The sequence below is a fragment of the Melozone crissalis genome, unplaced genomic scaffold (genome assembly GCF_028551555.1).
Source record: "Melozone crissalis strain CALT ecotype California unplaced genomic scaffold, PUWL_Pcris_2 ptg000016l_1, whole genome shotgun sequence".
Taxonomy (NCBI): Eukaryota; Metazoa; Chordata; class Aves; order Passeriformes; family Passerellidae; genus Melozone; species Melozone crissalis.
In genome coordinates this window covers 48833670-48889163 of record NW_026535794.1, presented here as the reverse complement: position 1 = coordinate 48889163, position 55494 = coordinate 48833670, and the positions used below count along the sequence as shown (strand labels likewise).

Below are 55494 nucleotides of genomic sequence, written 5' to 3'. Positions count from 1 at the left end.
AAAATGAATGCTTCTCTGCATGTGAGGAGCAGGGTGGAAGATTCCTTTGCTCTTTTTTGTTTATCTAACATGAAGAAATGAAGTAAGGATAGAAATTGCTCTGTGTCACCTCTAGGAAACAGTTCCAGCTTCTCAGGCTTGACCATGCTCAGATAAAAGTGGAACCAAAAAACTCCCTACTCCAAGATATTTGTCATATTTCCCCAGTTTTGCTCTTCCTCCTGTAGAGCTTTCTGAAGCCTTCATCAGAGGAAGGTTATATTGAATCAAGGTAGAAGATAATCATTGCCCATGTCCCTGCAGTATCTTTGTCATCCTTTGGCACATGCAAAGTTCTACATTTATGTTTTTATGTATTAATTAAGGTAGTTTTCCACAAGTACTTCCATATAAAACCCCACTCATGGAGATGAGATAAATTAACAAACCCACTAACTGGAAAAAAAAAAAAATCAAAGCTCAAACAAACAAACAAACAAAAACAAAACAAGAAGTCCCTTTTTAAATTTTTAAACCGCCAACTGAAATACCAAGTGATCCCTAGGAGAAAGTGTGTTTTGGATGTTTTGCACCCTTATTTTTTCCCAGAGACCATGCTGGCTGGATGAAGCTACAGCTCCCAAGGTTCCCTGCAGTGTCTCTTGCTGCTCTAAAGGGACTTGAAGTGATAGCAATTAGAGAGCAGCTTTGAGAGCCAGAGAATAACTGTGGCACTGGAGACGGGTTTGGAGCTATGATGGCTGTAATGTAGGGAAGAGTGGCATTCCAGAAATGCTGTGAGTTTAGGTTAAAGCATTTCAGTTTGGAAACAAGAAATGCTTGATTTTAACTTTCAATTGCTCCCATTTTCTGAGTAAATAAAAGGTGCTGAAAGGCATACATGGAAGGTTTCCATCCAGCAGGGACAAATATGTGGAACAAATCACTATTTTTTAATAATGTACTTTCCAGAAAAAAGAAAGAAAAAGAAAAAGGGGATGGCAGGATAGGAGTCCTTTACAGAACCCTTTAACAAAATGGCTTGTGCCCTTCCTACTCCCCACGGCATCCTGTTGCACCAGGAAACTTCAATGCTGTCAGTCAGAGCGACACAACTATCAGGCTTCAGAAGGCAGAAGGTATTTTCCTGAGCCTGATCCCTTCAGAGCTGCTGCCTGAGCAAGCACCCAGTGCTCCCACGGCTAATCCCTGGGAACACTAATCCTGCCTGTGAAGTTTCACCCAGAGTTTGTTGATGGGTGATGGTGCAGCTGGACAGGCAGCGCCATCACCCTGCCCTCCACACACTGTTAAACTCACCTTGTGATCTTCTAGAGGGACGTTGTAGCAGTAACACATCCTTCTGTTATTACTGCACACTTATGAGGCAAGCTCACAAGCAATCCATCAAATTACTAGCTCTCATGCCAAACTCTTATTAAACTGTTAGTTACTGACACTTTAGTAACAGCATTTTCTATGAAATTATAAAAACACCTGATGGACACAAGAATTCATTCTTGTGAGAATTCATTCTTGTGAAGATTCTTGAAATTCTGAGAAATGATGGTAAAATTCTTGGGAAAATGATGCTGTCATTCTCAGGCTTCAGTATTTAAAAATAATTCATTCAAAGAATATTAAATTTAAATTGGGCTTATTTTAGCCAATTCAATGGCCCTTCTACCCTTCCAATATGTTAATGAGAGCTGATGCTAACTGAGAAACTTATTGGAAAGGAAGAGGAAATGCTTCAAATGAGCAAAAATTTACAGCAGTTTAGAAAGCATGATCCTCAGATAAGGTTTTGAAAAGTAATGCCACCATCTCACATTTTTCCAACTGGCTTGAGGGTTTCAAAACATTTCTAACCATTAAGATCTACAGCAAAATTAAAACTGAACTGTCAGGAAATATCTAGGACACTGTAGGGAAAACTGTGTTTAAAGCAACTTGCTGTGCTCTCCCTGAGATTGCTGTGAGGGCAGAAAAGCCAATACACAAAACAAAGAAAAATAATAAAGTATCCCAGCCCAGATTTAACAGAGCAGAAATTATATTCTTATATATTATTCTTGTACATTATTATTGTATTATTCTTCACAATATCTGCTGATTGCAGATAATACCAGCAGAGCAAATCATCCTCCTTTAGAGGGCCATGGCTTTTTGGCCATGGGTGGCATCACTGTACCAATCTTGCACCTCAAGAACTTTGCCTCCACCATGCTTCACCCAGGGTGGTTGAATGAGGCTGCAGCACACTCTCAATTACCAAAGCTACTTTAGTCTTCCTTCTTGACCCATTTTTCCTCCCTTCTCTCCTTTTTTGTGCCTTGTCAGTCCCTTTTCACTCCCTACTACAGACTGCAGGGCTGTGCCAGCCCCTTCCCACTCACAGGTTTTTTTGGGGGGATAACATATCATCACTGCCTTCCACAGGGCAAACTTCTAGTCCTGGAATTGAAGAGCAAGGGAGGAGGAAACTACAGAAATTAAACACAGCCTCTGGTTGTCACACACTGGAACAGGCCTTAGAGCTTCCCTGGTTGTTGAACTGCAGAGTTGTGCCTGGCAGATCCAGGAGCAGCCAAGGAAAACAATGGAGGTTTTTCCTAAACATAATAAAAATGCATCAGCGTCTTAAACAAACATTTAGGGAGATTTTATTGCTCTGCAGCCCTTGTGGCAAATACAATATTGCTGTTTAATGCATACATAGCTTGCTGAGAACCTCACCTCTTTTGATGGTCATGAATTAGGTCCTTCCAGAATTTTTCTTTGAAATATTTTGTGTTCGTTCAAATAATTAAAAAGGTTACAGCCATTGTAATAATTATCTCAAACAGAGGCATTAATGAATCATTCATCAAAAGGAAGGGAACAAGTGTTATATAGAATGCTTTAGAAAACTTGCCTTTGTTCCTGTAATTTAGCAGCTGGCAGCTGCCTCATCTTCATGCACACACATACAGGGATTAAAACAGCAAGAGAAAAAATGGGCTTAGAGGTATCATGGACAAAAGCTAAGTGGTAAAATTTTCAAAAGACTCTGTGTGGCTTACACAGTCACGTCCTACCCAAGAGCACAACTTTGAATTTCCATGACACTTTTCTTGCAAAATTATGGTGCAGAAATCTAGTTCCCCTGTTGGCACTGCAGCCCCAAGGCACAAAGGATACAGGGACATCCCCACCCACAACCATACTGCACTGGCCCAGGAGTATGGGATCTTCTCAGAGACTGCTCCCTACAGAGAAAGACCACTGTGACTGTTGTATTGCACTAAATAGTTATTTAGCACAAAATCACCCCATGCCCACAGCTGCTTCTCCAAGCTGAATGTGAGAGAATTTCAATCCAATACTGCAACTGAAATGCTCCCTCTGCCAAAGGGTCAGAGCTGCCCACTTATCCAGTCATATTTGCTTGCCTCATACCTGTGCTCTATCATCATTAGCTGCTTAAACAGAAGGCAGATGCCTGCCATTGTGCTGGGCTGGGGATTTTTCCATTTCTCCCCTTAGTGTGATGGGTAGCGTGTTATTGAATAAACAGACAAGACAGATCCTGGGAAAGGTCAGAATTCATTATGAGTAAGAGGAAACAACTTATCCCCCACATGCATCTAATTGGGGCTGACTTCCATTAACACCAGGCAAACAGGCAGCTTCCGACCGGGTGCCTCGAGGCAGTGCTCTAAAAATAGCTGCAGGCTCCATCAAGTTTATTCAGACAGGAGTGAAGGCTAACACAATAGCTAACAGGGAACCACAAAGGAGATCAGGAAGATGTGCAAAGCAGACTGCAGGTGCTTGCCTGCATCCCAGACAAATATTTTCTCCATTCATTTTCAAGCCCCCCATTCATTGCTAAGCCCCCCAACTCAGTCCGGAAGGAACAAAATGTGGAATCTTCCAGCTATTTTCACCACCTCTTTTGTGAAGATCTGATACTGAAGCAGTATCTTTTGTGAAGACCTTTTGTGATGCTGAAGCAATATTACTTCTTCTTGCTAATACCCACACGTTTTTTCCCCTGCACATTATTCTTTTCCTGCTGTTAGTTTTCAGACAGAGTCGAATTCAGTAATCAGCATCTCAGGAGGATCAGCTGGTCAGATGCCTGTTGGCTTTTGGAGAACAGGAGCACCAGCACGATTGATGGTACAGCCAACCTTCCACTCTGGTGAGGCAAAGGCAATTGTAACTTTAAAAAGTTAATTGAAGCCTTAGGATGCCCCTGGAGAAGATAGGTGATGGCAACGTTTCACCAGCATGTTTCTGCTTTGAACTGAGACAAAAGAGAGTGAAACTCAGGCATGACCCACCACAGAGTTTGCAAGGTACCCAAGTCCAGCTCAGGTCAGGCACTAAATGCACTATTGTAACTCCCAGGATAAACACCTGCACCTGCTTAAGCTGTTTTAATTTAAGTTTGCTCAGCAGATGTTTCAAAACAGCGCAAGCACTCGGTATAGTCAAACCAGCCTGGCTCTGTACCAACACATCAGAACCGTTCTCATTGAGAGAGTCATTCGTGGGAGGACAGGGCAACTCAGTGTCAAAGGTCTGGGCTTTTCCTGGCATTCTCAAAATCTCTTCTGCCTCTCCACTGATTTAATTTGGACAAGGACAAATGCAGCAGACTGGATTTCACTCTGCATGGGTCAGAGGCACTGCAGCTATTGTGATGTGATATTGTGGGAATTGTGAGCTCACCCACTTCCCTGGGCATAGAAGTGGCACCAATGGAAAGTGGAAGCACTAATCAATTGGCAAGACTGGTAATTACAATTGATAAAATGAGTGATAAAATGATGGGAGTAAAGTACAAGCCCTGACTCCTATCTTAGCTACTACAGGGAATATTCTCAACATTGCGAAAGTCAGATGAGAGCTTCCTGCAGGTTTCTCACTGACAACAGAACTGGTAGATTGGAGGAAAAAAAAAGTGTGTGTATCTATGTATATATATATATCTGTCTTATAAAAATGTCATAAGAAATCCAACACAATAGTCTGCCAATGGTAATTGATTTGAGATATTACTCTGCCCTCCAAAGCACTTTGTTAGCTTTCCCAAGAGAGATGAGATTTTTTTTTAATCTTTAATGACTCTCAAGTCACACAACAGGCAGTTCATGTAATTCATTAAGTTACATTGCTGCTTGTCTTGCCAGAAGCAGGCACACAGAAAAACACAGACTTGCCCTTGCTCCATTTCTGTGCCTATTGATTATATCATTAGGTAAGCAAATTGGTTACCTCACTTCAGACTTGATGCTAAATTACAGTCACTAAGGTTTGCTATCACCTTAATAGGGTATTGACTGCCATGAAAGTAATATGTTGAAAACCCCTGTATCCCAAGAGAAGTGATTGTGAAGGAGTGCTCCAAGCTCAGATACACTCTCCAGCATGAGACACATTGTAATAAGTTGTCATTTATATCAAGGTCAAAATTCAAGTCATTGTATGTACTGCAGATCAAGTAAGCTACCCATCAAATACAGATTTCCCTAATTTCCCTCAGTTAAATCGCTCTATCAATGGACAGGACACTGGCCTCTCTGCAGAGAGAAGCCCTCACAATGTGCAAGTGATGGCTGAACATCCTAAGAAACAGACATACAGCAGATATATGGGAGCCTCCATCTGCAGGGATGCTTCTCTGATCCTGCAAGTCTGACTCTTGGGTTTTATCTCCAGCTCTGCCACTCTGTTTGCTGAGGGTTTTTGGCTCTGTTCACCTCTGGTGACACAAGGGGACTGTACTGCTTTCACCCACCTCTGAAACAGTCCCAGTGAGGGGAAAAATTGGTCAAAGTGACTAAACCTTACCAGGTACAGGAGTGGTCTAACCCCAGGTCTGGCTCTCCCTCCTTCCTTATCTCCTTTGAGCTGGATATATAGCCAGCAAATAATCTACTCCAACCAGTCCTCAGGCCCAATTTTCACCTTATAACATAGATATATACAATGGGACCGTTTGGTTTTGGGTTTTTTCCTAGTCTGATCTGCTTAAAATCTTTTAGCAGCCCCAGAAGGATAGAGCAAGTCTGGACTGAAAGCACATTGTCACTGCTCTGCAAAATGCCCCAGCCTGCATTAAAGGGACAAAGTCACAAGGCCACTTTGGTTAGGTCCTGAAAGCAGAAAGATGGGCAGAGATGGCTTTTGCTTGGGCTAGGATGATGCCAGCATCCCAGAGGTAATGTCTCCATCCAGTGCGAACACACACCCTTCTTCTGCTGGGTTCCTATTGAGAAAAAGGTAGATAGAGTCTTCTGAGAGGACCTCTCTGTTAGTCACAGAAAGTGTTCATTGATTTCTATCAGCTTCTAGATTAGGCCCTTAATTATTATTAATTTTGGCTGGGGATTGCAAAGCAGCTTAGCAGTAAAAAGGCTGCCAAATACTCAAACTGCACTGTCCCTTCCTGATTAGGCTCAGTTCAAGTTTGGGGCAAACATTCAGGTTATCACCTGCTTAACCTAAAGGAAACAGGTTGTCTGCTTTCTGGCTCTGCTGTGCATCTCACAAATCAGCATTCCTTCTCCATGTACATATCCATGTACAGTTTTTCTGGAGTTCTAGCTGTACAAGAGTTAGCCAGTGAGTTTTTTGCATTTCCCAAGAAGCAGCATCAACAGTGTGTGACACCCCTGCCTGCAGCCTATGGTTACAGTGCCCCCCAGAAGGCTGCACAAGCAGGTTATACACCACAAACCCCACAGAGAAAGCAAGATGTAGGGGAAAGAGATGGACATGGAGAACTTTGCACAGCTGTGCTGCTAAGCCTGGAGGAAAACAGCCCCTTTGCCATTCTCCAGGATCTCAACCTCCTCTTTTCCAAAAGAGAAGCAAAGCTATGATTTTCCCCGTGCAATTAGAAAAATTGGTGGAAGACAACAGACGAGTAGCTCCCACCATGGGAGAGGCCACATGTCCAAGGCAGGATGTTGAAATGAATACACCAGGGAGGTGCCTCATCCCCTGCAGCTTCTCCCCATGCTCAAAACAGACATTAGGAAAACCCATCAGAGCCTTATCACAACTACATAACCCCTGGGTAGTTTATTGCAGGATAAATATAGCCTTGGCTCTCTGAACCACACTCACTGGATGATTATAAGTATAGTTTATTTGTGAAGGTATTAAAAACTCTTGCCATCATCTCAGGCACAGAATTCAATGAAAGGTTCACTCAAGCACAAACAAAATTCTAAGTAGCTTCAAGGAAAATAGATAACTTAGAAGACCTGACCTGGACCACAAGAATTTAAAAGTGTTTGAGGCATATTTATTAGTGGAACATGTACTCCCAAAAGAGTGGCCTAATATTTATTGAACTAGTGTCTAAATAGCTTTATCAATATTGGGTGGACTTAATGGATATCGTTTATGATTCAATTTCCAGGCAAGGATCTGTGGATCCTGTCAGAAAACAATTCTGAATGTCAAGTTGATACATATCAGATGTGCTTATTTCCCTGACATTTGAATTTCAAAGGAAAGGCATTTTTTATGCTCCTCATTTTGCTTGTTTCCATATTTCCAAGAAGTTGCAAAGCTCAGTGCTTTTTCTGGCAGGGCAACCTCAGCCCAGAGCAGGGAGAGTGTCCTTTGTGCAGTCTAGAAAGGAAAATGCAGACTAGAGCACCTGCACAGACAATCTGCAAACACTAACTTCTCTCTTAAAAATACAGCAGGAGACAGCAGTTGTAAGAACTGTGCTACTGCCTGGGGACCTGATTGTTCCTCAGGCTTCAGCAACACTCTGTGCCTGAGCCTGAGTGGTTCTGTAAGGAAGCCATCTCACTCACAGCTCGTTGCTGCCCTGAGGAAGATTGCAAGGACACTTAACCCACTAACTGGGCACTGGCATGAGGAATTCATCTGTCACAGACATCTTTTGTGAAAAATCCTTTCTTGGGATTTTTCTCCCTTCTGAGAAGCTGTGGCCTCAGCAACAACATGTAAACAATGGTTATCTGCTGCTGTGGAATGCAACAGGTGGATCCGTGATTGGTCTCCTGTGGATGTCTGGATTTACTGACCACTCACGGCAGAGCTGCTCTCGCTCTCTGCCGAGACACAAATCTTTGTTATTCATTCCTTTTCTATTCTTAGCTTAGCTAGCCTTCTGAGAACTTTTCCATTTCTTTTTAGTATAGTTATAATGTAGTATATATATCATAAAATAATAAATCAAGCCTTCTGAACATGAGGTCAACATTCTCGTCTCCTCTCTTCAACTGCAACCCTTATGACCACAGTCACATTCATCCCTGCTGGAACGTGGGCCAAGGCTCCCTGTGTGCGTGTGTGGCCATTCTGCCACCTGACACAGTGGTTTCCATGAGCCACCAGTGGTTTCCATGAATCCCTGTTTGCAGTGAGGAAGATCCTTCCCCAGCTCCAGCCAAAGGACACAGCAGGACACAGCTGAGCTGCCTGGCTTCTGAGGGAAACCTCTTTACATTCCTGTAATGTCAAAGGCTCCAGGATCCAACCTGTTCACTGGGCTGGTGGGCCACAGCTGAGCTCTCAAGACCTGAAGCTGCACATTCTTCATGTATGTTGAAGAGCTCACAGCATTTTCCACTCCAGGTGCTCTTTGCTGAAAGAGTCCTTACAAAAAACCCACAGTCAGCCGCTTTCTCAACAGCATCTTGGGATGTTGAGTCCCACTTTCTCAAAGTGACATGATTTGGTGTGTCTAGGCCACTTAGGTGCTTTAGAATTCTCCATCAAGAGATCTTTTTTACTTCCAATCTTAGGAAGAAGCAGAAATTACAGCAGCAGGGGGGTACCTGCCCCTGGATGACAAAGGATGATGTGAAAGGGATGCAGGAGTAAACAGTGCTTGCAAGTAAAGTCCTGAGAACCCTGTGCAGAGACATGCTTGCCTCAAAACTCACATTGCCAGGAGAAAATTAACAAGAATCCACAGAGTTTGCCCAACACAACAATCAGGTGGATCAAACAGAAATGGATGAGGAATTCTATAGACTTGAGGAAAGGTATCAGCTTGGGATCAGCTGTGAAAGATGCATGAAAATTCACAGGACTGGGACGAGAATGGTCACAGCAGCAGGTAAACCTCAGTTCAGTAATGCCAGAGAGTTACAAGGGTTAGTTATAAGAGGAAGTTTAGGCACTTTTAGACTCTAATTGGCATCTTGAAAGTATCTAGTCCCATGGTTTACCTGTTGTGCTGCTGATACTAATGCTCACCAATTGTTGATTTACTAGATAACCATCAGTACTTCGATCCTGATTTGATTTAAACCATGTGAGCCAAGAAGTTGTTCCCTACAACACACCAGAAACTTTCCTGACTGCAGGGGACAGCATAAGAGGAGGAACAGGCTTCTGGGTCCAAATCCCAAATCCTTAATCATTTCTGAAAACATGACTCACCCAGCAGTAACTGTCCCCATCATCTGCAAGTTTAGAGCACCATTTCAGTGCTTCATGGAGTGCTTTGAGATAAAAGATGCCATATAAAAATATTTTATGTTTAACACTTTGGCAGGTGTGACATTCCTTCTCATAAAGGATAATCAGAGTGGTAGGCAGGATAACATATTACAATTTTACCTTATGAGTCACCCAATCAGAATTTAAGTGCTTATCTAGCAAATAGGATAGAGCAAATCCAGAAAAAACCCAGAAGGGTTTTTTTAATGTTATATTTCTCTTTCAAATCCTTTTTTTTTTTTTTTTAATTTTTTAAAAGCTGAAAGAATTTGATATGTAGAATAGATACATAAACTCAGATGTCTTTTCAAATGGGAGCAGATAAATTCAGAGTTCTAATTTTAAAACCTACATCAACATTAGGGGTTTCTGGAGCTTCAAGTAGAACCATGTCACCATTTATGCTCCATTCATGGCAAGACAGATGCAGTCCCAAACCCAAAAAGGCCTGGATAATACAGATTGCTCCCATTCAGACATTTTCTGGACTTGTGCAATCAGCTGTTTCTCTAACAGAAACTACTTGGCAGCCTTTTTTAACACACATAAATGACCCAATCCTAAAATGTTATTCTTGTGAATTTGTGAGTGTGGCTGATCTCAAGCCTCATAACTGTGTATTGAGATTCTTTTCCTTCAGTTAGTTCCTTACTCTCAATCTTTTGGGTGGGTTTTCTTTTTTTGTTTTTGTTAGAGTGTTTTGTTTTGGTTTTCTTTCCAGGGCATTTATAAAACTAACATTAAAAAAAGAAAAAAAAGAAGGAAGAGAGAAAATTGTACGCATAAGGCAGTGTATCCACTAACTATCCACCCAGATTTGAAATGTGATGGGAACCAGTGATATCTGCAGGTTTTTCTATGCTGGAAACAAACTGCAGGAGAAATCTGGCTCAAGGCTATGTCTGCATCACAGGGGCAGGGATAAACATTGGGAAAGCACAGGAGTCTCTGGTTTGTCTTCTGAAGCTTCTCTGTGTCCTTCAAGATTGTAACCAGACCCCAGGTAATGGACTGCAAGAAAATTTGTTTGTTCCCACAATTCTTTCTTAAGGTAAGGCCTAAAGCTCTACAGTCTTGGATGCACTTCCATAAAAAAAGAGAGTGTCTTTCCAAAAGGCTTCCTTCCAAAATGTCTTCCTTGGCGTCTTACACAACTGAATGCTATGCATGGTCTATAAAGCTGGATACCAAACCCACGTTTCAGTGGTGAACAAAAGGAGCAGACCTCCTATTTGCTCACAGATCATGTATGTGCACAAATGCTCAATGCATTGCCAAGCCCACTACAGACACAGGGTCATGCCTGACACCTGTCAGCTACCAACAAACTTTCAAATCACCTCTTTTTGGACAAAATCTGCACAGCAGATCTAGAAAATTCATCCTTATTCTCTTGGTCAGAGCATTCAGACCAGGTAGCTACCACTTATAGAACAAACACTTTTTATTTTTCATGGTTTCGTGGAGTTCTGGCCATTTCTTTTCCTTGACAGGTGCAAAGCATATTACATTTAATGTGTAGCTGTTTTCCTTCAAGCTATGCATGTGAACAGCTTCTGCAACTCTTTCAGGAGCATCTTCAGAGCATAAGTTCTTGATAAAATATTTTTTAGACAGGAAATCTACTTTAAAGATAACTACTTACCAACAATTCAAGGCAGCCCATTTAGTGTCCAGGACACCAGATTAGAGAAATTATCATCCTTTTCAGTACACAAGTGTCCTTTTACTTATGCCACTACTCCTCTGGTGTAATCCCTCACCTGCGCACACACAGTCTCCCACATCCATAGATATTAATGCCCACCACAGGATTTCTTGCTATTCATGCCCACCACAGGATTTCTCAGGCAATGCCCCATTTAGAGAGCCCAAGACCTTGCGCCTTTTTCTAAGAAACAGCCAGCAGTGCCAAGGAAGCAGAGCAAATGCTGCAGAACTCACACCAGGGAAGAGAAAGCAGTGCCAGCCCAGAGCAAACCTCCTTGGCAGCTCAGGGACCAGCTCTGTCAGGGGAAGCAGGTCAGCCCCAGGGCCTGGGGCGTGAGCACTTCCCAGTGTCACACAGGGCCCCCAGGACTCTGTCCTTCAGGCACTGCCAGCACAACAAGGGCTCCAACTTCCACCCACAGGAAAGAAGAGGAAACAAAGAAAATAATTTCCATTTTACTTGGTGCCTTCATAGAACTTCATTTCCCCTTGCTTACCCGTTATTTTTGAGACAAGCACGTTCACAAGAACAAGAACTACCCATTAGGAGGAGTGTTACAGCCCATGGTCCACCTCAGGTCACAAATCCCTGCCTCTGATATCTTCACTCCTACATCAGACCCCATTCTGGGGCAGGGTTTCCTCCAGAAATGCTGATAGTTCAGGGTCTTGGGTTCTGCTTTTTGGCACATGCCGCAGCTAGCAGCAAAGCACAAGGCAGAGAGGTGCTGAAAAAGCAAGCAGCGTATTTGAAACTGCTTACAACCCAAACAAGTTCCAGCTGCTGCATAGCCAGCAACACTGTCATTTTGGTAGTTCAAGTTTCTGGGAATAAGACAACTTTTTTTAATTGTTGTTTCTGTTGTTGCAACAGAATAGTACACGTAACCCCAAGAACTGGAAGGTTTTGGTCTCCTATAAGAAGGGGGCGGGGGGGGGTCTAGAAGATCCTATAATTTTTTTTCCTTTCCAAGCATGATCACTTCAATTCCATTTGATTTTTAAATCCTACAATTCTAACGATATATGTTACTAAAAGAGATGGTTTGTGAAAAGAAAAAAAATCAGAGTAACTTACACATTTTCCCTGTTCCAGTCTGGCACCATTTTATGTATCCAAAACATTGTTTAAAAGTAATAATAATAATAATCTGCAGAGGAGCTCCCTCATAGCTTAACTTTTTATTAGCAAATTCATCTCTCCCAAGCTTTGGAAGACAGCAGAGAGACCTCTTGTGAAAGAAGGATGCACTGCAAGCACACACACCACAACATCTTCTAGGCAACTTCCTTGTCTTCCTTGTCTTTTCCCTCTTTCCTAATGGGCTCTTTAAGTGAACAACCCCAGAAGTGAACAACCCCACCAGTCTTGTCCTCAAATAACAGAAGGAAACAACCTCCTGCCTCTCCCTGCCTCTTTGTTAGGACATCCCTAGAGGAAAGTCAGTTTACCTCAAGAAGGAGAATGAATTTTCATCCATCATAAAAATTGAGATTTATTTCTACAGACTTGAAATCAGACCCATGTACATTTGCAAAGTGCACCCTGCCAAGCCCAGTGAGGCCATTTCTGACACAGGCTCAAACCCTGATTTAAGAGCACAAGTCCTGCACTCAGTGACGGACAGGGGCCTGCAGTCTGTCCCTCAGTGCTGCCCTGCAGCAGCACTAGAACAGCTGGAATCCATTACTTGGGTGATCAGGTCCCAAAATTTGGGCTAAAATAGCACAGCAGAATTTCTGACATGGCCCAAAGAATCAGGAACCAGAGATGGCTGCAACCATTTTACTGGGCATTGCAAGGGAAATATACATACCTGAGCCTCCCCAAATATGCGCTGGAAGTAAAGAAATAAATTTGTTATCAGACTCTGGCTGTTCATCAGTTAAGAGCAGTGATGAGCCATTAAAGGATGGATTAACACAGCCTAATGTTTCATGCTGGTGTCTTGTTTGGTTTTGTTAGTGTCATCTGTTACAACAGTAACACCAGTGATTGATTGGTTTGGTTGGTTTTTTTTCTGTTTGGTTTTTGGTTTTGGTTTTTTTAATATAGGGGCAGCTGGTTCCTGAAGTAATTTGGAGAGGCCAGTGCTGTTGCAGCACCTGTGCCATGCCCAAAATGAAAGGTGGTGACCCCGTACTGGGCTGCCAGCAGGAAGAGAATTGCTCACCAGCACCTCAAAAGGCTTTGCTCTGCCAGGTGCCTCACCTTCTCAGGAGGGTGCTGGGGACCATGAGAAGAAGCTGAGTAACTTGAGAGGAACTTGAAGAAGCAAAGTGCTATAAAAATTCAGTATGTCACCTGAAGAGAAGTAAAACATCAGGGGGGAAAAAAACCAAAGGCTGAGGAAAGGGAGGTTGCTGAGGTCCCAAGTCCTGCTCTGGCACTCTGCCTAGCAACAAGCCCCCATTTCAGCTGACTCCTGCCTATCCCAGCAGTTTCAGCTGCTAGGGAACGGCTGGTCCAGGACCAGTGTCCAAGCTCCAGGAGCAGAGGTCAGCTTTAGTAATAGAGGAACAAAGCTCCTGTGCTCTGACTCAGAGGAAAGCAAACAGCCCACACTGCTCAGTAAGACAGAGAACAAAATAACACATTTTATCTCCAGCATCTCCATCCACCCTCAATCTGTTTGTCACTTGGGGACATGACTTACAAGACTGTCCCCTGTTCATCTCCTCTTGGATCCTTCTTTGTATTCTGAGGTGTCAGATGGCACATCAGTGACAACAGCTCTACTCATCTCAGCCATAGGCACGAATCTTGGATTTCATCTCCAAAACAGACAAGCTGAATGGGAGGTGAGAGCAAAACAGTGGCCAAAACAGCCAACTCTTCAAATTGTGAAAAACACAGGGCACCATTTGCTGCCAAAGGGTGACTACTATATGTCGCAGACGTCTTTTCACTAAAAGTCCTTTCTTAGATTTTTTTTTCCCTCCTGAGGGGCTGAGGCCTCAGAAACAAAATGTAAACTGTGGTTATCTGCTGCTGTGGAATGCAGCAGTGGGTCCATGATTAGTCTCCTGTGGATATTTGGATTTAGTGACCAGTCACGGCAGAGCTGGCTCTCGCTCTCTGTCCGAGCCAGCTGCCTTTGTTATCATTCATTCCTTTCTATTCTTAGCTAGCCATCTGAGAGGAAACCTTTCCTTATATTCTTTTTTGTTAGTTACAATGTAACATATATATCATAAAATAATAAATCAAGCCTTCTGAATATGGAGTCAGATCTACATCTCTCCCCTCATCCTGAAAACCCCTGTGACCACTCTCACAGCTACAGGCACGGTTTGCAATGGAAAACCATTCCAGGAAAAAAAGGGCTGTAGAGTTTTCCAGCAGGGAAGACTTAAAGGATTCTCAGTAGGAAAAGGAGAGAAGACTACCTTCATTCAGGGTGTCAGCCCAGCTCCCACAAAGGCAGCCAAGGGCTGTAACTGAGCACTGGCTGCAGGGACAGCTGGGCCATCCCTGCTGGGAGCTGCCCCGGGGCAAACCCTTGGGCCAGAACACCAGAGAGCTTTCCCAGGGAAGCAGGCAGAAGGAAGACATCTCTGCATTTTTCCCCTGGGGAGATTTCGAACAAAACCTCCTAATTTCCACACCCACCACCCATGGCAGGTATGGTACACAAAACAAAGTTATGCCAGCACAAGTGATCTCCCTGACCTTTCTTGTGCATGAGTCGAGGCATCATCAGAGCCATCCTCTGGGCCACACTCTTTGCTGAGGTGGTGTCAAGAAGATTCCCATTTCAAAACTGGTCTTTTTTTCCCCTTTGGGAGACATTGTAAGAAGATATCTATATTTAAAATGTTTTTCCTGGACTAATTTCAAAATCGGGAAACTTCTGTGCATCCTGGAGAGGAACAGCTGTTGGTGTCGAAGTTCATTTGTAAATTTTTGCTGCAGCCAAGTCCAAACCTTTACACGGAGCTCAATCCAGAGTGGAGAGCAGCATCCGAGGCTTTCCATTTCTATGCCAAGAGCACCACCCGGTGGCATCCCCGGCCATCTCTCCCTCAGAAACGGTAAGAAAACTGAAACATTTGAAGGGGAAGGGAAAATCAGAAGCCTGTAGCTGTGCACAGAGCTGTATGGATAAGGTGAGTATAAACCCTGGTGTGCTTATTGAATGAAACCCAGCCAGAATAAGAGCAAATTAAAAAATCCTGTGTTACAGGTGTCTTGAAGAAGAGGAAAGAGTCACAGGGTGGGTTTTGCTGGGACCAGGTGAATGTGCAGGGCTGCAGAGGCTTTGGGAGAGCAAACCATGGTCCTGCTATGGTTGGCACTTTCCTTCTCCTCCTCCTCCAGCACCTTGCCTCTCCAGACAGCAGCCCTGCTGCTCGTGGGGGGCAAGTACCAGCCCCCCAGAGGTGCTGCACTGCACAGCAGCTGTCCCTGCTCCCTGCACCCTCAGCCAGCCACGACAGCTCTGGTATTGCTGACCTGGGCAGTGACGGGCCACCACCTCCCCTTTCCTACTCTCCCTTCACTATCAGTTTACTCCTACCCAGTGTGTTTAACAGGGTCACATCAAGTTTTTGTGAAGCCTTGATGATCCTGAGGCCTAAAAGAGAGGATTTATCACGTGTTTATGAGTAATTTTCCATATACTGCTCACAGGCTTTGGCTGCAGTCGTGCACTCATTGGGTTCCCTGGGGCACGCTCACCAGAGAAGGCCTCCCTGAGCACTGTGGGATCTCTGTGTGCATCCTCTGCTGCCTGGAGCAGGAATACATTAAATAATTCAGTGCTGGCAAGGAAGACAGCCCTGTGGGAAACAATTTATACAAGGGTTATTGGCTGTAATGGGAATCTTTGGGAAAGAAAGGAAAATGTACACTTCTATTTAGATGAAAAAGGGCCATGTCCATATAACAAATAATTCCCGGTAGCTATGCCTTGAGGCCCATGTGCAAAGGATAAGAAAGGTCCATTGCTTTTAGTACTATGTTCTGAAGGTTTTGTATAAGAGCTGAATGGATCAGAGATAAAATTAGTGTGTTGAAAAAAGTCATGTTCTGCCTGGCAGTAGAACATGAACTGGACCTTATCAAGCAGGCAAGTGAACTCACCAGCTACCTGAAGTATTAACAAATAAAAAGACCTCACAACAACATGAGCAGGAAGGAGGCAAGGGTCAGACATGGCTAATTTGGGAGTGAGCAGCCTACACCAAAAGCCCATGGGCCCAGTGTGGCAGCACAGCCTTGGATTGGGTCACCCAAGGCACCTTTATCTCAAAGATCAAAAGGCACCTGTCAGTTGAAACAATCCTTCACCTCTCTTCCTGCTCTCATTTCTTCTTGCCTTCCTGTCCTTTCCACTTTCATTTTCCTCATGAGTTTAGGAAAAGCACTTTGTCTCCTCTGCAGACAGAGCAGCTGGCAGGTCACACAGCCATGGCTATGACAAATACTCCAAATGTGGGATGAATACATCCAGCATATACTTGTCCTGCTTATCTTCTGGATGTCACTTTGTCTAAATGCAGCTGCACTATGAGAGGTGTTTTCTTGCTAAAATATCAAAGCTGCTTTAGTAAAGACAGAATTACCGAAAAGGCTCTTCACTTCCAGAGACACTTCAAGACACCACAGCACTGTAAACCTTTATCATTTTAATAGAAAAATCCTCTCAATTGTTGTGTACTGTGAGTGGTATAGTTTCTGGGACAAGTCAGCATCACTGGAAAAAAAGAGATAAGTACATGTGCATGAAGGTGTTGTGTAACGAAATGTAGTGTGACTTTCATTTCCTAAAATTGCAAGGGTCCAATTTTATTGAGAGGCACTGGAAATTCAAGCCCACACTAATTAGAAATTTAGAGTGATATTGCCTGTGTACATACTTTTTTCCAAGTTTACCAGATGTTTGATGAACATTACCTAAATTATCTGTCTTATGCTTAAAGCTCTTTGGAAATATATTCAATTATTTTTGTTTAACAACCCTTCCTTTGTTCATAAGAAATGGGTGAACACAAAAGGAACATCTGTATTTAAAACATAGTAACATTATTGGATTTTACTTTGACATAAAGATTCCTGATATTACAATATGCAAAGCAGCATTTTTCACCTGTTAATACAGCTTTGTGGGTCATGTCCTATTGTAGACATCCTTTTTCAATTTTTTTTCCATCTGAAATGAATTTCATATTGCAGTCCTTGTCAGCTTGAAACTACAGCCATATCTCTTTTTCAAAGCTGTTACAGATTGTAGAAAGGGATGCAGGCAAGAAGATGGTTTCTCTGCAGTGCTTACAAAAAATTACCTGCTGTTTACTTTCACTGTGGATTTCTACAAGGATTGCTTTCAGTAGTGAAATTTTGAAGTATGGCATTGAATTTTTTTTAATTGTTTCGAAGATTCTACTTATACATCCCCTACCACAATAAAGAAGGTCTCTGGATGCTGCTTCACAGAAGGTATTTTAAACAGTCTTTGTTAGACCTTGTTCTTCTTAAACCTTATAGCACTCATCTAAGAAAAGTAGCTAAAATATTCATATAAAGTACCACTAAAACTCAGTTCTCAGAAGTATTTCTCCAGCAGCAATATCCCAAGCTATAAGGGTTTGCTTGTGTTTCCTACACAGAAAGGAATGAGACTAGTGCAAAATAGGAGGAAAAAGACCCAATCTGGAAAGTGTTTGTAGATTACACACAGGTCTTTAATGAGGCACAGACGGTGAAGGAGGGTGAAACATGAATTCCAGCTTAGACAGCAGTCCCACTGCAGCCTTGATCAACACTGTCAATGACTGAGACAAGGACAGGATCCTTTTCAAGATCAGGCTTGCCAGTGGCCATAAGGAATGCCACAGGAATCCTACCTTGGCAGAAGATAGAGGTGCGACTCCCTAAAAAAATTTCTAGTCCCCTGAAGTGTCACAGAAAATGTCTGGAGGAGACATGGCACAAAAGACCACAGCACGACATCTCTTTGAGACTGGGAGTTTCCCTTTGCAACACCTGTCAGCTCAGGTCTCCCATTTGCAACTTTTTCCCCTTCTCCACACCCCCATGGGAACCTGGGCCTGCAGCACATTTAGACACTATCATTCAACACCACAGAAAAAAAGTGTTGTTAGAATCATAGAATGGTTTGGGTCAGAAGGGATCCCTAAAAATCATGTAGTTTCAAAATGCCAGCCTCCTGCAAGGTGCAGAGGGCAGCTGTCATTCTCTAAACAAAGTGCAGATGAGAGAGTGGGAACACATGCATAGAGTAGCATCCCTCAGTGCCTCACTGCTCTCCTTGATTCTGCTACTCATTGCTACTACTAGGGATTTTCTCTTTGAATTTCTCCTTTTGAAACCAACTAATTTACACAGACTGACTGTTTAATTCTAGGTTATTCAAGCTTCTTTGAAGATACTTTGCAGCAATGGAAAAATAGCTTCTGTCTCCCCAGCTGCTTTTAAAACCACCAACTGACAATTGTCCTTGCCTTTCCTTGGCTGAAGATTCCCTCTTGCAATGTTTTTCTCCCTGCATAATTCTCTTCTAACCTTTCTTAAACAGAACTTACTTGAGGGAATCTACCCAATTAGACATTTAGATCAATTAGTGTGATTGACAGGAGGATTAAGTCTAGCATATTCTTGATTGCAGACACAAACACTCAGCTGGAAGAAATACCTGCCTCATAAGGACTTGCTGAGGCTTAATTAGTTAATGTTTGTGAAGAGCTTGGAACACATGAAGTGCTGTACCTGCTCTGTTATTCTCTCTGTTCCTAGTAATGGAGGCTTCAAATTTGGGCACGGCAAAAACAAGTATGGAAGACAGGGACCTTGACCCAATGTCACTGGGGACCACAGCTGTGGGAGAGGACAGTGATGTCTGGCAGGGCTTTGCTCCAGCTAAACATCTCTGCTGCCCTGTGCTCATGAAGCCTCTCTCATTTCTCTGCAGGATGGCAGCAGCTCCTGACCTCCAGACCTCACACCAGGACTTTCCCCACTCTGGAACCGCACCAGCATCAGATGAGCAGGCAGGGCATGAGTGAATTCTTGATCCCAGTTGTCCTGCATCCTGTTCTCCAGCACTCTTCCCAGAAGGGAATTCAGGTTGTCTGTGCTTTAAAGTGCCATTCACTAAGGCATCAAGGAACTCACTCCTAATAAATAAACAAGAGCTCAAGTTCGTGGAGGCCTTTGAGGCTGCCCAAAAGCAGCACTGGTATTATTACCAGCTAACACACACCTAGGAAAGCTTCACATTTACAGAAAATCTCTGCACACCTCAGCAATACAAAAGATCTCTTTTCAAAGAAGCATACATAAAGTGTCACCCTGAAAACCTAAATTTCTCTGGTTATATGGGCTTAAACACAGATTTAGTTTTGCAAATTGTATGCTTCACCAAAAAAGACTACACCTGAAAATCAGTAAAATAACTAAGTGTATTAATTAATATACCAATGAAAATAAGTAGGTTTTTTCAGCCCACACAGAACTGTCTTACTCAAATTGCAAATGTGTACACACATGTGAACTGAAAAACTTTAAGTTTGGGACTCACAAAATATAGTTTGGACTGGCATTAAAATAAATCCTCAGAATCCAACCATTAGTAGCATGCCAGTAAGGAGGTTTCCATCTCAAACACAAAGCTGTCCCATCCTTATCCTTACCCTTTCTCTGTCAGCCCATTTGACATTGAAAACAAATTGAACGACAGTCCTGGTGATTTACCTTGCCAGAATGAAGCAGCTGAATTCTTTGTCTGTTCTCCTCCCAGAATCCCCTGTACAGGTGTAGCATTCACATTCTCTGAAAAATCCCTTTGCCCAGGATTTTCCTCCTGGGAAGCTGAGAAGCCTCAGAAAAAGGAAAACAATTCTTATCTCATTTGCTTCTCCTCTGTTTTGCTCATGGGGAATGTGTTTGGAGATTGTTTACCCACAGATGATTGTTTCATTGGATTCTGGTGTGAGTTGTTTTGGCTCATTGGGCCAAGCTGTGGTAGGGCTCTGGAAAGAGTCACGGGTTTTTATTATTAGCTTTTTAGCATTCAGTAAGTGTCCTTTCTGTATTCTTTAGTATAGTTAGTATAGTATTCTAAAGTAATTAATTAGCCTTCTGAGAACATGGAGTCAGATGCATCATTCCTGCCTTCATCGGACATTACCAGCAAATACAACATACAGGATCTGTCCAAAAGTTCATCCCAAGTCCCCCTGATGAAGGCTGTTTAGGTTGTGGTAGAATTCACAAAAGTCCCATCACTGATTCATTAAAACAATGACCTGAAGACACTGTCTTTGCCAGCACATTTTGAGTAATTGCTGAGGATTTTTTCTGCTGTGAGGAGAAGTAGTAATGCTGGCAGATAGCCCCAGGAACCAACACAACAGAGGGCACGCACAGAATTCACATTGATACCATTAAAACATGTGAGCACACTCACAAGCTGTAAACCTGAAAAGCCTCAAGCAATTATTATTTCCAGCTAAGGGGAAAAAGTCTCCATCACCAGCTCTAATCAATTTAAACAGAGGAATGCCCTCAGAAACACCAGCAAATGCTTCAATTTCAAAACATACATTTTTGAAGGTGCTCATGAAGGAATCTTTGCTACTGGCAAGTACATAGGAACTAAGTTTAGTGTCACAGAAATACAACACTAAATGTTTGTTTTCCTTAAAACCTGGATTAGCAAGCAGCAGAAAATATTCTAAACAAGGGTAGGATTCTCAAGGCAAAAGCCTTGTACCATTGTACCATATGTATGGTACAAAAACCTTGTACCATAAATTGTACCATTGTTTCTCAGGAAGTGATAATCTAAAACCTACGTTTGTGTTTTTTAAGATTCCCAACATCAAAGCTTTAAAAAATATGAAAATAAATATTCTATCATAAAATAAATACACGTTCACTTTCAGCAACCATCACATTCAGTGGTTTCTTTCGGAGTTTAGAGAACCAATTCTTTTTCCTGGTCATTAAGGGATTTATCTGAATACCCTTGTTCCAGTTTTCCTGATATATCCTGCTGCCTTTCCCCAGGTAAGTCTGCACCTAAACACAGGTTTTGGAATATTCTGATTTTGTAAACTTACCAGTTATCAGCCAATAATTCATGTAAGGCTTCAGCTGTTAGGAGGAGTTTATTACTGTCACTAACATTCTTCTCTAACTTCCGTCCCTTCAACATTAACTGTGTGAGTTATGAAAGCATGTAAAAATAAACTTCCATAAAATTCTCCTGTGGATGAATAATTGCTCAAAGTGACTTACATGGTGGAGCAGTTTTGCTCTTATTTCTTTTAAGGGATTCTTCTCCTATCCTGTCATTAGAAAATTATGATCCAGGTGAGGTAATCCAGTGGTTGCCATAGTATCTGCATGGAATCAGCTATTCCCAGACACACAGAAGTAACTGGGGAACAACCACAGGAATGTCACACACCAGCAAAGGCAGACATTTTTTATTTCACTCATGAAGCTCTGGTAGATTTGTCTAGAGCATTGATTTACTTCAGAAAATAAAACATTTTACAAAAAGGTTATGTTTTCCTTCAGCTTTTCCTCCTGTTTTATTTTCCACTTCTTTCTTTCAGAATTTTGTTTGTTTCAAATCACAAGGGGCTATTTAATATGGTGTCTCTCCCTCTTTCTTTATTTGAAGAAATAATACCTTAACAGGACACATGCTGGCTTTAAGCCAAACAGCCAACATGCTCCCATTTTCATGAACAATTTTATGCTTCCAGTGGAAACACTGGTCAATAATACATTTTTCATCCATCACTCACCATGTGAGCAATATTTTGGCCAATATGTTTCCAGGCAAGCTGAAATTATTAAGATGTATTTGACCCATTTAGTTTCAGCCTTACACTAGGCTGAACAAAAGTTTCTTCTGAGCTGTTAAATAATACATTTTTATGCTGTAGCGGTGCCATGTCATTGAAACTCCACATTGCAAGCTGGGTAGTTGCAAATGCTTAGGTTCACAAAACTGAACTCTTCTTGAAAATCCAGCAATAAGGTTTTCTTGACAATTTACCATAGCAGTTAACAATCATACACTTCCATTTTCTAGGCAAATTATCTTCGTTGCTGAAATCCTTTATGTTAAACACTATATAAAATGTTTTATGCTGCAATTCTTCATGGGAAATGCCTTCTTACAGTAGAATGGTTGTCACTGAAATTTTGAAAGCTTTATAAAGACAGCAATGACAATTCAGGATTAATCTTTCATATGATTCAATACATTTTTCCAGTAGTTATAAGGAGCACCCCTTTTTCAGACTCCTTATCCAATCTAGCAATCTCACACAGCTCCAGTTGCAGCACTTGCTCAGCCCTACCAAGGTACTTCATGTTCTCACTGCACCAAATATTCTTATTGCTTTATTTTTTTTATTTCTTATTGCTTTAATTGCTGAAACACTCTGGGAATAATTCCTGTATTTCTCTGGTTTTTAAAATGCTTCCAGCTCTTCATATCAGTTTCTGAATTTGGAAAACAAAATATATTTCCAATGACAGTTTAAGGTTATTAGCTTTACTTTTTCTGATTTTCCAATTGCTACTTTGTCAAAACAGTTCTAATTTAAAAAGAAAAAAATCTACAAGAATACAACATCTGATTTTTATGATAATTCCACAAATTTGTTGCACTGCTGGACTCTGCCTTCAACTGCTTCTGACACAGAAAACACATCTGAATCCCACTGCTAACAGCAAAGCATTAAATCAGATTTAATTAGCTGCCTATACAAATTGTTAAAATGAAGTGCAATAAATTTGTGTGATTATCATAAAAGTCAGTCATTCCAAAGAGTTTACTGTTATTCTTAGAGTAACGAGGAGGCTGTGATGTCTTTAAGGACCAATATGCAATAAAATTTTCTCCCTGGCATCCACTTTGTCACACATGCTCACATGCAGAGAAGGTAGCTTCTTCAAAAACACCATCAATATCCTAGACACAGTTTTATTTCCACTGCTTCAGGACATACTGCAGGCGTGCAGGAAAATGCCATTTTTAATAACAGAACTGAAATGTACACAAGCCGCTAAGAAACAGTCTCCTTTGAAAAAGCTGCTTTTTGCAAGCAACTCCATTTCAAATAGAATGTCTGTTTCCACAAAGAAAGCAAACCTTTTTCTAAACAAACTTGAATTTTACAGAAAATGATTTAATGATGGGAGAAATCAGTCCTGTACGCATTAAGCATAAGTGAAGCTGAGTCTGCTTGTTGTGATGGCTCTAACAACCCAGCTTGTAAGAATAAGACAATATGGGACAAAAAATGTCCCAATGTCTCAGCTCCAGTTCTGCAAAAATTTGTGCTGGTTTTAGTGGGATTACATGCAGCAGCAAAGAAAAACACAGCTGTAAGTATTCAAAGGGCTGCAGCATTAGAAGAGGTTGTGGTACTCATAAATGAAGGTATACACAATACTTACCAAAATTGCAAACCTTTTAAAACAAGCATTTCCAACTAGATACATTGCCAGAAGGTTAAAAAAAAAAAAACACCCAAAACAAAACAACTCAAAATACTTGGCCACACATTTGTTTCCCAATTTATTGGAAAGAACTGAAACATAACATTTACTGTATAATTTACCTTTATTGGAGGTCAGGGGGAGTAATAACAACTTTTCTGCTGAAGTTTACAATGTATTTTAATTTAGAAAATTACACCTTCAGCCAAGTTACAAATAAACCATACTGTAGAACAAACAGTGCCATTATACACTGTCAGCCCAGTTAAAGTGCCCATAATTCCTTTCAGGAACAAGAATGTCAACAGTGAAGTATTAGTCGTGGACTTAAAAAAGACAGAAAAATGCATGCCCAGAAACATAAAAAGCATTTTCCTTAAGTTGCTTAAATTAAAAGAAATCCAGGCGACAGAAGAAATTATAGGAAAAATATTTAAGAGTGTTACTTAGGTGTCTTTGGGAAAATCACTTTATAATCACAGCAAATTTACAATCATTTCAAGCAGACTGAATACCTCCCCAAATCTGGGTACTTGCCAAAAAGCAAGAAGTTGACTCCTGAAAGTTCACTTTAACGAGAGGACCAAACCCCAAGAGGCCTAAGCTCAGGAGATAACATCCCACTATCCCTCCATCACCTTACAGCCAAAAATTGCAGTAACAGAGATGTAGGAAATCCACCTCTAATTCCAGCCAGAAGCAAGGTGGCTGATTTGATGGTGTTTGAGTTCAGCTATTGCACACAGCTGCTAAACAATCTTAGATTAAGAAGGTCCCTGAATAAAAGTCTGTGTCTCAGAGGAAACAGTCTCTCCTGTACTGCCAAGCTTCAAACACAGGTCTCCTGGGCACACATTTTTAAATATTAGGAGACTAAATATATGAGCAATGACCAAATTCCCATTGCACATTTTCAGGCAGTTATGCACCATGCAGTGTGAAGTACCAGTCTTTTGCAGTTTCACATGCCTAAACATTTCCAAAATTTTTTGCTCATTCCCATTTCTAAGGCCAGAATTTCCTGAAGAAAAGCATATTAACATGTGAAGATTTCACCAGGTTTCAATAATGGGAGTGATCCAAGGGGATAAGAGGCCAATGACAGGAGGCAGATGACAGGTGATAGAAAGTATGTGGGTGAGGTCTAGGGCCAATGAAATGTGATACCACGTGGGAAAGTGAAGAAGCTGACCTTGGTGGCAAACGGAGGGGATATCCAGGGACCACTTTATCTTCAGGCAGTTGAAAAGCTAAAAAAGCAACTCTGTCTATTAGGCATGTGTTTTACTACAAAATGAAACATTGATGACTCAATTCTATATGACTGGATCTTTGTGCTTGCTTCAAGTCTGAGGACATGAAAATATGCAATCATGCTTAAAAGCTGCAACCAACTAAAGAAGGGCCAAGTCAATGATAAAGGGTGATGGAGAGCCTCTGGTTTCTAAAAGGAGAATGTTTTTTGTATAGTCAATACCAGATAAAGAAATAACCCTGGGATAACTAGAACTTGATCAGGATCTCCATTATGAGTTAGGAACCAAACAATATCTTTTAAGAGGGGTGAAAGGATTCTTACTCAGCTGATTTGCTAAAGCTTGCAGCAAACAAACAGGTTCTTGCCTTCTATTGCCTTAGACCCAGCAAATCCTCTGGAAGTAGAACTTTCCTATTGAGGTCTGCAATATTAATTAATATTTTGTACTTAGCTCTTGGGGGTCGGGTTGGTTTTCCTGGTGATATATTCAGACTCTCTTCGTTGTTAGTATTTAAAGAGATGAGGACACCATAACTTGTTTTATTTTCAGTGGAATATAGAGCCATATGAGAATCTAATCCAAAAGGACTTACGGAAGGGCAAGAAGGGATATTTCTTCTTCCTAACAAATCAGCGAGAATTTGCTCTGAGTCTATAATCTCCCCCAGCTTTGAGCTTCCTCAGACATACTGTAGAGAAAGGAACCAATCAAGAAATGAAAGTATTAAGGGGAAGATGACTCCAGAACCTAAGGAGACAATATACATTAGAAAAACCTCAGAAAGGGAAGAACAGTGATAATCCTCAATCACAGAGTGTGAACATGGTTCATGTATTAGAAATCCTCTTACAGAGCATAAAGATCAGGTCTGCATTGGAATGTCACACAGAGGGAAAAGAAAAGCCTGAGAAAAGGCAGTAGGAGATGAGAGGGGATTTTCACCATTTTTTTGTCTTAGTCCTGCCTAATATTACTTTCAACACCAGCAAGCAAAGCTTGAGGCTGAGCTCTCCAAAATCATATGGGTATTCATTGCTACAAGTAAATTAAACTTTAAAACACAAGGTTTGGGGACCTGGACTCCCTTGGACAGCACAGAGGCAGAGCAAGAACAGTGGAAGCAACAAGAGAAAAGAAGGAATAATGAAGTAGGAGAGAAAGAAAGAAGTAAAAACCCTGAGAAGCACCTGGAAGCTTTTTCAGCCTCCAGCCTGAAGGAGGAGGGCCTAGTGCCACACATCTATTAGCAACAGTGACAAACCTGTGCCTCAGCACTGCCACAGCAGCATCTGTACCTACAGGTGCCCTGCAGTGACCACCGGGCACAGACCATGTTTAGCCTGTCTGGAACACAGAGAACGTGAAAGAAAAAATCATTGAAAAATAATTACTTTTATAATCATTACAAGCAAATTCTCCATCTTCTGCACTATGAATAAGGCTGCAGACAGGTTCTTAAAGGTGAAAAAGGCAACTTGTAACACAATCTCCAAACTTTCTGATTCATTGTTGATTAAATACTTTTTGTCACTTCAGACTTTATTCCTAAACAACTATATTAAAAATAAGATAATTACAAAATATAATATTGCACATCAGAAACGATTTTTCCACAGTTTCCTATCCAAAATAGACTTAAATTGACAGAGGATACATTATTACTAGTACTCAATTACAATGTAATGCTTTTATAATATTAGGTTACATTAGGTTCCCTTCACTCAGGGAAGCACTTAAATCCATTCTTGTTTTCAGGAAAAGGAGAAGTCTTCCTGACTCAGAGACTCCAAAGCAGAAGTATGACATATCACAGAGCTACTACTTGGGCATACAGAAAATATTTGATTGGTTTGTTTCACCAATTCTTGAACTCCACAGCAAGTCTTATTCCAGTAAGTATTAGAAATAAGCTAATTCAATTTAAAGTGCAATTCTCCTTTAAGAGTCAAGTAATCTCTACTTTTATACATAATTCTTGCAGAAAAACAGTCACAAGATGAAACAGAAACGTGATGACAGCACCCTACACTTTTTGGTTATTCAGCAAGTTCACACAAAATATTAGCACTCACCAAAAAATAATATTCTGGTTTTATATAGTTGTGAAAATGTTCCACTGATTCTGAAATGCTTCTGACATTTCTCACTATGAAATACATAGGCAGAGCAGCAGCTCTCCAAGTGTAAAATACCTTCCTTCATTTCTACAGGCTGTGTATTCAGTGCCAACACCACTGACATTCTAACATCAATATTATTTGCTAACACATAGAACTTGAGGACAAAGAATTATAAAATGGAAAACTCAAGTGCTTTTTTAATTTAATTAATTAATCAAAAGTTCTGAGATTCAAAAGCTGGTTTAGGTCATGGCCCCTCTCTGGGCTGTAATTTTCCCCTACAGAATTTCTTTAAAACCGCATCCAATAAAAATATTAAAAACCACATGCAATAGAGCATCTGACGCTTCCCCTGGGAGACCTCTCCACAGCCAAGAAGTTGTTTTTCCTCAAGCTGGATTTTCATTTAATTTCATCCCATTGCCTATTCTCATGGAAGCAAGGAGAAAAGGTCACAGGAAGGGCAAGAGATGGGAAAACCCAACCAAACAAACAAAACAATTGCTAAACTACACTGAAAAAGTGTGATGATGAAAGGGAAACTATGAAGGCAAGGGTTAACTTGAGTCCCAACTTCCAAGTTTTTTCTTCTCCACCAGCATGGAAAAGTCACAGATGCACATGGATGCCTCCAAGAGGGAAAAAACTCAATATGGAAAATTGACTGAGTTACCATTCCATAACTGTGATTTTGAAAAAAGAAGCAAAGTGCCCTTAAAACTGCTTAACTTTCTACTGCCCAGAGAAGGAAGAAAACCTCTTTGAAACTTGTTATTATTTGAATCTTGAAAAGGTATCAGCCATATCTTCCATTTTCTAAAAACAAATGAAACCTACATAGTAGACAGCACCACCTTCTTGTAAAAGGAACATTGTACCATCTATTACCCTGAACAACCAGTGTGAAAGATGTCACCAAAGGAGATATCACAAAACGTAAGATTTAGTCAATGAGGGTTTGTATTCCCTCACAACCTAATAAATACAGTATCTGGCTGTTCATTTAACATTTCCTACAGCTCAACAATTTATTTACTTTTTATTCTTCCTTCTCTGTGGCTAGAAGGAATTAGTGAAAAGACTCTTTAAAGAATTAGTGCAAGACATGTATGCAGACAGCTATTTTGAAAACATTACAAACACAAAACTCCTGGAGGATATCATACAAAAAGGATGAGAGAAGATTCACCACTAGTGTGAGTCACAGAAGCAAACGTTTGTAAAAGATGTAAAAGCCCTAATCAGTACTTAAAGAAAAGAACAGACACCCTCCAGAATTCATCTAGTCCCCGCTGCTTTCAACAGAGAGAAAGCAAGTAACATCAGAGGAGGTGGATGTGAATGTGATCTCTGTCCTCCAGAATCTCAGAATCAAAAAAAAAAAGGCATGGCAATAGCCACCAACAGCTACACATTAAATTCCCAATTCATTTAGAAAAGAAAACATAAATGACTGGTTAATCAATAAAAAGAAGACAAAATGAGCTTGAAAGATTTCATGTGCCCTCATCAACAACTTCCTTTCGGCGCTGGGCCCGGAAATGGCGCTCGATGTTGATTGTCACTTCCCTCTGCAGATTCCTGCTGTTGGTTTTCCCGGCTGTCCTGATCCAGGGGTGCTGAAGTACCTGACGTGCTGTGTAGCGCTTCTGGGGATCCACTATCAACAGCCTGGTGATGAGGTCTTTTGCTGCTATTATGGAAGAAAGCAAAGGAGAGAGGGGTGAAGCATGGTGGTGTGCAACATGCTCCAGGATGTGCAAACATGTGCAATCTGCTTGAGCAGGGTGTTTGAAACACATCACCCACTGTGGTCACTTCCAAACTTACCATTCTGTGATGGTGACAGTTATACCCACACAAAATGTCCTTCTTGCTTTTTTCATTAGTTTTACCATGGTTTTTGTAACTATCCCCAGGAGCTATTCTAACAGCTGCAGTTAGAGTTAGTGACAGAAAATATTAAATCTCCATGACTGATGTCGTTCTTCTCTTCAGAAACAGAGGAGAAAGTGAAGGGACTTTAATCTCAAAAGTGTGCTGGAGGCATCTGGCTGAGTGTTTACATTCACAGGAATGAGCACTAGCTATCTCATCTATTATGAGGCATAAATGTTGTAAAATGCTGTGGAACAAGTCCTTTAAAGGACGGTACAGGGATTAAAGGAGTTCTAGTGTTTCTGATTTTGAAGAGTGCACAAAAGACACTGTACTAGCCTGTGAGAAAGAAAAAACTACTATGTGCAGACCCCACTGTCAATAGGAAATTGACACTGTGTTCTCCAGGACAAGGATTTAATTCTCAAAATTTGAGATTTTTTTATAACATCTTTAAAATCTAACATAGCCCTTGAGAGTATTTTGACACGTTTTTCTGCAGAGACACATAAACAAGATGAGAAAATCCTTGCTTTTGCTTACAGAGGGAAGAACTGAGGACTCCATTACAGCATGCTGAAATAATATGCAGAAACACAGCCATTGATAGTACCAGAGCACTAAATTCACATTTAAAGCACAGATTCACACAAGAGAGATCCATAAAACACCCCAAGTTGATCAAGCTCACTGCCCCGAAAAAAGGGAAGAAGAATACCACTTCTCAGACCTACTGTGAGTGCAGAATCTTACCTGCAGAAATATTGTCCCAGTAAGGGGACAGGAACTCGTAGTGACCCAGCTGTATGATCTGAAACAGCTCCTCTTGATCACGGTCCTGACTGCGGAAGGGGGGGAAACCGCAGAGCAGGATGTAAAGGATCACACCAGCTGCCCACATGTCTACTTCGAGGCCATAGCCTAAGGAAGAAGGGAGAAACCATGTCTTGTTTTAGAAAGAAATCTCACAACTGCAAGGGAACTGTTTCTTGGAAACAGAATGAAAAGGAAACAGAATCTCTGCTCTTCTGTTCCTCAAAAGAGGAGGTGATCAAATGAAAGAGTGGCTGGTACACCATGCTTACAAGCTGCCCATTATTAGCTACAGCTCTCACAGAGTCTCTCTTTTCCACAACATGTTTCACAAACACTGTCTCACAAGGCCAGTGTCAACTGGGGACTAATTGAGAAAACAGGGCACGTATTTCTAAAATAGTCATCCTCAGATTCCCTTCAAAAAAGAACTAAGAGTGCCAAGTTTCTATTGAAATTGGATATAACTGGAGATGTGCGACCCAGCTCCACAGAACAAAAGCCAGAAATAGATTTGTTTGAGTCACCAATAAAACTGACTTCTTTTCAGGTTTGATTCTTTTTGGAGATGAAATCTTTAAAATTCCTTGTGATGCAAAACATGTTTTGAAATGTTAAATAATTTTAACATACATGTTCACAATGACTTTGCATCATCAGAGGATTTGGAAAGTTGTTTGGATTACAGTAATGAAATGGGACTGGCTACTCTTAGGTTATAACATGAACTTTTGGTCATTTGCCCCCCTTCAGCTATTATTATCTATGATATTTCATGGCTTATCTGCTTGGAAGTCAGTGATATATTAGCACAGACACTAATAATGCAAATGTAACTGATGTCATGCTCATGTTTGTTAAAAACTAAGAAGTTTCCTTTCCCAAATTACACTGCTAGCCAACCTCCTACCCTGAAAAGATATTTCAGTAGGTTGAAACATTCTGGACTACTTCCATTATTAGAAAGTTCAGCATAATTGAAAGATTTATGACAAATTAAAAATATATACACTCACCCTTCTCAGCAAGTATTTCAGGAGCAACATACGTTGGTGTTCCACAGACAGTAAATATGGGTTTTGTAACCTGCTTAGCAAGGCCGAAATCTGCCAGTTTCAGTGTAGTAGATTTATCTGCATTGTGCTGAACCTATATCCAAACAAAATAGATATACACATTTAGTCCAGATGCATTTTAAAACAGTAAAATATAAAGGAAGCAGAAAATAAACAGGAGGGAGTTCTAATAATAGTACTAATAATGCAAACAGTCTTCAGAACATGGCTCTTTTCCCCCATATACTAAGAGGGGGAATTTATTTAAGAGGATAAGGATTTATTTAAGAGGATAAGCAATTATGGCAAAAAGATAACTTTGCTCTACGAAGTCTGGCACACTGCAATTTCCAAGAAATTAATAGAAGGAACACAAAAAATAACCGAGTCAATTAAATACAATAATTTCCTCTTGAGAAAATAAACTATTCTTTTTTCCTGGGAAAGCAAAGAAGAATGCTGTGGACTTAAATGCAATGAGCCCATGTAAACTACTGATTTCATTTTTTTAGCCCCAGATAGCAACTAAGTACCCCACAACTGCTCAGTCACTCAGCTGCCCACAGTCGGATGGGAAGCAGAATGCAAAAAACAGTGGGTTGAGATAAGAACACTTCAATAACTGAAATTATTAAAGTCTAATAATAATAACAGTAGGAATGGTAACAACTATAATGAGAAGGGGGACAGGGAGAGAGAGTAAGAGCAAGAGAAAGAGAAAGGAGTAAAACCCAACAAAAACAAGTGCTGCACAATACAATTGCTCACAGCCCACTGACCCCCAGCTCAGCCTGTCCCCCAGCACAGCCAAGCAACTCCTGGCCAACTTTCCTCAGTTTATTTACTGAGCACAATGTCCTATGGCATGCAATATGCTTTTGGGTCAGCTGCCCTGGCCATGCTCCCTCCCAACTTTTGGTACACCTGCTACCTGGCAGAGCATGGGACACTGAGAATTCCTTGACCTAGGATAAGCAGTGCTCAGCAACAACCAAAACATCAGTGTGGTATCAATGCTATCCTCATACTAAATCCACTGTACTAGCTAAAACCAAGACACATAGAAAGTGTATCTCCATTATGCTGGTCTAACAACAAAATACAAGCCAACAAAAGCTTCATGTTCTTTACAAATTACTCTGCTACTCTACCTGCTGCCCTGAAACTAGGTTATTAATGGTCACCACACAGCAACTCTTACAGAAATAGGTTCATGCAGAATGACCTTCTAATTGAGCCTTTTCAGCAGTTCTCATCTCCTACATCCACCTGGCAAGTAGTCAAAACACCTTCTCCAGTTCTAATTTTGTATGCACTGGTCTTTAGCATTACTTTATAATGCAGTTAATGAAGGGTTATTTTAAGAAATGAAATGTTAATGACAAAGACAGTGGGATTGAGCCCACCCTCAGCAAGCTGGCAAGCAACACCAGGCTGAGTGATGAGTTTGACAGGTCTGGAGGATGGGATGTCATCCAGAGGCACCTAAACAAGCTCAAGAAGGTTGAGCCTTGTGAGGTTCAACAAGGACAAGTGCAAGATCCTACAACTGAGCTGGGGCAATCCCTGGTATCAATACAGACTGTGTTATAGATTGACAGCAGCCCTGAGAAGAGCAATTTGTAGTAGCTGGTGGATGAAAAACTGGAATGAGCTGGCAATGTGCAGTTGCAGTCCCGAACACCAACCATATCCTGGGCTACATCCAGAGCAGCGTGGCCAGCAGGGCAAGGGATGGGATTCTGCCCCTCTGCTCTGCTGAGATCCCACTGGGAGAGCCACATCCAGCTCTGGGGTCCCAGCACAGGAAGGACATGGACCTGTTGGAGAAAGTCCAGAGGAGGGCCGGGAAGGAGGGATGGAGCACCCCTCCTGTGAGGAAAGGCTGCAAGAGTTGTGGTTGTTCAGCCTGAAGAAAAGAAGGCTCCAGACAGAACTTATTGTGGCCTTTCAATAATTAAAGTAAGATGGGGACAGGCTTTTTAGCAGGGCCTGCAGCAATAAGACAAGGGGCAGTAACTTTAAATTGAAGGAAAGTAGATTCAGACTAGATACCAAAAAGAAGTGTTTTATGATGAGGGTAGCAAAACACCAGAACAGATTTCCCACGGAGGTGGTAGATACTCTATCCCTGGGAGCATCTCAAGTCAGGCTGGACAGGGCTCAGAGCAACCTGGTCTAGTTGAGATGTCCCTGCTCATTACAAGGGCATGGGCCAGATGACTTTAAAGGTCTCCTCCAACTCAAACTAAGATTCCATATTCAAAGGCAAAGTCATAAACAATGCAGCAGTATAACTATATAAATCAGTATGCTTCATATTAGTGACTGACACTCAAATATTCTTTGAGAGGTACAAAAAGTCATTATTTTCCTTTCAATGAAAAATTGTTTGTCCCTGGAACTATGGGGAATGATCAACAGCTAAAATGTCTACAAAAAAGCCAAGTAAACCAGGACTTGGTTTTGAATGGACAAAATGGACTGTAATGTGACAGGTATACTCTGTGCTTTAACACCTCATACTTTGCCATCATGGCTTAAGAAAGCCATGATGGGCTTTCTCAATTCAGGATGGTCTCTATTACCACATAACTAAAGGCACAGATGTTACAGCATTTGCTCTTATACATTACAGTTGACTAATCCCCATTAATCATCTTTATGGAAACTGTAAGCACGCATCCAATTTTGATTGAGCAAGATGGGTTCAGACTTCTTGGTGGGTTTTTTTCTTTTCTTCTTTTTAAGATATAAAAAAGTTTTGCATTACAAAACAATACAGTGAAGCCTACTAATCCATTGTAACCTTTTTTTTAAAAAATGCACAAAACTGGGAGGAGTGAGTGATGCCCCAGAATGCCATGTGGCCATTTAGAAGGATCTCAAAATACCTGAGACACAGGCAGGGCAAAACCTTTTGAAATTTAACAAAGACAAATGCAGGCTCAAAAACCTGGGCAGGAGCAACCCATGCATCAGAACAGGCTGGGAGCTGACCAGCTGGAAAGCAGCTCTGCAGAGAAGGAGATGGGCGTCCTGGGGGACAAGAAATTTTCCATGAACTAGCAGTGCCCTTGTGTACTCTCCTGGTTTTGATTAAGCAAAATATTTTGGCAGGGGTTTTTTGCTGCTCTTCCATGAAAAAATATTTTTCAGTACGAAACTGAAAATAAAGCTTACTACAACCATGCAGTCAAAGCTTCTGCAAGAAGAAGCTAAAATGCCACAGCCATTTTCTCTATTATATTACCAAACTATGTGACAATCTTCTGCTATCATGCACTGTGGACACAAACTGACAAAAATTACCAAAAAATTATAAAAGTAACACTTGCTTTGTAGAACAACATCTATCTATAGAATTTATATTCTATCAATAGGGTAATAGTAGTAAGATGTTACAAAAATTCCCAATTGAAATGCTAAATTTTATACACAGTACAAAAATATGAGCATGAATGTATTTTCCTATTCTATATATGTATATTTTATTATATAAGAAAAGCATGTCACATGGAATTTCAACTCCCTGCATGCTACTGTACTATGACAAACAATACTGAAACATTTATATACAATGTTAGAAAACACCAAGGTCGTGGGAAGGGTGGAGAACACAATGGTCTTAATCCCAAAATCTTCAGGAGATTTCTTGCTCTGTAAAATGCACCGTTGCACTTTTTCTTTTCTCAGAATGCCAGACTCCTAATCTCCCATCACAGCACAAGGTGGCAACACAGCACCATCTGTTCTTTCAGGACAAAACCTCTGTGCTCCCAATTTACTTCACAAGGGAGCAGGTAGAACAGCAGGCACAGTGGGGGTATTTCCACAGCTTTGTGACAATCACTTCAGAGACAGCATGTAGCCTGTCAGCAGGCCTGAAAACCTCACCCCAGAACATCTCAGCAGCTTCACTAACACTGTGCTCAGAACAACTCAGTCAGCTCAGAGAATTGCCTTCATCCCAAGCTTCCTACTGTCCGGTCTACCTTTCCATCAGCTGGCATCACCTTGAGCATGCAAATATGCTTCACTGTAGAAACAAAAGCTTCTCAGCTTCTTTTTAATCATTCCCAAGGCCAGACTACTTCCTCATAGCAGTATTACAGAAATGCACAACATGCTCAAAAGAAATCAAGCCTCTGACATCCATGGTATGTATTCCATGCAATGGTGAGAACAAAGCAAAAATAGCGCTGCCTGCCTATAGACTTAATTGAGGTAAGAAGGACCAGTACACTTCACACACTTTCTATAGACAGCCAACTTAGGCCATACAAATACAGCATCTGGTGGCCTTGGACAAAAGGCAGTCAAGTCAATTGAACACTACTTACTCAAATACAGATGACACGTCAGAATATTAGAATATTGCCTAAGGATTTCTAGTTATGCCAGCCATAAAACAAGATGATTGTAATATAAGGGCAAATTCATCTTCAAAGAGAAAAAAAAATCTTTCTCCTTCTTGTTTGATTTCATATTTACCTTGTGAAATTCATCAGTGTGTTTTAGATAATGATTCAAGACATTAATAGTTCTCTGTATACACATGTATATGGTAGCACTGATTCTTCCTATGGACATCATGAAAGCCAGTTAGTCCATGTGACATTTTGTACATGGGAAACAGATAGAGCTTAAGAAAATTACTGCTTACACATTTGAGTTTCAGACATCCCTTGCTGCTCGCTAGAAGAAACTCTATGAAGAATCTTACAGAAAATTCTGGAAGTTATGACAGGTAAGTTGTTAAACAGGAGTTTGACTCACATGCCCTCAGGAAACTGGCAGTGCTCTGAATGTATGTAAATAGTGTTACAAAATAGACAGTCCTTTGTATATATGTAAATAGTGTTAGAAAATAGACAGTCCTTTGTATATATGTAAATAGTCTTGGAAAATGGACAGTGCTTTGTATGTAAATAGTGTCACAAAGTTCAAGGGCAGAAAGTCTATACTTGAAGTTCTCACAAATACATGAAAACTTGCAGGTGCAGGGGGGCAATCTCAAATGCATAAAAAGCTATAACAGTTATAAAGTTGAGTGTTGAAGAATTAGTACATTAGCATGTGAGGGAAACGTACAATGAGATGAGTACAAAATGACAAATACAGCCCTGTCCCTTCCCCCTAAAAAGGGGTGACTTTATGTCTTTTACAGCTACAACATGGAAAAACAACACCACATTTTGGGCATTAATTTCTCACTCACAAGTGAAAAAATGCCAGCAGCTGTAGAATTAAACAGTCCCTTACCAAAAAACCTTGCCAGAAAATCTTGCTCCATGAGGTAGCATGAAAGAAGTGACTGGCTTCGACCAAACACACCACATTGCCCATCCTTGGCAGCAAAGGTTTCCTTGCTGAACACCTAGTCCTAGATGAGGTGATTCGGCTAGCAGATGGGAGGGAGCCGTAGCAGCTGTCTTCACACCAGCTGTCAAACAGATTTTGTTTTTGTAGCGCAAGTCACCACCCTTCTGCCTCACAGCTACGCTGCGAGGAGCCTGATCAATGTGGGCAGACACGGCAGTGAAAGAGGGAGGGGGAAAAGCAGAAACGATGATGGTGGCCTGGCACAGAAGTTTATAACTAAAGGAAAGTTCCATAAGAGAAGCTGAAGTGCAATGAAGTAATAGCTACACCAGGTTTCCAACTTTCTCTTGTGCCAATAATTTTACAGTTTACTAGACTCAAAGTATATTTCTATCTTTTCTTCTGTAAGGACAGAAATGGTTTTCCTTCTTTCCCTAGTTGCTTATTTTCATGAAACTTAAGGAAATATTTTTTCACAGATTGCTGCTTTTTTCTCATCTCTTATGACAATTAACCAGTATGTTTAAAAGTCATTAGGAAGAGGGTTAGATTCTCACACAAAGCAGGTTCAGAATAGATATACACATTTCCTTAGTAAAATAGACCAAGGATCCTTACTCTTCCACTTCCCATTTTCTTGAAGGGGAAAAACACTAGATGAAGACTACAAGATCACCTGACCAAAAGAAGAGCCAAAGCAGGACAAACAAGTCAACAGCCTAAAAGTACACACTTACATTTTGACCTTTGTGCACAAAGTCTAGGGAGACTAATTCAAATTTAAACATCCTCAGTGTAAAAAGAGGTATCCCACAAACAGGGACATCTCTGCAGGATGCTGGAACTTCAAGCACTTTGCTTCATCTCCTGATGCTCCTGATCCACCAACAGCCAATGAACCCATTACATTTGCTTCAATGCTGTTTGTTACTGTTCAGCACTGGCTGATGGTAAGACTAGTGGCAGCTCTCCTTCCTACTTTGCTGCCCCAGCCACTCTGAGGAGAGAGAGGCAGCACAGTAAAAAGACAGAAACCCCAGAATCCTGCTCAAATGGACTGTCTTTACAGGAATTCTTATTAAATAGCAGGTGACCTATCCAATACTATCAAGACCTTATAAACTTATTTATATGGTTGAATAGATTTGCTTTTCAAAAGTATACTTTGTGTACATGGTATCTAATACTGGTGTGCACAGAAAATTAATAGCAATGTGAAACTAGAACAGGTAAAATTTTATTTCCTGCAGTGTTTAGGTGACACTGTTCTTGTATGACAAAATACCTACAGTCTGGGAGCTGCTCTGTCCTTGAAAATTGTATTCTGACTTTCAGAAGGGGCAACACGATTATTTCAGAGCTACACAATGCTGCCACTGCCCAGCATTCTCTGTTTTGCAGTTTTGTGAACTAAATGTGAAAACAACCAGAGCAGACCTTTATCTTGCCCTTCTTTGCTTATCTACATCACTGTGATGATTATGTATTATAGAGGGAAATGAGGCATCAGATCTCAGGTGTTTCACTGAGCATTAGCTTATTTTCAGCAAATAGGAAAGAGCAGGACCCGGTTCATAATGGAAAATCAGCTTCTGGAAAAAGCCATGCAGTTCTATGTGAAGTTTTGTTCAAACTTTGTGCAAACAAAACACAAAGGCATGGCCTACAAGCCTACTTCTTTCTGCAAAGCAGCCAGTTGCATTCACTGCATTCAGAGTTGCATTCCTTCTTTTATTTACACAGAGATCACACACCAAAGACTTTCATTAAACTAAGCAGGATTCATAGCAGGACCTAATAAAGATACTATTGCTTCGTTTAAAGGTTTGGGAGCAAACTGTTCCAGCCTAGCCTTGTGCAGCCTCTGCATTATCCTTGAGCCTGCTGCTTTTCTCCAGAAATTCGCACTGATCTCTGTGCAAAATTAATTCCCTTAAAAGCACTGAATGGCCCATAGGACTAAATAATCTATTACTTTTTTTGTTTGGCTAACCTTGAACTTCCAAAAAGTTGATAAAATCCAATTTTTTAGAGGCTGGCAAATACTTGCTATTTATCTGTTTATCAGGAAATCTGGAACCCTAATACAAAAGTGCAACACACACTTAGCAAGGGAGAGTTGTTTGCTGTTACAGTCCACAATGCAAAGTTCTACAATTGTGAAGTGTCAATACTACAAACATTTCTATGCATATTCACACATGTCAATAACTCTATTGACTTTAGTGCAGGGTGCAAAGAATGCAGCCTCAGAAATGTGATGGAAACAAGAATTTTTCTCTTTGGCATGAAGTTACTGTTTGAGCTTACTTTAATGATGTATTCACCAAAACATTTTAGTGTCAGATCATTTCAATCAACTGCATAACATTTCTGCTTCTAAGCAAAGAAATTGTCACAAGATAGAAATCATCATATTAGAGGACTAGCACACTAGTCTGCAAGATATACAAATGCAGTGGACAAAAAGTCAAACCAATAAATAAGATAATTTAGCAATTTTAATAACCTTTAGTCTACAAGGAAGATGCTTTATGACTCATCCTTGGACACCTAAAAGTCAGGTTTGATTTCCAAAAAATACAAATGCTCACTACCCCTGAACACCTGTTGATTTTTACTTTAATTCCTTTCTACCACCACTTCTATTTGCAATGCACAGCAGATCTATGTAAAGCAAACTGCAATTGTAATTTCACTCCAAAATTGTATCCATTTTTTTAAAAAGCCCTGCCACAACACATTATTTCTGTATGGGAGTTGCTTAAAACAATTCAAAGAACCATAATTGGAAGGAAAATAAACTCAAGTCCTGCACAAATGCAAATGTTTGACAATACTTACCAAGAGATTCTCTGGTTTGAGGTCCCTGTGGACAATGTTCTTGCTGTGAATATAAACCAGGGCTTCACACAGGTCAGTGATCATGACAGCAGCATCATGCTCTGTGAACTTCACACTTTCTATGATTGCATCAAATAAGTCCCCTCCTGGGACATACTCTAAGATTAAGTAGATCTCAGCTTCTGTCTCATACACCTCAATTAAGCTTACTATATTGGGATGAGAGAGACTCCGAATAATGAGGATTTCACTTTCCATCATGTCCTCCTTCCCCATCAGCTTGGATTTATCAACAATTTTCATTGCATAGATCTGATTGGAATCACAGTGGCGGCATTCCTTCACCACTGCAAAGTTCCCATCCCCAATAGTTCTGCCAATCTCATAGTGCTTTTCCACATCTGTTCTGCTTTTAATGGCGTGCCTCCGGCTTGTGCTTTCCAATCCCTGAGTTTTGTTGTCTTCCTTACTCACTCTGCGCTCCCCTGTCTTTTCTCGTCGAGTCACATCACTCTCTCTACATGAGCCATTCCCCTCTCTTCTGGCAGCTTCCTCTTTAGCCCTTTGTCCCTCTCTGCCCTCTCTATGTGTTTTAGACATTTTCTCAGCATCCCTCAGAGTGTCTTTCTTTAGCCAACCATTATCTTCCTTCACCTCATGAGATAGCTGGAGCCCTTCTACAGCATTCTTCCTGATTTTTACTACTTCCTTCCCATGGTTGTCATGCTTCTCAACATCCCTTTCTTTCTCAATGTTCCTTTTTTGTTTCTCCAGCCCTTCATTGACAATCCTTTGTAGAGGCTTCCACATCCTCCTACTGCCATTATCTTTCCAGCCAACTTCCTCACCCTCCAGACAGGTTTCGGGAGACTTTCGGCTGTTCCTGACTTTTGTATTTCTTTCCACGTGGTATCTCTGACACACGCCTGTGTTCAAGTCTCTATTCTCAAACGAGGCCTCAGCCTGCCTTTCCCTCCGTAACTTTTCTCTGGCCTGCCTTTCCTGTTCACACTTCTCACACCTCAGCACCTCCTCAGAACTGTCTTCCAAGCCTTCCTCAGAACTCCTCTCATGCTTAAGGTACCTTTCACTTTCCCGTGTTTTCCTAGAAGGCTTCGCTCCATGCTCACCACCCCAGCTCTCTCTAGTCCACTTTTTTTTGGTTCTCATTTTTTCCTCTTGCTTTGTCTTGGTTTGACTTTTTCCTTCATGTCCAGCTACCAGCTGGGAAGACAAGCCATCGCTGCAGTTCTTGGTCATTTCTGTCTCATCAAAGCCACTGTCTACTTTCGAGGCCTTGTCATACAGCCTGCTCTTCAGTTTTTGGGACTGCTCCTCATTCGTCTGAATGGCAGCACTGGCAGCATAAGGATTTTCAGGATAAAGTTCTTGTAATACCACCTCCAGGTCCTTCAAAGTGAGGGGCTCCTTCCCCATAGCAATGAACGCATCACCTTCCCGGAAGAACTCAGAAACGCTTCGAATTTCCCTGCCTCTCAGATTGTACAGCTTTCTCACACGGTCATTCTTCCAGCGAGGAAATCCCAGAGCTTCTGAAATGTCAGCCATCAGCTGCTCAAAGGTCTGCACTGATCTCCTGTTGAGAAGCAAGGTTATCCTCCGGAGCGTGCGCCCCCCGGGTTTCACCACTGTAATTATCCTTGGCTTCACAGGACTGTGCTCTGAATGTATCGTGTGAAAACCATTGTGGGGGCTGAAAAATGAGGACCTGTGGCTGCTTTCACCCAAACATGGTTTTTCATAGTTTCCACGACCAACAGGAGGACAAGTCCCATGCAGTTTCCTCTCTTTTACTTTTGAGCCTGTGTTGCGTGGTGAATGGTCCAACAAGCCTTGGCGTCCTAAGACAAACAAAAAGCAGAAATATTTATCATTTTGCATCATCAGACCTCTTGCAGCAAGTTTTCTACATGTCAGTGCATGTGACCTCAGAAAGTAAGGATAGGTAACTTCAAGCTTTATAAAGAACTTTTAGCTACCATTAAGGAGTATCTCCACATTGTTGCAACTCCGACATTGTCAACTTTGTGAGAAAATCTACATTCATTTTGTGACAGGAGAATGTCATTAAAACATAATAATATTGAAGAGAAAAAGATATTTCTTCTAAATCCTCACATCTTTCAGAAATCCTCAAAGACTGGCAGGATTGTATCCAGATTGTTTAGTATTCTCTTATTAATACATCTCCCATAAACTCACTCAATTCCTTTCTGAACCCAATTGCAATTTTGGCCTCTGTAAATCCTGTGGCGACAAGTTGCACAATTACACTGCATGAAGTAAGATAAACTAATTACTTGAGTTTTAAAATTACTACCAGATGGCACTCTGTATGCAACCTTACATTTTTATAAATAATTATCTCCTCTTCATTTTCCCTGGACTGTCTATAACAAGTTAAATAAATTCTTTTTTAAAAAAATTACTTTTGCTACAATTTTTACTGTAATTTTATAGGTCATCTAACAGCAATGCAATTTAATCTTTTGCCTTAAAGAAAGGCCATCTTATTTTTGTTTGATAATTGGAGTCATGTTTTCAAAATTTTGGGTTGACTTCTTTATTCTAAAAATAATGTGAAGTCACACAAAGGTCTGAGTATTCTCTGGGGACATTGACATTTCATCTTAGAACATCATCCAAGAAAATGGCACCATTTGTTACGCATAATTGCAAAACAGAAGAACTGAAAACATAACATATGGTTATGGACAAACCAAGCCATAACACAATTCCTTGTCTATCAACAATAAACTCAGAATAAAAACATCCCCCAAAAGTATTCTGAGCTGTTTTACTTGCTAGGATTAAAACCTGCTTACAATGCATTTATTTTCAGCCTCAAGAAATGTACTTTCAGAATGAGATTGCAAAGTGTTTCCACCTCCATTTAATAGCCTTGCTCTTCAGCTGGGAACAAACATTCAATGCATACAAGCTAACAGGACCAGGACAAAAGGAAACAGCCAGAATGTTTAACGAATCATTACAAGGAAATTTCTGTACACCAATGGCTTATCCCCCAGAAAATCAGGTCCATTTTCATAATTACTGTGATTCCAAAGTCACAGTGCAGGGGCCAAATCCTCAAAGGAAAATCTGCATATATCAGCATCTCCCTTGGTGTTAGGCTCATGCCTACTACATCTTGGGTTCCAAGTGCAAAAAGCCATTTTCGGTATTTCACGATACATATTTTTATTTGTCCTTCCCTTCAAGGCATAATAGAGTGAAGAAAAAATACACCTCCTTTCCTAGAACAGCAAACAAAAGGGAAAACTGCAGCAGTGCTGCAGCAAAGCATTTACTTGCTCTTCCTCAAAAAATACCCAGTAGGCCAGGGCTTGATTGTGGAAAGCACAGGAGGAGACACAGCTATAGAATCCACTCTGCTGTTGTCTCTGCTTGATGCAGGATGATGGACACTTCTTGGTTGTAATACTCTCACCAGCTAAGCACTGTGTGCCCCCCAGCATGTCCCTTAACTCTTAGCTTCATTTTCTTCCCCTGCCAAATGAGATGTTCTTCTCCAAACAAATATTACAAAGAAGCCCAGCTGCCAGCATGCTGATTGAAGACGTAAGCATTATATAAGAGCTACGTGTGACTAATGCTTGGTGGTTGTACAGGTTATTTCTGTCTTCATTCTGCTTTTTAAGGATGATCTCTTGTTATCAAAAGATGACTACGTACGTGTTAGTGATTTCTCAACATTCACGTATTTACATTCCACCCAGAATAAAGCTTGCTGTGAATGGAGGGGAAAAAAAAATCAGCTGTAATAACAGTTCTCTGAAATCTAAATCAACTCCACAACATGTTAGTTACCAGGAACTGAGGAAGCTCTGAATTTAATCAACATTTCCTGGTTCTTGCGTACCCACTGCCATCAAAGCTTTATCTTGCTTATGGGAACTCTGAGTGACATTTTTACTGTTTATAATCTTGGTACAACATAAAAACAGTGGTGCACAAATAATGACTTTTCCCAGAGATTATGTTCCTCCCAGTTATGCTGCTATTATCATATCTTTCTATAAACCATTGATTTTAACTGCTTGGTTGTACTGTTGATTGTTTCAATTACCCAGGCATCAATTATGTTTCCTTTCTTCACTAAATTGGCTAAGCCTTAAGGAGAAGACAAGCTTATTTTTTAATTCTGTAACTAATGGAGTAAGAGCAGTTTTATGTCATTATTAAGAACAATACAGGAATGCTTTGTTCTTTCTAAACTAACTTGATTCCTAGCCAAAAACACTTTGACAAAAGCCACAAGTTGATATGTAACAATGTTCCTTATAAGAGTAGAATTGCATATTCTTCTATGATGAGAAAGGAAATAACTGCCTAAATCATTGCATGAAAGAATTTTCTAATATTTTCCAAGAAAAGGGGAAGTGTCAAATTTTGTCAAAGTGGTGGTCACAATGACTATACATTACATACAATTAAAATTCACTTCAGTTGCCTGTTACAACTATTTCAGTCATAATTTCTGTTATTTTCCAGTTATGCTATATTTAACTGATACACAAGAAGCAAGCCTCAATCTGTCAGGAAAGTGCATATGCTTAGAGCGGTAACAAGCATTTCTAGAAAGCCTTCAAAGGTCACACACATACCCAAATCCTATAGCTACAATTTATATTGCTTCAAAAATCTTGTTTCCATATTTATACACAAGTGGGAGAAGGAGGAAGAGGGAGGTGGTATGAGAAACACACTTCAATGAGTTCAAGCACTGGCAAATTATACCTCTGTGAATAAAATGTGCTTTTTCTTTTGCTGTCCTCCTGAGAGCTAATGATTAGTAAATATAAATATTCCTTAGAAATGTTAGGATGGATCGATGAGTGTGTCTGGATTTACCTGTATACACATCTATCCATATATTCTAGTACATTATGGATTATCAGTGGTGCAGCAAGGCCAAGGAGGATGCTGAGGCTGCTGCTGTGGATGGCCAGGGGCAAGGCAGCACAGCTGGTCACCCTACACTGTGTAAATGGGCACAGGAAAACAAAAACTAGAACCCATGGAGCAACACAGAGCTCCACATGATGAAGACACGATGGTCTTGTAGGGCAAACACTGACACCAACTCTCTAGAGAAGCATGGAGGATGGAACAAACTGCCATTTGGGGGCTCAAATGTAGCAGAAACAAGAAATTTAGCACCTATGACCAAAGCACAGATGCTCCCAACAGAGAAAATGTGCCCCCCTGCAGGGAGCACAGCTTCTGTGACTCATTTTTAAAATTTACAAATCACTTGTGATCATCACAGTCCATCCCACTGTGGGGGTGAGGAGAGTGGGAAAACACTGGGAGAAATCACAAAAATTCCTCTAGAAGATATTTCCTTGGAGTGTTTTGGATCATATTCTGAACGTGGAGTAAACTTAAATGAATTCTGAAGACTTAAGCTCCAAAGAAGTTGTGTACACAGAGCATCAACATCTACATCTTAAGGAATTGCCTGGCTACACCAGCTAAAACAGCAGAGTAACAGGTTTGCCAGAGGTCACCCACTGCAACTAAAAACATATTGCTGTCATTTGTCTTTCAAAACTTATCCTTTCCCTTGGCCAGTCCATAAGCTTTTGTTCATTAATTAAAATATTGCCTCTCAGCTTGCATTCTTCTTGGCTCTCCTGCTGGAGATCACAGTTTCAGTAATTAACAGAGTGGTTCACCATTCTGCTATAAAGTCACAGGTTGAAGGGGAATTAAATTTTTACAGGGAGTTTTACAACACAAAACAGAAGGCAGCAGTGAAATAGGATCTAGGCACGGCATTGCTGTGAATAAGATGGTGTTATTTGAGCCCTCCAATTTTTTTAGAAGGCTTCCACTTACAAAAGCAATTATAAAAATGCCCCAAAGCATTAGCAGCAACTAAACTTGCACATGACAGAAACCCTGTATCTGAGAGTTGTTTTGATATACTGGTCCAAATATAGGATAAACAAAACTCTGTTTAAGTGGGCAGAGAAAGGACAGCAGTATAAATGCCTGGTTTTTCCTTAAGAAAATTCCTGCTGAGGGCATGAAAAACAAAGACCATGGGGGGAAAAAAAGAGAATGATCTTACTTGGTACAGAAAACATTTGATTCATTTCACAATACTAACAAGTATCTTCAAGTACTTGAGTATGAGGAATGCCTCTGGTACTGAACTCGGAGCAGCTCACACAGGTTACCAATATGCATCAGCAGTCAGCTCCAGGATGCAATCCAAGTCCTCTAGAAATGTGCCATCTTGATCTCCTCTCCTTGCTATAAATTATTTAAAGTTGCAACTTCCAGGGCTAGTGCACGCTGTTAGTGCCCAAGACTGAAGCAGTAACATGGCAAGTCTTAGTTCACTAGATCAGATGCACAGAAACAAAACATGATCGCAGGCATCCTTTTACAGCAAGTAAATTTTACATCATCTACAGCCCCACTGCTGGAAACACTACTGGTGAACTTTTCTCTCAAGACTCATACCCTATCTTTCCTCCCCTGCCATGTTTTACATCATTTTAGGGCAGAGATTTTGTTTGAGTCAGGACTGGTGGTTATTTCAGCAATAACACTTAAGGCAGACACACTGCATCAGTTCTGACCACATAAAACCCTGAGTAGAAAAAGTAAGTCAAATTTCACAAGGGCTGGATGAAGAGAGCATCAAATGTCTTGTTACTGTTGCTGTTAGTTGGACAGTTGCTGTTAGTTCCAGCCTGAGCCAGCTCCAAATGCTCACTGAGCTCAGAGGCTTGGAATTGAAAATAGAAAAGGGAACCTAGTGAAGAACTGGACTGTGAGGATAAGAGGAAAGAGGAATTGTGACTGCAGAGAAGGAAGCCAATAGGGCTATAGTCAGGTACTGTCTGACACTGTAGTTCCTACAAACTTTTACACCTGCTGATAGCAATTCCCCTGGCCTTTACTGACAGTTGAAGCAGAGGGAGACTGTAATAGGGAAGCAGTAAAACATGAAAATAAGAGTGGATCAAGAAGTCAGGTAGAATGCCAGGTAGAAACTTAGACAAAGAGATGGGATTGGAAATCAGCAACAGAACTATCCTCTAATGGTCTACTCCTCTGCAATTCTCAATAAAGAACATCCGGCTTTTGCTGTCACTTGCACTATTAGCTTATATCAATATATATTTTTTTAAATATCAGGAAGAACTACATACACACAAAGAGAGGAGTACATTCAAAGAACATTAGCAAGGTCCACAGTGAGACAGGAGAAAATTAAGAGTTATCACTCACATCCTGCATTGCATCAAAAGCAGCGTGGCCAGCAAGTGAAGGAAGGCAGTTCTCCCCTGCTCTTCCATTCTCATGACACCTGGAGAGCTGCACCCAGCTCTGGGGCCCTTGACACATGAAGGATGGGGACCTGCTGGAGCAACTCCAGTGGAGGGCATGACCATGACCAAAGGGCTGGAGCACCCCTCCTATAGAGACAGAGTGGGGGATGTTCAGCCTGGAGAAGGCAGCAGCTCTGGGAATACCTTAGAACGGCCTTTTAGTACTCAAAAGGACCTAGGAGAGAGCTGTAGATAGATTTTTACAAGGGCATGGAGAGATAGGATGAGGGGGAGTGGCCTTAAACTGAAAGAGGAGAGACTTAGATATGATGAAGAAATTTTCACTGTGAGGGTGGCGATACAGGTTATCAGAGAAGCTTTGGGTGCCCCATCACTGGAAGTGTTCAAGATGGGACTCTGAGCAAGCTGGGGGCAGTAAAAGGCAGCCCTGCCTGTAGCAGAGGGCTTGGAATTTAGATGATCTCTGGGGTGACTTCCAACCCAAATAATTTCTTTTGTGAATTCACTTCCTCCTTGCATACAAGACAGTTTAGATATACACACAATTTTTCTTGTACACTGGACCCTCTTTTTCAGGTAAACTGGATTAAGGACTGTGTTGTAGAGAAATTTATTTAACTAGAAGAGCTGAAAAGTGTGTGAAAAAAAGAGGAAGATCAGTTTCTGTGCTTAAGGCACTGCAGCCCTGAAGAACTGGATTCTGTCTCAACCAATTCCATTGGGTTTCAAAGCAGTTGACCTAATCTATACTTTCCAGAGAGGATCAGAGTCTGGTAGCCAAAACAACATTCTGAGACCTGGTCCACAAACCTGCTCACTGTTCACAGCTGCAAGGGCATATACTGGAAGAGGTACTTCAAACCACAAGATAATATAACACAACACATAATGTTAAATCATCCTGAAATTCAGGACCTGGGCATCTCAAGTTGCTTTCTTGCCCAGATTAAAGAACTTTTGACTTTATTTTCTGCACCTTGGCTGTCACTGAATGCAGTACAAACCTTCCCTTTGGAGGCATCACAGACAGGCTAATTCATATTTGTTACTGTAGAAATAACCATGACAAAAAAGGCCAGAAGCAAATAAGCCTGTATTAACAGCAGGGCTGAAAAACCACACAGCAGGAGGCATGAAGAGCCAGGGTAAACAGCAGAGTAGAGGCTCATTAGGAAAGCTTTGTCCATCACATACACTGATGGAGACAGAGTCCCTGGGGATAAAAAAAGCAGCACCTGATAATGCAATAATGCATACATCTTAATGCATAGGAATATGGGTTGGGGGAACAGCAGTTCTAATCAATAGTCATAAAAGCTTGACTTTGTAACCTGAATAATATTAGATTTTAACTACCTGGCCTCATAGAAATAGATTTTTTAATACATTGAAGAAATACATCAAATAAGCCTTATATGCTCACAATACATTTGATGGTAAGGCAGTTATAAACTATACTAGGCAATAAAATATTATTGTAAAGCATATGGCATTATAACCATGGTTTACAAAACAAAATAAAAGATGCACACTCTTTTTAGAGACCAAAGTGTATTTTATTCAATTATGTTAACTGAATTTGAAAACAAAAACAAAACAAACCACAAAAAAACAAAAAACCCAAACTCATTGTGATATTTGCATTAATTCTTATCCGCATTAGCTACTGCAGCAGAAGGAAAACAAAATCATGTTCAATATCATTTATCAGCTGGATTCTTTCAAAAACAATTTTAATACTATAACAATGAAAAAAAAAAGGGGGGAGAGGAGAGGGATCAGTTTAATTTCTATAACATCCCTTCTGCTACCCTAATGGGCATTTCCAGTCATACTCATGCCAGCACTTCCATGTCTGATATGCACCAGCGTAGGGGAGATCAATCACTGACCCAGTCTAACCCAATTTGTAGAAAATGAAAATCACTCAGCAGTTCAGACAGTGTTTTAAGTTCACTGAAGAAAAACTAATTTGGGCTCACATACAAAAAGAAAAAAAAATCAGAATAATATCTCTATCTCATAAATATACAGTCTTAGCCCTAAAAGATCATATAAAATTAGTATGATGGGCTTCCAAGTTCTTTATCTTTCACAATTTCACATCAAGCATGCTTAAATTCGCATGCAATATTATTTTTCCTTTAACTGTCAGCCCTGCAAACTCAGCTATGTGTCAAGTTGGGTTCCTTCTGTCCCACACGTCACCAACAGAACTAAAGTTTCTCCCGGCCAAATGCGTCTGCTCCCATTAGGTGAGTTTCCAAAGTGTCAGCTGCAAGGAAAGAAAATGTTCTTAGTGGCTACACCTGGACTGCAGGACCATGGGAGACATGCACCTCTGACCTCATGAGGGCAAGAAAGAAGACTTCAAAACTTTGCATTGTACACCTTATCTTCAGCATATCTGCTTTTTATTTTAAGAAGAAACATACATTGTGTTATGCAAACTGCAAACCAGAGATCCCTAAATCCTTCAGTCCCATAAGTGTCCATTCTCATTCTTCCCCAGTCTCCCACACTAGAAAGAAAGAAATGAGTCTTCTCTCTTCCTCCGGGCCCTTTATCTCACTCCCTTTTTGGGACACAGACCTCAGAGTTAATGGGACACCCTGGAGGACAAAGAGCACCAGAGCAGCTAAAATCAGACACTGCAGCAAAGAAGTTCCTAAGATGAGAAGGACTGTCTAGAATGACAGTCAGGAAAAACTTCGCACTTCAGCAGAGGAGGGAGCCTGAGGGATGCCCACATTGGAAAACCCTCCCCTGTGGCTAAGGGAGCTCTGGACTTTTCCATTCTGAGGACGGATGTGCCTCTGTGACACCCTCAGCCCCAGTGTGAGTGTCATCCCACAGCCAAACACTTGTGGGAGGCTCAGCATGCCGCCACATGTGACCATATTTACTGTATGAGAATCACGATGGAGAAATGACATTTAGCAACCACCTTTCCTTATTTCTCCTCAAAGATAAACTTAGAGTTTGCTTTGCCTTATTCCCCCCACCCCCTTCTCCCTCACTAAATGTTCAGAGCCCCTTTGGAGTCTGTGCTGGTGTTCTCCTGTCCAGCTCCTGCAAGAAGGGAGCAGCAGGGACTGGACTGCTGCAGATTGCTCTCTGTGTTACATTCCCCCTTCCAACCTTGCAACAGTGCTTGGGCGAAAATTATCTTCCCAGGTGCTTATCTTCTTCCCTTGCAGGCCCACAGCCACCCCACTGTACCACTGCAGGTTTTCTAAATCAAGCCATTTGTAATTAAAAAATAAAATATTTACAGCAAACACAGATGGTTCCTGCCATGTGTTAGTGTTAAACTGAGCTGAATCACACCCAGAGCAGCAGATGAAGGTAAAGATTTCATGGAGACTGGTAATGACTCACAAGTGCCATCATATTTACTTTTTTTTTGGAGCAGAATCCCACTTTCATTATCTTCTTTCTGACATTTTAAGGGTAGCAAATTAAGAAGCAAGCATAAAGAGAAGTCTTGTAGAGAAGTATACAGATGCATAATCTGTAAAGAACTATGTGAAATGTAAGACTGCACGTGAAATGAATCAGTGCCTTTGGAGGTGTGAGGCTTGGTCTAAGCTACATAAAACCAAAAAAAGAATATTATGAAACTGCTCATTTATTTAATTTCTTTCAAAGATGACAGGCTGTGTGTTTTATTGGGAACAGTCATGGCTGCTTCCTGCAGTTTTCCTGCTTTAGGGTCTGCCCCAGTAACCAGGGAAGTCACTTCTGCAGTCCAGGACTTTCCATCAAGGATCTTTCAGGAGAGGGGTAGAACTGACAGAGGGAAACAAAAACATCTTACACAACTGTGGCATTTGCCAGAATCCATCTGGCAAAGCCCTCCATGGGCTTCTCAGGGCTCACTGTACAGGGAGCTCTTGACTGTTGATGCTCTTGACTCCTGAAGTACCATATATTTCAAATTAATTATTCATGTTTCATTACAAAGTAAGCTTTCAGCTGCTTTTTAGTCCTGTTAGCCAACAATGCCTCAGTCAAAGGAGCAGGATTCTGTTGCTTCTTGTGGGAGACATTATTTGCATTGCTTCCTGAATCTCAACTTGATGACTAATCGGTTGCAACTGAGCAAACCCAGTGAAAATAAAAGAGCCTGCAGAGGTGTCACTGAGAGTTTAATTAAGCTTCCAGATCCTTTACTACCAATAACCTCGTTGCATAACTAAAGGAAAGATCCGCCAGAGTCTGATTCTCCGTCTGGTTTGCAAAAGGGGAAATCACACAGAACTTTTCTTTGTAAATATAGCACGTTTAAGAGATGTTAACTCACATACAAAAGCAGAATTCCCAACCCCGTTATTACAGAACTACTTTTTCAGAAGAGATTCATATACTGAAGTCAACATTGCAAAACAAATTGTTTCACAGGGCTTCTAAAGGAAGATGGGTTTCTCAGGGAAAACTGTAAGCCAGCACTAATTAGGCTCAAAAGCCTGATGACAGGCAGATCATGATTTTCACATCATCAGACAGTTCCCAGCATTTCCATTAACTACATTATTTGGAGTGATGAGAAAACTAAAACCTGGAGAATACATGCAGGCTAGCACCATTGATGGAGTGGGAGATGGTGCTTTCAGAATGTCTGCTGAGAGCTTCCTCCACGAACATGTGGCATAATTGTTTTGCATTCTTACAATAATTAGACTGTGTAAACAATGCTAGCAACAGAGGGAAGATGGTAAACACGCCTGACTTTCACTTGCACTGAAAGCCAACTACTGCTAGGTAAGGGGGACAATGTGCAAGCATTACCAAAACTCCAAATTTACATCAGAATCAATCAAGGCAGTAACTCCCACTCTTTCCTCATTGTTTCCAGAATCTAGTGAACACTCCAAAAGGACAGAGCCCATATCCTGAAATTGAGAAAAACATGGAAAACAGTATACTGTTATAAAGAGAAATGTCACATTCACCTCTTCAACTACCATATTTTCAGCTCTGATCCAAGTTGCATTGAAGCTAATTAAAAGTTTCACATTAGCTTCAGTGAGATCTGAGGCAGCTAAAATCACCATACTGTTCTGATTCTAATTATATTTACAAGAAAGATTCTAATTTTATTTACAAGAAAATCTATGTAACACTAATTCCAAATGTTGTTAAATGTCAAGGAATCATTAACTTAAAGGAAATGAGAAAATCAGTGACAGAAACCAATTCAATTCACCCTAGAGCTGTTGGAAGAGAAGGAAGGACCATGAACTTCCTTTATTTTTACAAAACTATACATGTTTCTGCAGAAAACAAACCAAGCTAGGTAATCCTGGAAATGGGGAAATGAATCCCACACAACTTCCCTTAGTCACCACGCGCTGTAAGTCCAGCTGGTGCCAAAATCGTGACGCTTTGCGGAACATGACCAGAAAAAGCAGCAGTGAAAACAGATACAAAGCTTGTAGTGACACTACCAGATACAGATACATTCAAAAAAGTCAGCCTAGCATGCCCAAGGGAATTAACCTGAGTATTAAAAAAACCCAATCTAGGCAAAGTAACTTAAACACCACTCAAATTCAGAGGTTTGAACAGCTGCCACTAACTTGAATTAAACCAACTTATCTTTGCTGACAGTTTAAGTCCAATTAGCCAATTCAGGATAATAAGTCACAGATGGAGAATTATCAGAAGCTAACTCTCAGCTGATGTGCCTGAACATCCTACAAAAATTTTCATGGAAAAGGTCATGCTATTTCAGAAGATCCACACCCATTATGCTGCAAGAAAGGGACTAAACTCAGCAGGATCAGTTTTATCTGGAGAGCTGAAGGGTGGCTTCCTGAGATACAAAATTCAGCTACCTCTTGAGAAGAGCATGGGTCGCTATAATAACTGCACTTCAACTACATAAAGCAGCTGTAATATGTTTTGTAAGCTTCATTTCACTTGCTGACTGTTTTGGGAGTCTGCTGAGCTCTCAGCATTTCAAAGTGTCAAAACTGCATTCAGATCATAGAAAAAAAACACAAGGAGCATCAACAGAAAAAAAGCAACAACAGAAAAAAAAACAGAAGAAAAGGAAACAAGAAAGTGGAAGACAAACTTTATATATGCATGTTTTCATGTCTCTATATAAAATTAATATCAAAAGCATGCATAACAAATTATCAGGTTCAAGGAGAACCTCAGTTTATACCCTCACACAGGATGGGTTTCAATCTTAATGCTCAGAGGAAGGAGCTAGAAACTTTTTACACTATTGCAAGGCATTGGGAATTTTTGTTGGTTTTGGGTTTGTCCTTTTTTAAAAAAGGAAACCTCTTAGTACTCAGTGCAGCAAAAGTTTCAGTTTATGGGGCTGTTCTCAAGTACTGTGTCTCACAACCTGAAAACTGCTCCATTAGCTCAAACCAGTGGCCCATCCAGTCCTGCTGACACTGCATACTCAATGTACCCTGAGGAAGGCAGAAAATAATGCTGCACAGGGAAAAGTTATGGAGTAGTTCTCCTATAAATACCTGCTCAGTTATTAAACAGAGGCAAACACAACTGATATAACTACAGAAGCCAGGGGATGAAAGGGCACAGCCAGCATTCTCCCCGATAGAGGTCTGGCTACCACATATCACAGCATCCCCATCTGACACAAGAGCCCTCCCCACTCAGCCCCTGCCTGTAACCCGTGCACCTCCGGCCGTGGTGATTTCCCAGCTGCGGGAAGATTCATCAGCCTCAAGCGGGTTTTAACACACACTTGTGCAATGGTTTAAAGCCCTTAGCCTGCATTCTGTTCACTTTCCTTTGTGGAGCATCAGTGTGCTCTGAGCAGCCCACGAGCATTCGCTCCCAGTGAAGTACTCCCATGCCGACTACCAAGAGTGCAAGTTACTTCAGATCCTCAATTTTCACGGCAGCACAGACGACACCGTGCCTGCCTTTCCGAGCGGCGAACGCTGAGTTCGCACTCAGCCTCCAAAGCTTGCCCCGGTACGGGCGGGCTGCCGCGGTGGCTTCCAAAGCAACCCGCTTCCTTCCCCGCCAGCCCACTCCGCTAGTCTGCCCTACAACACAAAGCTGTGGGGGCGAAGGGCTCGTCTCTAACCCAAAATACAGCAATTAAAAGGAGCATGGTGAAATAACCACCCCAACTCCGGACCTTCGGGGACCTCTCTCCCCCTCCAAAGCCCTCGGGCCGAGAGGCATCGTACCTTCCTTCCTCCGTCAGTCTCCAGCCCTATTTTCCAGCCCAAACGCCCGCGAAAGCTTCCCCCGCTCCCCGCAAGGACCTGGGCAGGAACTTTGGCCGCCGCCCCGCGTCCCCCTCAGCCGGGGCGCCGGGCCGCCAGCTTGCCCCCTCCTCCCGGAGCCTGTCCGAGCAGGGTCCTGCTGGGGCGGCTGCCCGCGGGGAAGGGGCCGAGGGAAGGGGCTGAGGGAAGGGGCAGGGGCCGAGGGCAGGGGCACTCACCCTGGCAGTGGCAGCAGGCGCCCGCCGCGGGGTGGAGCGGGGGCGGCGCGGCGGCCGGCATGGCGCGGGAGCTCGGCTCGGCTCCGGCCAGGGGCTGCCCGCACAGCTCCGCACAGCTCCGCACGCTCCCTCCGCGCCGCCTCCCGCCTACGAGGGCAGTCGGGGAGCGGGAGAGAGGCAGGGAAGGAAGGAGGGGACCCGGCGGAGAGGAGAGGCGGTGCCGCACACCGGCGGTCACACCCCCGCAGCCCTTCCCGGGCTGCCCCGCCGGCGGCACCGCCCCGCCGCCTCAGCGCCCGCCCGCCCCCGCCCCGCTGCTCGCCCGCCCGCCTCCCGCCGTTCCCCAGCGCCCGGCTCGGCCCCAGACGCCGGAGTGTCCTCGTTTGCCCCCCAGCCGGGTACCCGCCCGCCGGGCACGGGTGTTTGTTGCGTGCCCGGGGGCTCCCTCCGTTCCCGCGGGTGTCCCCAGATGGCGGGATACGGGGCATCGCTCCCAGCCCGCTCATGAGTGAAAACGCTTTTATTGTCGCCCTGTAGATGCCAAGCAGACTTGGTAAATCATTCACAGAATCACAGAAGATGCTGAGTTGGATGAGATCCTTCCTCAAGTATCATCGAGTCCAACTGCTGGCCCTGCACATCACCATCCCCAAGAGTCACACCATGTGCCCGAGAGCATTGCCCAAATACTCTCGAGCTCTGTCAGGCTGGTGCTGTGACCAATTCCCTGGGGAGCCTGTTCAGTGCCCAACCACTCTCTGGGGAAAGAACCTTTTCCTGATACCCAACCTAAACCTCCCCTGACACAACTTCAATTTCGCTTGGATTAAAAAAGACAAGCACTAAGCGACGTAAGCAAGGTGCACCCTGGATGCATGAACAACTTGTTGCCCAACATCTATATAAAATATGAGGAGTTTATTTCATCCAGACTGCCCATGGGATGCTGGCTACATGGCCGGCACACCTAAAAAGATATGCAAGTGAAGTGATGAGCCACAAAGCTTATTTAAGGGTTGTATAAATAGAGATTGGTCCCCATATCATGCTACAAAAGGAGATGCAACTTAATAACAGCACATACATACCTTCATAGAGGTAAATACCACAAACTAAAAGGCCCTTCAACTTTGTAGTTGAAATGGACAAGAAAGTCAATGTCTGGAAGCTGAATGTGGGTAAATTCAAATAAGAAATGTTATGGATGGGAGTAAATAATCACTGACACAAATTGTGGAGGGAAGCTGTATTTTATTCTTTGTAAGTCTCCTAATAACACAAGATGTCTCTGTGGAAAATAATATGTAAATACTGTATGAATAACTGGTAAATACAGTATCCCAACAAAGAAGTTGGACTTACATGCAAAATTTAGTGGTTCGAGATATCCAGTAGGTCAGACTAAAAGATGTAGTGTTATGTCATTCTGGCCTCAAACTGTATGAACAGAACAAAGCAGAACATGCTAAATATTATCTTATACTCTTATTTTTGTCATTTACTGAAAGTATTGTCAAGCTGCCCTGTTTAATATCTTGTCTTCTATGATTTTACTTCCAGGGTATTTCATCATTTTGGGGGCAACAGAGTCTAACACAAACACCTTTGTAAAAGTAGATCTTGAACAATATTTTCCCTGAAATGTGTTTCACTGTACTTATAAAGAAATGGGTATAAAGCTCAAATATCTTTACTCACTTTTTGACATGGAGAATTAGTATTTGACTAGACTA

At 41.5% G+C, this 55494-nt stretch overlaps 1 protein-coding gene across 1 annotated transcript; it reads right to left on the bottom strand.

Annotated features, from left to right (window-relative positions):
* Positions 1-26302: 26302 nt before the first annotated feature.
* Positions 26303-53824, bottom strand: DCLK3 (doublecortin like kinase 3). The gene is made up of 5 exons (XM_054273794.1): positions 53762-53824; positions 38963-40824; positions 30755-30887; positions 29679-29846; positions 26303-28740 (listed from the first exon to the last, which is right to left on the bottom strand). Exons 1-5 carry the CDS (start codon positions 53820-53822, stop codon positions 28544-28546), a joined length of 2421 nt encoding a protein of 806 aa, XP_054129769.1. The 5' UTR covers positions 53823-53824; the 3' UTR covers positions 26303-28543.
* Between the last annotated feature and the right edge of the window lie 1670 nt (positions 53825-55494).

Coding starts and splice junctions, on each gene's coding strand:
- DCLK3 (XM_054273794.1), bottom strand. CDS start 53,822: ATGCCGGCCGCCGCGCCGCCCCCGCTCCACCCCGCGGCGGGCGCCTGC. Junction 40,825..53,761: donor CGCCTGCTGCCACTGCCAGG/GTGAGTGCCCCT, acceptor TGTTTGTCTTAG/GACGCCAAGGCTTGTTGGAC. Junction 28,741..29,678: donor CTGGGACAATATTTCTGCAG/GTAAGATTCTGC, acceptor CTTCCATAATAG/CAGCAAAAGACCTCATCACC.